The sequence below is a fragment of the Bufo gargarizans genome, chromosome 3, assembly GCF_014858855.1.
Source record: "Bufo gargarizans isolate SCDJY-AF-19 chromosome 3, ASM1485885v1, whole genome shotgun sequence".
In the NCBI taxonomy this organism is placed as follows: Eukaryota; Metazoa; Chordata; class Amphibia; order Anura; family Bufonidae; genus Bufo; species Bufo gargarizans.
Window position 1 is genome coordinate 54,879,764 of NC_058082.1, and position 72,089 is coordinate 54,951,852.

At 44.8% G+C, this 72,089-nt stretch overlaps 2 protein-coding genes across 3 annotated transcripts in view; one reads left to right on the forward strand and one right to left on the reverse strand.

Annotated features, from left to right (window-relative positions):
* Window positions 1–6,194: 6,194 nt before the first annotated feature.
* Window positions 6,195–43,824, forward strand: RCBTB1 (RCC1 and BTB domain containing protein 1). Of its 2 annotated transcripts, none has more exons than XM_044287398.1 (12): window positions 6,195–6,340; window positions 9,908–10,075; window positions 11,797–11,947; window positions 15,105–15,271; window positions 15,902–16,060; window positions 18,092–18,199; window positions 21,804–21,943; window positions 24,724–24,914; window positions 25,160–25,286; window positions 29,015–29,166; window positions 29,672–29,802; window positions 42,957–43,824. In XM_044287398.1, exons 2-12 carry the CDS (start codon window positions 9,950–9,952, stop codon window positions 43,095–43,097), a joined length of 1,593 nt encoding a protein of 530 aa, XP_044143333.1. In that variant the 5' UTR covers window positions 6,195–6,340; window positions 9,908–9,949; the 3' UTR covers window positions 43,098–43,824. The 2 variants fall into 2 exon arrangements, with proteins under 2 accessions (XP_044143333.1, XP_044143334.1); XM_044287399.1 differs by having other exon boundaries at window positions 6,206–6,350.
* Window positions 43,825–65,443: 21,619 nt separating this feature from the next.
* Window positions 65,444–72,089, reverse strand: part of LOC122932489 — a 211,943-nt gene continuing 205,297 nt past the window's right edge. The window contains exon 13 of the mRNA XM_044286923.1: window positions 65,444–68,681. Within this exon, the coding sequence (XP_044142858.1) occupies window positions 68,210–68,681 (472 nt within the window). The 3' untranslated portion in view covers window positions 65,444–68,209. The remainder of the gene's footprint in view (window positions 68,682–72,089) is intronic.

The window sequence follows — 72,089 nt, forward strand, 5'->3', positions numbered from 1 at the left end:
ATTGCTATAAGCATAAGCAATACGCCGCACAGACCTGTGACGAGTTACAAGAAGAAGGAGCGCCAGGCGGCCACAGCGCATGTAAGTATGCTGCAGAGTAACTGCCCATGGCAGACAGGACTTCAGTAGCGTCCTGGCTGCCATGGTAACCGATCGGAGCCCCAGCATTACACTGCTGGGACTCCGATCGGAACTACTGCTGCCACCAATGATGGAGGGGGGGTGCACTGCCCACCAATGATGGGGGGCTGATGGAGAGGGTACTGGGGGCTGGTGAGAGGCACTGGGGGCTGATGGAGAGGCACTGAGGGCTGATGGAGAGGCACTGGGGGCTGATGGATAGACACTGGGAGCTGATGGATAGGCACTGGAAGCTGGTGAGAGGCACTGGGGGCTGCTGGAGAGGCACTGGGGGCTGATGGAGAGGCAATGGGGGCTGATGGAGAGGCACTGGGAGCTGATGGATAGGCACTGGGGGCTGTCGAGAGGCACTGGGGGCTGATGGAGAGGCACTGGGGGCTGATGGAGAGGCACTAGGGGGTCGATGGAGAGGCACTGGGGGCTTATGGAGAGGCACTGGGGGCTGATGGAGAGGCACTGGGGGCTGGTGGAGAGGCACTGGGGGCTGCTATGAGGCATGGGGCTCTTATCTGAGGTCTGGTTGGGGGTCATTCATATTGGGGTCTGAGCTGAGGTGTGATCTGAGGTCTTATTTACATTGGGGATCTTATTGCGGCTGTTAGCTGAGGTCTGCCCTGAGGTGTAATGAATTTTTTTTTTTCCGGAGCAGCTTGGAAAAAAAAAAAAGGCCTCACAGTCTCCCACACTCCTTCTGCCTGGCCAAGCCTGTCAGCACCCCTGAGGCCAAGCCTGCCAGCACCCCTGAGTCTTCAGAACTGTAAGTAAATTATATATAAGGGGAGCTTATAATATGAAAGAGACGAATTATGTCAGAGCCACTGTTCACCTACACGTGTATCAGCACTAGATATATACCCCTTACTCTCCCTAATACCCAAACTACACAAGATACATGTCCCTACCTTCTGTGTAATACACATACACACCCCACGATATGTACTTTCACCTTCTTGTGTTACAGACCCCTGTACAATTTAACAATCTTCTTTAATACACAGACATTTAGATTCATACATTTCCTACACTGGCACAAATGGGTTGCCAGTGACTAACTGTCTGTGCTCAGTCCTACGCGTAGCCGTCGCAAGTGCATGAGGAGCTGCGGATGTGGCGGCGAGGTCCAAGAGGTATGTGGGGGTGGTAGATCTGGGGGGGGGGGGGCATAATTTTTTTTTGCTATGGGGCCCAGTTATTTCTAGCTACGCCTCTGTGGCAGTGTTCCCTCTAAGCTTTGGCAGTTGCTGAGCGGGGTCGGCTTAGAGATGGGCAATGCTTAGTCAAACTTGGGCGATAGGACAATCAAACAAGAGAACATCGCCGACATATTGGCAAAAACAATAAATCTAGCCTACTAAATAAGACCAGATAAAACAGTTACTGGAGTGGACGGACAGTGTGACAGAACCGCACACAAAATGTCTCCTGCGCAGTGAAGAAAGACCTTGCTAAGTGCTAACCTGACACTGGCTAGGACGTCTAACTTATACATCTTCTTGTATATAGTGATATGGACCATGTTGGTATAACTCGAGTATCTCCTGTATATCATTATATATGTACAGCTGGTATAAGCAATACATCTTCTTGTATACAGTGATATGGAACATGCTGGTATAACCTGGGCATTTTCTGTATATAATTATATATGTACAGCTGGTATAAGCAATACATCTTCTTGTATACAGTGATATGAAACATGCTGGTATAACCTGGGCATTTTCTGTATATAATTATATATGTACAGCTGGTATAAGTAATACATCTTCTTGTATACAGTGATATGGAACATGCTGGTATAACCTGGGCATCTCCGGTATATAATTATATATGTACAGCTGGTATAAGTAATACATCTTCTTGTATATAGTGATATGGACCATGCTGGTATAACCTGGGCATCTCCGGTATATAATTATATATGTACAGCTGGTATAAGTTATACATCTTCTTGTATACAGTGATATGGAACATGCTGGTATAACCCAGGCCTCTCCTGTTGTATATAGTTATATATGTTACTTTTTCCCCCATTTTCCTTGGCTGAGACAAGCAACATTGCCAATGCAAAACCTGAAGGGAATGCAATGCTGTTCCAGGGAGACTCACTCTAGCCTCTCTAAGATGGCGGCGCCAACCAGCATTCCCTTGTTTTGCATTGGCTAGTCTGCTGTGATAAAACCTCCCATACAGTACATGCGGTTTTCATTGCTTTCTTAGGTAACACAGACACAGCTCCTGCTGCCCACATGAAGGACTTATCACTATCAGGCTCGGCCAGAGAGACTCATTCACTTCACTCACTCTAGCGGCTAGCCTATAGGATTAAAAATAACTAAGATTGTTTAGTGTTCTCCCCTACTGCTGACATTCTACCGTCATTGATTGCTCAACTGGTCTCTCCTGGTATTTCTAGAGTGTTAACTCGTGACAAGAAGTGGAGAACAGTGGGGGACAATAGTGGCACTAGTAGTCTACTAATGCCACTATTGTCCCCCGCTGTTCTCCACTTCTTGTCACAAGTTAACACTCTAGAAATACCAGGAGAGACCAGTTCAGCAATCAATGACGGTTTCTAGGATTTTACTTATTGTAGGTAGCCCATAGGAGAAACTCAGTCTCACTCTAGCGTGTGCCTCTGGCCTGGCTCTAAGATGGCGCCGCCGCCACTACCGCACCTTACTGCCTGCTGCTGCTCAGTCCTCCTCTTCCTGCAAAAAGAAGGCGGAGGCAGAAGTAGCGCGGCAATACGTGGTAGCTGGTAGGCGGCGCCCCGCTGCGCTGAGCTGCACAGGACTAAGAGGAGGACGCCGGCGCCGTCACGCAGATGAGTCTGACGACAAGTGCTGGCATCTTGCCAGCAGCGATAGCGAACCTTGCGGTGCGCTGTAGACTGAGTGAGCGGGCATTATAAACTTGTGAGCGGGGCCACAATAATTGCTGCGCGGCCGCCCACCCGCGCAGCTTAGAGGGAACACTGCCCTGTGGCACACAAATGGGCATCAAGATTGCCACAAAACAGTGTGATGTGGGGCACCAACCACTTTATGTTTTTAGTGCAGTGCCCCAAATTAATTTAACCCTTTAAATCACATTGTTTTGTGGCAACTTTGATGCTCATTTGTGCGCCAGTCATTTCTGTTTTCATGCTGCTTTCAACTGATTTCCCTTCAGGACCGCTCAATGCAACATATGTTTTACTGGTGAAAAGTTCTCCTCATGATTCAATAAAAAAATGTGAATAAGAAACTAACTTCAGCCTCCTTAGAAAATTGTGATGTCAGTAGTCTGTTTCAAACATTTTGTTATAACCCCACTACAAAAAAAAAAAAAAACATCTCTTGACCCGACCTGTTTCTAACCTCCCCTTTATCTCTAAACTCCGGGAACGTCTCGTCTACTCTCACTTAATAAGCTACCTTTTTGCAAACTCTCTTCTTGACCCCTTACAATCTTCCTTTTGTCCTTTCCACTCTATAGAAACTGCCTTTACCAAAGTGTCTAACCATCTCTTGACAGCAAATAGAAATGGCAACTACTCTCTACCGATTCTTCTGGATCTCTTTACAGCATTTGATACAGTAGACCAGCATCCTCCTCACCATGCTCCACTCAATTGGTCTTAAGGACATTGCCCTCTCCTGGTTCTCTTCCTATCTCTCTGGCTGCTCCATTAGGGTATCATTTGCTGGCTCTGCTTCTTCTCCTCATCCTCTTGATGTTCCTCAGGGTTTAGTTCTAGGTCCTCTACTCTCCTCTCTCTACACAGCCCCCATCGGAAAGACTATCAGTTGATTTGGTGTTCAGTACTATCTATATGCTAAAGACACCCAACTGTACACTTCATCCCATGACATTACTCTAAGATCGTGTCCTCTATCTGAAACGGAACTTCTTGTCTTTTTTCCATCTACTAACTCACCTAAACTTGAAATTTTAATTTCGGTCTGTGGTACTATCAAAACCCCTGGACAGAACGCTAGCTGTCTTGTGGTCATGTTTGACTCAGATCTTTCCTTTGTTCCCCATATTCAAACACTTTCACACTTTTGTCGTCTGCACCTCCAAAACATCTCCAGAATCCGCCTCTTTCTCACAGTGGAAAGCCAAAACTTGTTACTTTCATTCACCCTCATCTTAACCATTGCAATTCTTTACTAATTGGTCTTACTCTCACTACTCTCCCCCCTTCAGTCTGTCCTAAATGCAGCAGCCAGGCTCCTCTATCTGTCCAACTGCTACACTGATGCCTCTAGCCTATGCCAGTCATTTCACTGGTTGCCCATCCACCACAGAATATAGTTCAAACTTCTCACCCACATAGCTCTCCAAAGTGCTGGACCTCCATACAGCTCCTCGCTCATTTCTGTCTACCACCATACTCATGCTCTCCATTCTCCCAACAATCTAAGATTAAAATACTCTATAATTACAACATCTGATTCCCGTCTTCAAGTCTTTTTCAAGACGGACAATCAGGTTAATTCCTAATTGCCTTACCTTCAAACGTGCCTTAAAAACACATCTTTTCAAGCAGGCTTCTCATGTCCCATAAACTGACTCCTGACCATTTAACCCTTCCCCCTTTACTCTGAACTGAGCTCTTTCTTCTGACAGTAATCCCGAGACCCAAAGGACTAGCTCAAGCACAGTGGTCCCTGGATACAACAGCCTCAGGATACAATATTTTCAACATTCAATGGAAACCAGACTCAACTTATGACTTAGAATTAAGCTGGCCATACATTTGAGAGAATGATCAGCTGCATTGTGGCCAATCAGTTGTCAATGAGATGATTAGTACGAACGATCCCACCAACTAAACTGCCCGACCACAGAGTCAGCTTTTAATAAAAACAGACTCCCTGGGGCTTGAGCACAATGGCAAGTGATCGGCTGAATTCAGCCTAATCATGCCATCAACACGCAGTCGTGGCAATGAACAGCCAAAGTTTTTCACCACGGCGGAACGCAGCCAGCAATCGCGAATGTTTGTTTTTCAAACGACAGTAGGCTGGAACCAGTCATTCCGGACGATTTTAATCTTATGTGTATGGCCACCTTTAGATCCAACTCATCAACGAGGCCTTCTTTGGTAAACCCCCTGTATTGGTTGCCTGGTAGCTTCTCTTTATAGTATAGGATGGCACTACATGCCCTATTCTGCCCACTGTCTATGCCAGGGTGAGCTACTTCTTTGGATGTCAGGTGACGGTGGCTCTATGCTAGTTTACTGGTACAGTATGTATTATACAAGACCCTGAAAAAAACTCCTGTCCACATCTACAGTATATGTAAGGACTTCCTCCCTCCCCCCTTCCTCATAGATTGCAAGCCCTTGAGAGCAGGACCCTCACTCCTAGTGTATCAGTTGTATATTAACTGGTAATTTTGTGCTGTCCTTTATTTTGTACGCGATCCCTCTGAAGGTACTTTCACACTAGCTTTGCAAGGATCTGGCAGGCAGTTACGGCAACGGATCCGGCAAGCCCTATGTAAACGGATATAGTTTTTTTCCGGATCTGTTAGACAAATCCAGTATTTACATTTTTGATCCTGCTGCATAGTGAGCAGATTGCTTTCCTTTCAGAATGCATTAGGACAAAACTGATGCTTTTTTTTCCCGGTATCGAGACCCTTTACCAGATTTCAATACTGAAAAAGAATAACCCTTAATGCAGAATATGGTTGCCCCATATAAATAAAGGTTATTTACAAATATCACTGTGATAAACACCAGGCCCTCAAAAATGTGAGTTCAAAGTTCCTCTCTGCTTCAAGGGTTGAGAAGCAGCAAACAGAACCAGCTCTTCCGGTTACATTTTGCCTCCATCCTCATCTACTCGGACTAGTTCCGCAGACACGTTGCTCTCCGTTACCACCTGTCTCCCTCACAAGCACTGAAGAGCTGCCGCCCGCGCCTTATATACCAGGAGGCGGGAACCCCGCTACCAATCAGAGACCTCCATGGGCTCGAGACCCAACTCTCTAACGTTATTTAGCCTGCTTAGCTCCCGCCTCCCTGCTCTTCTGGGCTGATAAGACATCACGTGACATGGCCTTTGCCCCGCCCCGGCTGGTGTTCGCGTACCGTCAGAGGCTGAGCTCCCGGCAGCCGGTGCGTAGGTGTTGCCAGACGGCAAGATGCGTTCAGTCTCCTGAGGTGGAAACGGTACCGGAGCCTGGCTCCCCTGAGTATGCGGTAGGAGCGGGTGTGCTATAATCCCTTTATGGATAGAGGGTCACAAGGGGCAGAGCAGCAGCCATCATGCAGAACATTGGCAGGAAATGCTGAGACTTGTAGTGCTGACAGGGTTTCTGGGCTGGTTCTGATTCTGGTACTTCCTAATATGCTGATGTGCAGGCCGCTGCACTGCTTTATATTCTGCATGCTGGTGAAGCAGAGATGTCTGCCCTGGGCACAGGGTGGGTGCTGCTTTCTTGCACTTTCACTTTTGTTCTTGCACCGGATTAGTGGCTGCGTTTTCACATCATGAGTCATTATCACTTTCACATGTAGATGCCGCAGCCAGCGCTAGAGCTCTGTTCACATGTAGCATTAGCACTCTTCATGATTAGGGATGAGCGAACTTGTGTTTTCAAGTTTGGCGTAAAAAAGGCTCAGGTTATCTAATATTTCCGTTATGGATTATTCCGCTACCACAAACCGTAACTAATGGTCTATCGTAGCGGAATCCATAACGGAATTCTTAGATAACCCGAACCTAAAAAACGCAAGTTCACTCATCACTAGTGGTGATCTCGCAATGATTTCTTAATGTAAATGCACAGAAGATCAATCATAAAGATTAAAGATACTGCCTGGATTTATTTATTTTTTGTTTGCCCAAAAAGAGCGCATCCAAGACCATCTGACTCGAGCAGACTTGTTTTGTTTTATTTTTTTATGGTCGTCCTTCTTAGGGCTTTTTATTTTTTTTTGGGCTTGCATTTTATGTAGGAAGCTATGTGCCCCCCTCCCCTGTTATGTCTATAGAGCAGTATGCAAAAAATGCCGGGCATACTGCAATTTAAAGGGAATCTGTCACCAGATTTAACCCTATTAAGCTAGCTGACATTAGTGATGTGCTAATGTCAGCTAAACCCAAGTAGCCTATTCCTACTTTTAGCTATGCCCCCGTTACCCCAGAAGTGTAACTTTTATAATATGCTAATTAGCCTTTAGGAGCAGGGGGGTGTTCCTGTTCCTAGAGGCTCCATTCTCCCACCTTTGTCACCTCCCTCCATGTCCTGATTGACCGGGCCAGGCAGCGTTCGCATCCTGCAGCCAGCCCTGTGCTCTGGTGAAATCTTGTGCCGTTCAGCGCAGGCACGGTGAGAGAAAGACGCTCGCAGGCTGCCAGCTTCCTCACAGCTCCTGAGCCTAAACGGCGCTAGATTTTACCAGAGCACAGGCTGGCAGACAGATGCGAGCGCTGCCTGGCCCTGTCCATCAGGACTTGGAGGGAGGTGACAAAGGTGGGAGAACGGAGCCTCTAGGAGCAGGAACAACACCCCCCCCTTCCTGCTCCGAGAAGCTAATTGGCATTTTCTAAAAGTTAGATTTCTGGCGTAATGGGGGTGTAACGTTACATTACCCTACTTCATGAGACTTCCCTACCTCGTCACTTCCGGTTGCACCGGAAATGATGTGAGGAGGTGTGCCGGAGTTGTGTGGATCTGCGCAGGTGCAAAACGACTGTTTAGGGAAATCTCACAGCGGAGTTCAGCTGGACACTGGGACACTGCGCATGCGTCGGAGAGCCTCACCAGCCTTAGGGTAGGGTAAAATTACGGCCCAGTGCGCAAGCGCCAAGGGTAGTATAACTGGCCATTGCGCAAGCGCTGCTAACCCTTTGGAGCTATTCTCATATGAGCTGGTTCTTGATTGTTCTTATACTGCGCAGACAGATATACCACCCACACTGCGCAGGCGCGGAGATCGGATGGATGTTCTGTAGTTAGCTGCGCTTGCGCACTGGGCTGTAATTTTTCCCTACCCTAAGGCTGGTGAGGCTCTCCGGTGCATGCCCAGTGTCCCGGTGTCCAGCTGAACTCCGCTGTGAGATTTCCCTAAACCGTCATTTTGCGCCTGCGCAGATCGGCACGACTCCGGCACACCACCTCAAGTCCTTTCCGATGCGACCGGAAGTAACGAGGTAGGGAAATCTCATGAAGTAGGGTAATGTAACATTATAGGGGCATAGGTAACGTTACTGGAATAGGCTAGTTGGGTTTAGCTGACATTAGCATATTGCTAATGTCAGCTAGCTTAATAGGGTTAAATCTGGTGACAGAAAACCTTTAATAAAAACTCCAGACACAAAAAACCAAGACATCTTTGTTATCTACCAAATAGACCTACACCTGTATTTAACAAAGATCATTAATAGTACTGATTACGTCCGTGTGCATTCCGTTTTTATGGAACTGGCCCCTTGTTTACGAAACTGGTTCCATCCTTGTCCGTTATGCGGACAATAATGGGACATGTTCTATCTTTGAACGGAAACTGAAGTTAGTGTGCAAGAGGCCTAAAAGTTCTGTCGCTAGATGTTTCTCAATGGGCGTCTCCTTCTCCCTGTGAGTTGTCCAATTGCAGTGGAGAGCGTCACAGCCAGGGATGATAAAAACTCACCATCTCCCAGGCTGTGACTCTCTGCTGTGATTGGACAGTGCTACAGCCAGGGAGAAGGAGACTCCCATTGAGAAACAGGGCAGTCTACTCCTCCCTGTATCGAAGCGATAATTTAAGTGGGCCTACAGTGGGCGAACAGGGCAGCGCCCAGAAAAAAAATTAAGCGCTATTAGATCTCTGCCCTACATACCTTGATACTTAGTTTATAAAGTCTGGACCCATGAAAGGTCCTCTTTAAAAGTCATGTTGACTGGCAGCAGAAAATTTGATGTTAGTGGCAGATTAGTTAGTGGTAAGCTTCTGAGTTACAGAAATGGTGCAGCACATCTTGCTTAGTTGTTTCTAAGACTGCTCCCCCCCCCCCCTTCCCAAAGTTGTTTTTTTTTTTAAAACATTGACGAGGGGAATACCTCTTTTAAAGAGGACATATTCTCTCACCTGACTCAGTTTTATTAAATTAAATAAAAATTTAATTAAAAAATCCTCCTAATCTAAATATGCTGGAGATGGTTTTCTTGGAACTGTGTACTTCTGTTCTTCCTGGAAGTGAGTAGACACTCTATGGCCTCTTTCACACGAGCATTCACATTAGTGTATTTTTCACTGACGGTCCCTAGGAGAGATGTACTGTGATTGTTCTTCAGTTTTAATTCACGCTTGTGGAAAACGCATCAAAATGGATGGCGTCTGCATGGAAAAAAATGTACACACTGAATAGTCTGAGAAAAAACTAACTTGCGTGGAAAACAATCAGTTTACTGAACAGATCCTAAAATCTGTATCTCTTATATGAAAGAGACCTAAAGAACCCCCTACAAGTAAGGAAAGTCAGCTGAACCCCCTAATGTCGTCTGGATTCCAACAACCGATCCTTTATTTCTTGAGGAGATGAGTCTGGCAGTAGCTTACTCCCCTCACATTTGTGTTTCCGTACAAGCTCTGGTTTGTATGGAGCCATAATTCGGTCCATATAAGCAGTCGGTGGAGCTCTGCTGCATCCTTGTATGCCTACAATTTTATATATCCTAACAAAAACATAGATGTTAGATGAAGACCTCCATCATGAGGAGACCTGACACCACTGACAATTTTGGGCTTAATTTCTATTTTTCTTCCTCTTGTGTTTGGTAGCCGTTCAGACTGCTTACAATTGATGTGAAACTCTCTCAGAATATGGTGGATTTCGGGAAGTGGCCTTTATTCACTTTGCTCTCGCCCCAAGAGGTGGCCTCCATCCGACAGGCGTGTGTATTTGGTACATGTGCAAATGAAGTCATCTACACCACTGACAACGATGAGGTAAGGGTTTTCTCGCTCACGTAGGTTTCCTGCTTTTGGATCTGACATGTGAAAAGGTTTTCCTTACAAATTATTTTCTGTAGTGAACATTGCAAATTCTGTTCTGTTTCCACCTTTTCCTTCCTTCTTACTGAGTTCCTCTGTTGCACTTCATTGTCTTTCCTGTTTGTGATCCCTTTTATGTTCTTCCTGCTGCCGTTCGTTCACCTCTCCCCCAAGTACTCATCTGACTGTTTGCCCCCTAGGAATTTCTGCCCCCAGGCTTGTGTATCTGTTTTCATATACTGGAGGTGTAGACAAATTGTAAATGTCCATTTCTGCTATTACTTAGTTAAACTGGTTTTATAGGTCTTAAAGTTTAAATAACTGCTCCATTACTTCTGTAATTGTGAAGGTCTTCTACACCTGGTCTACTGCTTTAACAGTGCTCCATAAAACACATGCATAAAATATAATACAATGATATCAATTACAGTAAGAGCTTAAATAACCATTATGTAGCTCCTGACTGTCAATCCAGCTAATGCCTTAAAGTCTTGAGTACTGGTGGATTTTGACATCTAACAGGATCTTTCCTGGAGTACATGAAGGAGTATCATACAGTTTGGTGCATTGAGCAAATGCTCCCAGATGTTCGGGTACCAACAACTAATACACCCTAAGTGCGCATCTATGATGGTTCATCCATGTCAGTTCGGTGGCGGTCCAATTCCTCCTACCCCCACGATCGGCTGTTTAGCACTTGCCTCTTCACAGCATACAAAGCACAGCGCCGTACGTTGTATAGTGGTGGTACTTTGTATTGCGGCCCATTCACTTAAATGGGACTGAGCTGCACATAGGTCATGAAGAGGCCTCATTGCTCAACTGAGCACTACAGCCTCTTCAAACAGCTAATTGGCATGGTGCTGGGAGTCAGCCATCTGATATTGATGACCTATCCTGAGGACCATTCATACCGGGCTCCTGAAAAGCCCCTTGATAAATGTGGCACACTGTCCGTTTGACCCAGCATTATTGTGTATTTGCCATAGTAAAGCTACTCTGTTGTCCCTTAATGTAAAATCTGCAGCACATGGAGGCGCTATATGGAGCCATAGTAGACTCCTGATGCCTTATTGAAAATCCATACCACAGTGATCCATAAGACCTGGGTACAATATTCAGGTGAGTCATGTCTGACAATATGACAAATCTCTAACACAGGGTTCCTCAACTCTGGTCCTCAGGGCCCACCTACTGGTCATGTTTTCAGGATTTCCGTAGTATTGAGCAGGTGATACAATTAGCATCAGTGCATCAGGTATTCATTCTGTGGGATATTCTCAAATCATTATCGTTAGGTGGGCCCTGAGGACTGGAGTTGAGGAACACTGCTCTAACACTTTATGATGCCTTTAAATAAGAATGCAAAAACCTGGCGAAGCACTACACACAAAGCCCAAGGGAACATAAACCCCCAGAATGGCTGCACACTTCCTGGAATACAAAGAGCTTGGATCTACTGTAAATTGTGAGTTGTCTTCTTGCAGGATGTCCTGTCCAAAGTGTACTCCCCTATTCAGTACTGTGGAGGCATAGAAAGTATGCTGAAATATACCAACCCAATAGATGCACATGTTCATTTTTCTCTTCTTCACATTGTAGTCTAGTTGCTCAAGAATATTTGAGAATTGTAACTGTTCCTCAGACCACATAACCCTTTACTAATCTTGTTCCAGGTATTTGCATTTGGGCAGAATTGCAGCAACTGTCTGGGAACAGGAGATAATCAAAGTACTATGACCCCGAGAAGACTTGATGTCCTTTGTGGCAAGAAAATAACCAGTATCAGTTATGGTAGCGGTCCACATGTTCTGGTCTGTACTGAAGGTATGCAGTAGTCGTATAATATCTCACCTGCCCTTCCCCTCCAGCACAGTGCAGATTTCTTATATACTGTGCATTGCATGGATTTCATTTTTATTAGGCCTTCCATGATTAAATGGGAGATTTTTGTAATGGTGTCTTGGTGAAATAATTCATTGTTAGTAGATAAAAAAAAAAATCAAGAAGGTATACGTCTCTTGTATAACTAATATTCTCTTGGTGAAAAGAGGCATTAGAATTCTAATCTTTTTATAAAAGTACTAAATAAGTCAAGACTAAAATGGGGATGTGTGTATTGGAGACTCTTGAAAAATGCAGTAAGTATAATGGACAACATGGCGCTTGATGGCTAAATGGCTTCCAAAGTAGGACAGAGGACTGTGACCATATAAGTGTAAGCCGTGGGCTCCCCAGGATACAGTAAAGTCACAAACGGGAAAGCAACCCAAACACCAGCTTTTGCCAAAACGGAATTTTACTTAAATGTGGCAAACACAACCACAAATGCTGGGAACATACAATCAATTTACATACACCCAGCCCGCAGGCTGAGACCCTTGTGCTGCACAGCACGGCGCCCTCCGATCAATGGAGAAAAGTTAAGTAATTGACCTACTGGCCGGCAGAACTAAACTGCCACACCTTACTTTTTATTACCCTAAAAGAACAAGAATAACTGGGTGTGTGGTACGGGCTAGCCTGTGCTGCAGCACAACAGGCTTACAATCTTGCACAGATCTACAGTATTCCCCCCTCCCATAACTGGTCCTGTAGCACGTGCCAGAGTATTCCTTCTGTGAAAAAAAACGCAAGCCTGGCTTGAGTTTGCAGGAATTTTATCAGCTCTCCAATGTGAAATGTCACTAAGCTTGGAGCCTTTGCAATGAACAATAGTAATACTTTTGACCTGACACAAAAAAAGACCCTAACTACGGGCCTGGTCTCAGTCTCTAGGCGCCAACACTATGAGGTGCGTGCACGATCTTACTGACCCGGGTCTGCTTTGCATCCACTGGTGACTCTGAACAGAGCAAACTTCTCTCCAACAAGCATGCGGTATCTCAGTGTATGTTGCTTTGTTCCTCTGCTCTCATCAGTGTTCTTGGCAGCAATCTTCCTTCCTCTGGACAGGATCAGGGTCTTGAACACGATCAGCTTCACTTAGCTGCAGCCCTGGTCACTCTCACAGCCTCACTCTAAGATGGCTGCTCCTTCCTCTCCAGGCTCTGTGTGTAACCCCACCGCTCTTATGAATATGGAGATATAAGAGCAGTTTGTAGCTGTGCTTAGTAAACAGCGACATCTTGTGGCCAAACAGCAGAATGTCAGTCCAGATCATATAACTTTATTTAAACACAATGTTCAGACAATGAGAGCGGTTTCCTCATCTCACATAAGTCACGTCTTTCCTGTAAATTTGGAGACCACTATCGGTATAAATCCAATCAAGTGTCATATGTATTGGACGGTAGTCCAGTATTGACCAATGACTCTATTGTGGCTAGGTAGGTGCCACCATTTAACTAGTATAAGCTGTGCAGACACAACTGTAAAATGGGTAGGTAGTATGCCGAGGTATGGGGGGATATTAGGAAGTGCCAAGCTGAAGCTGAGGTAAGTATAGCTCTGAGAGCACAGACATCAATGTGGAATGGACTCTCCGGGAATAACAGTCACATGGGAACTGTGCTTGACCCGAGACACCAAACCACCCGAACCCCAACTACCTGCCCCACTTAGCTAGAACTCCCACATATAGGGTCTAGCAAAGGCTGATGAAACGTGTCGTGCCTTTGCCTAGATGCTATATGTGGGAGTTCTAGCTAAGTGGGGCAGGTAGTTGGGGTTTGGGTGGTTTGGTGTCTTGGGTCAAGCACAGTTTCCATGTGACTGTTATTCCCAGAGAGTCCATTCCACATTGATGTCGGTGCTCTCAGAGCTGTACTTACCTCAGCTATAGCTGGGCACTTACTAATTTAGCAATCAAGCTCTATGCACTTTTTGAGGGGGTTCCAATACACGCATCCCCATTTTTGTTTATTTAGTACCTAATAAAGATTATAATTTTAGCACATGTGTCTTGGTTGAAGGCAGACTTTTCCTACAGACTTAGAAAAACCTAAGACCAGACAAAATCTAACCATGGGGAGAAATGGTCATTATAAAATCACGAACAACCCAGTACTTAGTAAATCCCCAGTCGTTCCATTGCTTCAGGGCTCGCTTCAGGTCTACACACACGACCACTGCAGGAAGTCACTGGCTGCAGCAAACACATGTTTATATGGGCACATTTATTTGTTTTATTTTTCTGAGTTTGATTTTGGAGGTGGCCCTCTTGCCTAAGCATTTAGAAAGCATTAAGAAAATTGCTGTACAGCAGCCTCATGGGCCATAGACTCAATGGTCAGGATGGGACCATTGACTTCTATGGGAGAGTTTTCTAGGCCTGTTCTGTGCCCTGTGAAGAGGTCACTGTACAAGGAAAGCATAGATCAGCTGTGACAATCGCCTACTGTGAATAGGATCCTATCTATACAGAGGTGATATCATTGCAGGCAGGATTAGAATGACCGATAAATGCAGTAAAGTACAGAGCAAGAAGTGGCGTCTATTAGGCAAAGTGGCCAGTGCGACAAGTGCAGAATTTTATGGTTTTTGTTTAAATATCGATATTGACATAAAATAATTAAACATTTCTTTAATTTTTTAAAATAAAAACATGATTTAAACAAGGTTTTCTGGTGACATTCCCTTTTTGAACATAACAGCAAATGCCACTTAAATCTCTCCATTCACAATATAATCTACCCTGCCCTGAGTATTTTCAATGTTTAGAGCTACATAAGCGCCCCCCCAGGTGGTCACAGCACATGCCTCCCTCCATTCCCTACAATAGTAACAGTAGTCATAGTGCTAGATTGTGAAAATGACTGCAAAGGAGTCCTGCACAATATTTTTTTTATTTTATTTTTTGTGCAGCATGTGTAAAAAAAGTTAGTTCCAGATTTCAGTGCCCCTGCCAGCTACCTGTTGGATGATACCTGGTTCTGTCCAATCTAAAAAAGTATTCCTCTACTAAAGTACTGTTTGTTACTCTTGTTTCTATTCTTTGTCTGTGCAGCAGTATAAGTAATGCTGACCGTTTTATTATCTGCAGATGGCGAGCTTTATGCTTGGGGGCACAATGGCTACAACCAGCTTGGGAACGGCAACACTGTACAAGGAACAGTCCCTGTTCAGATCTGTGTAGATGCGCTGACAAAGAAGGTGATGCAAGTGGCTTGCGGCTCCCATCATTCTATGGTTTTAACAGCCGATGGAGAGGTAACGGTTAATGTCAAAATACTGGCTATATCATTAATGAATTGCCTGTGCGATCAGCTGTGTTTCTGAGCACCGCGCCACAAGCTCCTGGATGACTGCTCCGGCACTCTAGGCAGGTTGGGTCCCCCCCCACGGTCTGACAGCTGGGGACCCAGCAGAGAGAATATAGAAGCGGATAGCTGTTTTTAGTGGGAAAACCCCTTTAATGCTCTGTGTCCTCCAGAGCAAGATGTGCCCTGTTGCAGGAGGGCTATGCTCTGGCTTAAAGGTAAATTTCCAGAATTCCTTAAGGGGGTGTTTTTAAAATGGGTTTGTAAACTAGAGGACCCCTTTAAAATAGTGTAAGCGCTTTCCTAGGCTGCATGCTTGTGTTTGGCTGTGAAGAGTGGGATGAGTGTAATTGATCTTTTTGGTGATTCTCTGCCCACATCTTTGAAGGTGGATGCAAGATGCCTAGGGCACCAACTCTAAAAACTGTTGATAGGGGCACCATAGGTGTAGTGTGATTGTGCAGGGACAATGTTGGCAGTGCATTCCAGATCTGCCTTGTATATTAGTCAACCTATCAAATAGTCTTGCCACATAAGTTTCTGTCCTGTGATTAGCCAACTTTTTTCCCCCCCTATTTAGGTGTTTGCCTGGGGATACAATAACTGTGGGCAAATTGGTTCTGGGACCACTGCGAATCAGCCAGTTCCTCGCAGAGTATGTGCCCAGTTAAACACAAAGGTTGTTATTGCAGTTGCTGCTGGACCCACTTGCTCTATGGCAATAACAGACAATGGCCAGGTGAGGTATAGTGATCTGTAAATTTTACTTGCATATTGGGGGAGCTATATCAAGGTTGGCCGATGGATTCGCCAGTCTTGATCTCCCTGCACTGGCGTGAGATGTGCCTGATTTGCTAAGAGGCAGAAGCCTCTTAATCAGGGACACTGCTGCCCTGTTGTGCCCCAGAAACGGAAGTCTACGCCAGCTACAGGCTGGTCTAGACTTCAGCTATAACTTCCGCCACTTTCTGGCAAAAGTTGTAGTAAATGCGGCTGGTAGTGCGAAGTTAAGCCACACCCCTTTTCTCAGCACTTTTTTTTTTTTTAAAGTCGCACATTATGGTGCACAGATGCTGTGCGCCTTAATTTGTGACATTTTTTATTTTTTTATGCCACTGTTTTCCCCCATTGTGTGTAAGTCATTAAATAAGGCAGAAACTTATAATTTCTTAGTTAGGCTACTTTCACACCAGTGTTTTTGCTGAATCCATCATGGATCAGCAAAAAACGCTTCCATCATAATAGAACTGTCTGCATCCGATATGAACGGATCCGGTTGTATTTTTAAAATGGCCAAAACGGATCAGTCATGAACACCATTGAAAGTCAATGGGGGACGGATCCATTTTCTATTGTGTCTGAGAAAACTGATCTGTCAGTATTGACTTACATTGTGAGTCATGAGTGATCCGTCTTGCTTTGCACCACATCGCGGACAGAAAAACGCTGCTTGCAGCGTTACAGGTCAGTGATGGGGACACAACCAAACGGAATAGAATGCATTCTGGTGAATTCAGTTTTGTCCCCATTGACAATGAATTGGGACAAAACAGAAGTGTTTCCCCCACTATTGAGATCCTGTGGATCTGTATTCAGAATGCTATTTTCCCTTATAACCATGTTATAAGGGAAAATAATACAGATCAGGTCCCCAGCCCGATCGTCACCTAGCAACCATGCGTGAAAATCGCACCGCATCCGCACTTGCTTGCGATTTACACACGGCCCCATTCACTTCTTTGGGGCCTGCGTTACGTGAAAAACGCAGAATATAGAGCACGCTGTGATTTTTACGCAACGCACAAGTGATGCGTGAAAATCACAGCTCATGTGAACAGCCCCATAAAAATGAATGGGTCTGGATTCGGTGCGAGTGCAATGCGTTCACATCACGCATTGCACCTGTGCAGAATACTCGCCCATGTGAAAGGGGCCTTACACTGTCAGATCACTAACGAGCGTTACTGTAGTACAGGCTTTAGGTGTGCTTATGTTATGCAGGTGGTCCTCTTTACAAAAGCCTAATATAATCAATGGATGCCATGCTAGTCTAATCAGGCTTGGAGCAATCAGTCTGTTTCAGGGCTCTGTTATAGAAAGGCACCATGAAGCAGGTCCTCCTGCTGATTGACGCCTTTCTTCCTGTGTACAGCGACACCAGACATGTGACACTCCATGCCTGCAAAGCATGATATGACTGTGTGCATGAACCATATTAAAGGGGTTGTCCGAGTTCAGAGCTGAACCCAGACATACCCTTATTTTCACCCAGGCAGCCCACCTGAGGCTAGCATCGGAGCATCTCCTACTCCGATGCGCTCCCTTGCCCTGCACAGGGCACGGGCTTTTGTTTTCAATAACACACTGCCGGGCGGTAACTTCCACCCGGCAGTGTGTTCGGTGACGTCACTGGCTCTGATGGGTGGGCTTTAGCGCTGCCCTAGCCGTTTTACTGGCTAGGGCAGCGCTAAATACCGCCCATCAGTGCCGGTGACATCACCCGGGCTTCCTGGCAGCCCCATAGAGAGCCCTGGTAAGTCACCAGATCTCCAAAAAATGAGATTTGGCGCAGGGCAAAGGAGCGCATCGAAGCATGAACTGCTCTGATGCTCAAGTCAAGGGGCTGCCTGGGTGAAAATGGAGGTATGTCCGGGTTCAGATCTGAGCCCGGACAACCTTTAAGTCTCGGAAGCGGGGGCATCTTTATCACTGAGTACATTAAATTAATATATATATTTTTTTCTTACTTTTTTTTTTTCTCCCTCTCCAGGTTTATGGCTGGGGATATAATGGTACTGGTCAACTTGGAGTTGGAGGGACTGGAAACCAACTCATTCCCTGTAAAGTAGTATTTGTTCAGCAAGTGTGTATAGTTCAGGTAAGATAAATGCATATTAAGTAATGCTTTTAGGTCATTATGAAAGATTAAGGGTGCTGCCGCTGACTGAAAGCATTTGTGAGACTGATCCGGATCCGTCTCTCCGCTTGTCATGCGGACCGATGGATCCGTCTTGTACATTTTTTCACATTTTTACCGATCTGTGCATGCCGGAACGACTGATCCGGTATTCTAAATGCCGGATCTGGTGCTAATACATTCCTATGGGAAAAAATGCCGGATCCAGCGTTCAGGCAAGTCTTCAGTTTTTCTCGCCGGAGATAAAACCGTAGCATGCTGCGGTTTTCTCTTTTGCCTGATCAGTCAAAACGACTGAACTGAAGACATCCTGATGCATCCTGAACGGATTACTCTCCATTCAGAATGCATGGGGATAATCCTGATCAGTTCTTTTCCGGTATAGAGCCCCTAGGACGGAACTCTATGCCGGAAAAGAAAAACACAAGTGTGAAAGTACCCCAAGGCAAAGCATTAAAAAAAACCTCAGGTGGTTTTTGTAACATACCTACGTTTTCTTCCAGCAAAGGGGGGGAAGAAGCAAGTCTCACGCAGCAAAACTGAGTTACATTTATTACAAGAATAGCTACATTAAAAGGGTTTTCTGAGATTTTAATATGGATTGCCTAACCAGAGGATAGGTCATCAGTATCTGATTGCTGGGGGTCAATTATTTTTGTGGTTTTAGCGGCAGATTTCAATGGAAGGTTGAGATCTGGCTAAACCGCACCAAAATCAGCAATTGGATATTGTGGATTTTGGTGGTGGTATGCAGCATAAACACACAAATCCACACGGAAATTTTTGTGGATCTTAGGTGCAGTTGACTGCACTAGTGTGCAGGTGGCCTAAGGGTGCCCGTACACATTCAGGGCTCCATATGGCGACTAAAATAGTCGCAAATGCGACCTAGCATTGCTAAACTTTGTAGTCTTGTTGCCATTTGCGCCTAGGCCTCTGCCGCTTTCACATTACTGACATGACATGCGCTGCTCTCAGCACGTGCCATGTTCTTCTAAAGAGGACAGGGGAGAAGGAGGCCGTCCCTCCCACCTGTACTGCTGCTGCCACCAATGGGCTGATAGCAGGGAGGAGGGGGGGGAGGGGCTATGGCCACTGCGCCACCAATGGATATCGTTTAGGACCATTCATTACATTACTAAGTATGCTGACATGGAGAGCGGCGCCCAGGGATCTCCCTGCACTTATTGTTATCCCTGGGCGCCGCTCCATTCTCCCGGTATAGGCTCCGGCATCTTCAGATTTTTGGCTCAACCGGGAGGAGCCTGCTCTTGTTCTCCTGGGCGTCTCCTTCTCCCAGGCTGTAGCCTGAGGTTTTTTTTTTCGCCCAGGAGACACCCAGGAGAACAAGAGCAGGCTCCTCCCAGTTGAGCCAAAAATCTGAAGATGCCGGAGCCTATACCGGGAGAACGGAGCGTCGCCCAGGTATAACAGTAAGTGCAGGGAGATCCCTGGGCGCCGCTCTCCATGTCAGCATACTTAGTTTAGATTTTTTTATTGTAATGAAAGGTCCTCTTTAATACAAACGCAGGCTGCATATGCCAGACATATCCCATACCCGCACCAAGGCTCTATGACTGCGTGCTGCAATCCGCCACTATTAACCCCCCAGGTGCGGCATCTAAGGGGTTAATAGCGGCGGATCGCAGCGCGCTGTCATAGAGGCTGGGTGCCAGGTATAAGATGTGTCCGGCACCCGCATGGCAGCCTGCATTTGTATTAAGCATAAACGATATTTATTGGTGGTGCAGTGCACTGAACCCCCCCTAACCCCAGTATTATAAAGTAAAATCATTGGTGGCGCATATTAAAATATCTCCTATGCGGTGAACTCCGTAACAGGAAAAAAGTGCAATTTGCCATTTTTTTGTCAGTGTCCCAACAAAAATTAGGTTAGGACTGTTCTATTATGGTCCAGACGTTCCATAAAATCTGGTATGCACTTGGCTTTTTTGGTGTTTTATTTTTTTCACGTGGTAAGAGTATCGCAATACTTTTTTATGGTATCGAAATAGTCCAAATTTGGGTATCGTGACAACCCTAGGTAAGACGTGTTTTTTTTTTTTTTTTAATTATATGTATTTTAAATTTGGCTCCTAAAGCCAATGGCTCCTTTATTTTTTATTTTTTTTGGTCTGGAGCCCTGACATTAACAAAGTTAATTAATCTATGCATTTAGCTTGAAACAATGGCAATTAGGTCAATCACATGCTGTTACCACCATGGCTTGGCAACAAAATGTATGGGCGGTTAAGGTTGAATTCATGTGTGCCAGAATTGATGTGCTATTGTAGTGATTACAGCAGTTTACTATAATATAACTTCACCAAAACGCAAGGAAGTGTGAGGAAAATGGCATGCCTCAGAATAGGTTTATTGTAATGGTAAAAGTGATGTCCCCTCAATCTACAGGCTCCCTGAGAACTTTTCTTTCTCACTTTGCCTGTTCCAAATGTATCCAAACATGTAAAAGGTACCATAGCACATTTATTGCGATGCTGAATGCTGGGTTTTCCAGGACCCATTTTCTACAAGGGCCATTCTAACTTTAAAGGGGTTCTCCAGGAATAAAAAAAATATGAAAATGCTTAAATATTTTGATATATTCACAAAATCCCTTTCATTACTTAGAATGGCTTGTTTTGTCTAAGGAGCAATCATAAGAAGAAATAAAATGGCCGCTGACCTATCTGTACACACACACAACCTGTCCTAATCACAACATTGAGGTAAAGAGCTGCCTCAGGCTAGGTCTACACGACGACATTTGTCGCGCGACAAAGTCGCGCGACAGATAGGGCGCAACAGTTGTCGCGCAACATTTTGTTGCACTAATGTCGCGCGACAATTTTTATAATGGCAGTCTATGGTGTCGCACTGCAACATGCGACATGTTGCGACTGCGACTCGACAGTCGCAGAAAAATCCATCTTGAATGGATTTTCTGCGACTGTCGCGTCGCAGTCGCAGCATGTCGCATGTTGCAGTGCGACACCATAGACTGCCATTATAAAAATTGTCGCGCGACATTGGTGCAACAAAATGTCGCGCGACAAATGTCGTCGTGTAGACCTAGCCTCATCCTGCTCTCTGCTCTGCTTGTCAGAAAGTATGATCCTGAATACAGGTGAATCTCTGTGGGAATGCAGATGAGGAGGGTGAGATGTGGCTAATGAGCAGCTGGACTTGTATGCAGTCTCCATTACCACAGCCCCACATTACCACAGTCTGTCCTGTCTGTCCTCTCTGTGCTTCATGTCTCTTCATGAACTAAATTCCCCAGAGATTCAGCTAAAGTTCTTATCTGTATTCGGGATCATAATCCCTGATAAGTAGCGAGGAGGATGAGGCAGCTCTTTACCTTAGTGTTGTAAAGTAACTTGTCCTCCTGTGTGATCAGGACAGGTTTTGTGTGAACTAATGGGACAGCAGCCATTTTGTTTCCCCTTATGATTGCTCCCCAGACAGAACGAGCCATTATAAATAATGAAAGGTATTTATAATTATTTTCATTTTCTTAATTCCCGGAGAACCCCCTTAATAAATGTTTTTATATTGTCTGCAGATTGCATGTGGCTACAGTCATACCATGGGGCTGACTGATCAAGGTTATCTCTACTCCTGGGGAGCCAACACTAATGGCCAACTGGGTATTGGCAACAAAAGCAACCAGCTTTCTCCAGTCAGAGTGGAGACAAGTGAAAGGTATAGTACATGGGGTGCATTTCACTGTCCTTGCTGCATAAGAAAATCATAGCAGACACTTATTTCCCAGACCATTAACGCAGTCACAGCCACACCATGGTAATGTTCTGTGGAGCAGCAGTTAAACGAAAAGTGACTTCTGACCAGGTCAGGGGGCCTTGTCAGATTGTATACAGAGTCCCTACCAGAGGAGAGGGGCATCTCACCAGGTTTAGATTTTTCACTCTGCTGAAACAAGAAACCGGTTTTGCTAATGATCCATATTTGAAGTTGGTCTTCAAATGTAACCCCTTCCCACAACTGGCTGTACAGTGGTGTGAGTACACTACCATAGCCCTGTGATCAGATACAAAGTTACTGTATCATAAATTAGTATGGTGGGTGAGGGCAGCCGCAGTCGGCCCAGGAGATGCTGCTGACACATGGATCATGTTTTTTGGGCGGCGATTACGGTCATGTGCATAAGCCCTTGCATGCCAGAATCGGTAGCCATCCTTGCATTTTGTTTGTAGAACCAGGGGCCTTTATAGATTACCTGCCAAAAAATACACATTTGATATTTCTGCAGTTGTATCAACCAATATAATAGTTGCACTCGATTTAAACCACCTGGTAAAAAAAACTGCTTGACACGTATGGCTAAATCAACAAATGTACATCATTTCAGAGATCGGATAACCCCTTTGAAGGTGTTGTCTCTCTTCAGCAAATGGCATTTGTATACAAAGTTGATACAAGGCACTTACCTAATGTATTATCCCTATTGCTTCATTTTCTGGCTGGATTAATTTTTCAATCACATTTTACACTCCTCTAATCCAGGGGTTACAACCACCCTGCAATCCAGCAGTGGTGGCTGTGCTTGCACAGTGTAGGAAAGTGCTGGACTCTAATTGGCTGGCACTGTGGGAGTGTGCATAGGCTGTCTTTTCCTACAGTGTACGGCCACCGCTGGTGGATTGCAGGGTAGCGCAGGGCTCCAGATGGCGACCAAAATGGTCGCCAATGCGACTTAGAATTGAAAATGGCGACAAGACTTTGTAGTCTTGTCGCCATTTGCGCCCAGACCCTCCGCTGCTCTGCCACTTTAAGAAAGGTCTTGCATCCAGCAGACACACAGCAATCCAATAACAGAGCTGGGTTATTAGTGAGGAGGCTGCTGATTGGTCAGTATAAGCGTGCTGCCGTGCCATTGGCTGCTCCTCACCCCCCCTTCTCCAGCGCTAAACACAGCAGCTTGCTTTTCAGTTATCAAAACGGGGAGTGCGCTCACTGCCGACTGCTCCATAGACAAGGGGCAGCTAAAGTAGACAGGTTTTTTCAGTCATGCAACGCACGGAGGTGAGCGTTCTGCGTACTCTGCGCCATGTGCTGAGGGTGCCCTGAGCCCCCCACGTAAGTGGTGGAGAAGAGAGGGCAATGATGGTGGACAGCTGCAGAGCGCGCAGCCACACACAGACTGCCGGGTAACGCTGGGCTTTGTCTCCTCACACCAGCAGATGAAACCGATTCCATAGCTGGTTTACGGTCACAGGGCCTGGTGCACTTTGTGTGCTGAATAAAAAGAAAGCAATGCACGGTTTCCAGCACGACCAATCGTAATGTAGTGCAGGGTTTCGAATCGTGACAGTGAATGGGGTCACATTGCAACCCTACAGTTGTGAGAATTATTGGGGCTGTCATGACAACGTGCAGGTCCCAAAATGACCCCTCTCACTAGTGGCAATGCTGCATTGCTACACTGTGATCTCTGGCCATGTGATGTTTGTCACAGCCAAAGGCCCCTTGCAGACTAGCGTTCCTCCCGCAGAGAGTCCGCAACGTAGCTCCCGGCCTGGGCTAAGTGCAAAAAAAAGAGGGGGTGTAAAGTGGTTGTCCCAAATAGCCATTTATTACATAACCACAGGTTAGATAAGCCTGGGGCTACATGATGACTTTGGCCCCTTGCAGACTAGCATTCCTCCCGCAGGGAGTCCGCAACACAGCACCCGGCCTGACCTCCCAGCACTGACTGGAATTACATAGCATTATAATGCTGTCAGTGTTATCCAATACATTCCAGAACTGTAAGGATTACATAGCATCATAAATCAATGTAATGTATATAAATACGCACAATAATTTAACTGCCATTCATGGAACAGGGGAGCACGCGCCACTGCCGACTTCTCATGAAGTGCCAGGTACAGCATGGCGGGAACGGAGCCTCTGCTGAGTAAAGACCATGTGCCCAGGTGATGTCACCAGAAGTGCCAGCGTGCCCCACAGGCTTCTGTCTGCTGCTGGGAGCTCAATGTGGAGGTTTATGAATGGAAAAACGAATAGCCAAGAGCCTAAAAAGAACCCAGTTTCTGACCCTTGTTACAACAAAAATGTGGCAACAAAAAAATTTAATTTGGCTCCTAAATTTTTCAGATTAGGAGCCAATGGCTCCTTGATGTTTTTTTTTTTTTTTTTTTTTATTAAGCTGCCCAGTAATGTTTCTGGGATGCTGACCCTTCCACTTAGCTAGCAGGTCACTCGGACAACAAAATGGACACAGATATACAAGTCAAATGTTCCTTTTGAGGCCGATGTTACGTTGATGAATAGGCACATCTATCCAGATGGCTGTATGCAGGCTGTAGGATACAATGCTCTGCAAGGCACCAGATGCTTTTTGGAGCTCCCTCCTCAGTGGCCTGCAGTCTTCAAATGTCTCCTCCACTTTATTCACCTTTTATTGGTTTTAGTGCTTAATATAACCAACCAGCACTGACATCTATATATTGTTTTTACAGGATAGTGGAAATTGCAGCCTGCCACTCATCTCATACCTCTGCTGCCAAGTCACAAAGCGGACAAGTTTTTATGTGGGGCCCATGTCGGGGCCAGATTATTCTTGCCCCTCACCTCACAAACTTTACTTGTACAGATGATGTGTTTGCTTGTTTTTCGAACCCACCAGTCATGTGGCGCTTGCTTTCTGTAGGTAAGTCATGGCTGCTGATTTTCCTCATAAAAAAACAGTCCTCTAGATAATTTGACAAGATCTGTGTAAGAGCTTAGTCTTACTGATATTTGATGACTGTTATGGGGAGGTTCAGTTTTGTTCCACCAACTGGCTGATGTGCCATGGCCTTCATTTAAACACTAGAATCATTGCATCTTCTGTGATCACGGGAGGGTGGAGTAGGTGTCTGGTGTCACCAGTCTTCTGCTTCTTGTTGACTCTAGAACCTGAAGACTTTCTAACAGTTGCTGAGTCACTGAGGAGAGAGTTTGATAGTGAACAAACGGCAGACTTGAAATTCCGTGTGGAAGGAAAAGATATTCACGTCCACAAGGCAGTCTTGAAAATCAGGTAACTTTATTAGATCTAACAGAATATAATGAACAGTCAACATACAGTTTGTTGAAAAAGTATTCATACCGCTTAAACTTTTCCACATTGCACCCACAAAGTTAAATGTATTTTATTGGGATTTAGTGATAGACCAACACAAAGTAGTAAGTATGTGTGAAGTGAAAAGAAAATGCTACCTGGTTTTAAAAAATTTTAATAAATAAAAGTCTAAAGTGTGGCGTGCATTTGTATTCAGCCCTCTGTACTCTCATACCCCTAAATAAAATCCAGTGTGACCAATTGCCTTCAGAAGTCACCCAATTAATAGTCCACCTGTGTGTAATTTCTTAGAACTACAGCTGTTCTGTGAAGGCCTCGAGGTTTGTTAGTGAACATTAGTGATCAAACAATCATGAGAACCAAGGAACACACCAGACAGGTCAGGGATAATAAAGTTGTGGAGTGTAAAACAGGGTTATGTTATGAAAAAAAAATATCCCAAGCTCTGAGCATCTCACTGAGCACTGTTCAATCCATCGTCTGAAAATAGGAGTATGGCGCAACTGCAAACCTACCAAGACATGGCCGTCCACCTAAACTGACAGTGCAGGCACGTGGATCACTAATTAGAGAAGCAGTCAAGAGGCCCATGGTCACTCTGGAGGAGCTGCAGGAATCTACAGCTCAGGTGAGAGAATCTGTCCAATAGTTGTGTACTCCAGAAATCTGGCCTTTATGGAAGAGTGGCAAGAAGAAAGCCATATTTGAAAGCAAGCCATAAGTGCAGTTTGCTACAAGCCATGTAGGGGGGACAGCAAACATGTGGAAGACTTTGCTCTGTTCAGATGACACCAAAGTAGAACTTTTTGGCCTAATTGTAAAACGCTATGTGACTGAAAACAAATGCTACACATCACTCTGAACACACCATCCCTACCATGAAACATGGTGGTAGCAGCATCATGCTGTGGGGATGCTTTTCTTCAGCAGGGGCAGGAAAACTGGTCAATTGATGGGAAGATAGATGGACCCATGTACAGGGAAATCCTGGAGGAAAACTGTTAGAGGTTGCAAAAGTCTTAAGTGGATCGAAGGTTCACCTTCCAGCAGGTCAATGACCCTAAACATACAGCTAGAGCTACAATGGAATGGTTTACATCAAAGCATATTCATGGGTTAGAATGGCCCAGTCACAGTCCAGACCTAAATCCCATTTGAGAATCTGTGGCAAGACTTGGAAATTGCTTTAGACGCTCTCCATAGAATCTGACTAAGGGCTCATTCAGACGGCCGTATGCTATCCGCAAAAATGCGGATCCGTTTTTTTGCGGATTAGATGCTGACCTATTCACTTCTATGGGGCCCTTTTCTATTCCAAGGTTCCGCAAAATAAATGAAACATGTCCTATACTTGTCCGTGAAAATCAGGACATGGCCCTATTGAAGTCTATGGGTCAGCAAAAATACTGAATGCTATCCGTTTTTTGGCGGATCCGTTTTTTGGCGGATCCGCAAAAAAACGGATAGCATTCAGTATTTTTGCGGACAGCATACGGCCGTCTGAATGAGCCCTAAGGCTACTTTCATATCTGTTTTTAATTCAGGTTTTGAGATCCGGCAGAGGATCAGTTTTGTCCCCATTCATTGTCAATGGGGACAAAACTGATCAGTATGAATCAGTTCATTTTTAGTTGCTTTTTGGGCCTGAAACAAAACTGCTGCAAGCAGCATTTGTCTGGTTTGCAAAACTCATCAAACTGCATAAAAATCTATGTAAAGCAATGATGCTGGATCTGTTTTTTTATTTTATTTTTTTATTTATTTTTCTTAGTTACCGAGGGGGGAAAAAACGAGTCCGGCACGCATAGACTTATATTGATTTTCATACTGGATCCTGCTGGTTGCGTTTTGACTTGATACAACCTGATCCAGCTGAAATGGAACCATCTGGATGTATTAAATGCACCAGATCAGTTTATGTGAAAGTAGCCTAAGCTTGAGATATTTTGCAAAGTCAAAAATGTCAGCCTCTACATGTGCAAAGCTGGTTGAGACATATCCCAAAAGACTTGCAGCTGTAATTGTAGCGAAAAAGGTGGTCCTACAAAGCACTGACTCGGGGATTGAATACAAATCGACGCCACACTTTCCAGATTTTAATTTTAATTCAAGTCAATGAGCTGGTGCCAGTATATTGCGTACCCTCCGTTTACAGTTCGCAATATTGGCACAGATTGCTTACTGTTATGTGAATGTAGCCTTGCTCGTTCTTGAAAAACTGGACTGCTATGGGAAGTTCTGTGCTCGGCATACAATCATGTCCTCCAAAGGTCGCAGATTTTAATACTGAACTTGTCTCTAGTACATCTCAATAACTAGAAGTGTCTGCTCAGTATTGCCCAAGTTGCTATAACCTTGCATACAGTAATGTTAAAGGGGCTGTTTCATTGAGCAGATGGCATTTATCATGTGTACAAAGTTAATAGGCAATTACTAATGTATTGTGATTGTTTATATTGCCTCCTTTGCTGGCTGGATTCATCTTGCCATCACAGTATACACTGCTTGTTTCCAGGGGTTACGACCACTCTGCAATCCAGCAGCGGTGGTTGTGCTTACACGCTATAGGTAAAAGCACTGACCTCCTCAGGGGGCTGGGACCCTGGGGGAGCACATAGGCACGCTTGCGCAGCAGCTCCCATCTAGGGCCACTGCGTATCTGTGCTGCAGCGGTCGTTATAACCTCTGGTAACCAGCAGTGTATAATGTGATGGAAATATGAATCAAACCAGCAAAGGAAGCAATATGGACAATTGCAATACATGAGTAAGTGGCTTGTATTAACTTTTTCTACATTTCTACTGATGAATACAATTTATGATGAAGTGAGACAACCCTTTTAAAGCTTTAAAGGCTATGTACACCTTTTGGAGTCCAATTTTATTTTTATTTTTATCGCATTTAACTTATTTAGGATAATCATTTTTATTGGCCTTTATTAAAAATATTGAACTGTTCAGTCACAAAGGGTTAACTGTTTTTCTAACTGACTGGTACTTTCACTTTGTGCCAGTCATCTAATTACCCTGATCTCTAAACTACTAACAGGCCATACACACTTATTGAAGCCACATTCTTATCAGTAAGGTAAGGATTGAGCTTTAATGAGTGTTTAGTGTCAGAGCAGAGATAAGGAGTCTGTCTGTTCCTCAGATGACTGAAAAGATGAGAGAAATCCACAGGCAGCTAGTCGAACATGTCAGCTCTGTACACAAAAAAGGATTCCATATGTTAATAAAGAACAATTGAAAAAATGATTTTTAGCTCAAAAGAAGTATAATGCAATAATAAAAATTGTCCCCAATGGTGTACATAGCCTTTAATTTTTGGATAGAAATGCACCACACCACATGCTTTCTGTATGTCCTCTGGCACTCACTACTTATTACACTTCTGTCTAAGGAGACGCTCAGCTCAGGGATTCAGCATTTTCATGTAAAAAGCTTACAAAACTGTACTGTAGGCTTCTGCTGGATTGTAATCCATGTCTTCAGTGTCACTGCTGTGTAATACACACCGTGTATTTTAGCTCTATCTTAATTGTCAGCAGATGTAGATGTTGCTTCAAAGGATTCATTATTGTGATTGCATCCCTTGTTAAAACCACTCAATGCAGAGCTCAGCAAGGCCTTCTGGATGTACTATGAAAGGTGTGTGGATATGACGGCACTTTTTTCTTTTTACAGGTGTGAACACTTCCGCACAATGTTCCAGTCTCACTGGGATGAAAACTCCAAGGAAGTCATAGAAATTAGCCAGTTTTCATATCCAGTATACTATGCCTTCTTACAGTACTTGTATACGGATACTGTGGACCTGCCGCCAGAAGATGCTATAGGTATTGTATATGCACTATTTTGTGGAGTAGACCCCTGACATGACTCTTGGCGTCATCAGAGGTGCCCTAGGCATTACAGTTGGTCTATTGGGAACTGAATTTATTAGCCGAAATGGAGGATTAAGGGCTCTATTACACCTGCAGATCATCGCTCACGAGAATTACTACGAATGCTTGTTAGTGATGATCTGCCTTTGTAATACAGCCCTAAAAGTGCCACTGACTACTGAACAATTGCTCATTCGTTGGGCAGTTGCAATTTTTATGCATGCTAAAAAAAAACTGTGTGCCAACGGCAGATTGTGCCGTCTGAAGAAGCTCTGCTGCCCGTAAATAATTCTGTAAGGGGGCGAGCGATGGCATTACTGATCACTCCTCCCCATACTATGGAGGAGATCACTGGATCTTATAGCGGAGGTCTCCATCAGGCGATTTGTTACATGCTTTGGGATGATGTGTGGATTTTAGTGCTATATAACGATAATGTTCTGCTTTTTATGTCCAGGACTTCTAGACCTTGCAACATCCTACTGTGAAAACAGACTAAAGAAACTGTGTCAGCATATCATCAAGAGAGGGATAACGGTGGAGAACGCCTTTCTATTACACTCTGCCGCAGTCCGGTATGAGGCAAAGGTGAGTCTTTCAATCGGCTTTTTTCTTTTACTGAAACAAGCATTTGGTTGTAGGCAGAGGGAATGTCTAAGGACTACTACTATTCAGTCTGTGGATAAGGCCTTAAACTTGAACAGGTCATCTGGTTTGGGGCCTCTAAACCACCCACATTCTCTGAACCCAAACCCATCTGTCCCCACAAAGAATAGTAAATTAAAATTGAACTTGCTAGGGGAAGTGTCTGGGTAGAGCTTCATCAGAAAGAACGTGTTCCTTGAGATGCCAAGTTGGAATAACTCTAGGAGATCTCTGGATCCATGTGAGGGGCAGGGCTGATTTTAGCTTTGTTGGGAAGATTGTCATGTACTATGATGAGGAGTTCCGCCAATTCAGCTTTCACCGTTGCTTGTTTAGGATTATAGGGTCAGACAAGGACAGTGAGGATGTCTGGCTAAGGCTACTTTCACACTAGCGTTCGATCGGATCCGTTCTGAACAGATCCGATCATAATAATGCAGACGGAGGCGTCTGCATTATATTGGCAAAAAAAAGCTAATGTGAAATTAGCCTGAGCGCATCCGTCCAGACTTTTACATTGAAAGTCAATGGGGGACGGATCCGCTTGAAGATTGAGCCATATTGTGGCATCTTCAAACGGATCCGTCCCCATTGACTTACATTGTAAGTCTGGACGGATCCGCACGGCCAGGCGGACAGGTGTCCGCTCACTGAGCGGAGGCTGAACGCCACCAGACTGATGCAGTCTGAGCGGATCCGCATCCATTGACTGCATCAGGGCTGGACGGAAGCGTTCGGGTCCGCTCGTGAGCCCCTTCAAACGGAGCTCACGAGCGGACAGCTGAACGCTAGTGTGAAACTAGCCTAAGGAGGAGGCATTCCTGATGGGTTAGGCCTGTCCCTCAGTGCTCTGAACATCTAATTAGCATAAATAATTAAAGTGGATATTTCCACAACAGGGCCACTAATTTTTACTACTAAGGGCTTATTCACACGACTGTATGAATTGGTCTGCATATGGTTAGCAACTTTGTGGAATGAGTGCGGACCCATTCATTTCAATTGGGCTGCAAAAGATGCGGACAGCACACAATGTGCTGTCAGCATCCATTGTTCCGTTCGCAAAATAGGCATTTCTATAATGGGCAAATTGCAGAACGCACACGGGCGGCATCTGTTTTATGGATCTGCAATTTTCAGACCGCAAAATACGGCACGTTCGGGTGAATGCATCCTTGGTCATGGATTTAATGCCTTTTAGGCCCCTTGCAGACGAGCGAGTGTCTCGGTGCGGACTCGCAGTGCAGCGCCTGTCCTAAACTTCCAGCACTGACAGGTCGCATAGCATTATTTTGATTTATGATGCTATGTAACCCTTACAGTTCTGGAATGTATTGGATAACACTGACGGCATTATGTCACTGTCGTCTAATACATTCCAGACCTCTAAGGGTTGCATAGCATAAATCAATATAATGCTATGCGACCCCGGCAGTGCTGGGAGTTCAGGCTAGTCCTCACTGAGTCCGCAGCGAGACACTCATCTGCAAGGGGCCTTACAGGCAGAACGTCTGGTTTAATAGAACTAATCACGCTGACAGATGATAAATCTGGTTCTAATTCAGTGATATTTGACCACGGCACTACAATTGTTTCTCCATATAATTGGAGGTAAACTTTAATGAGAATCTGTGAGGTCCCTTTTGGTACCCTGTTATATTCTGCAGCTTGCAGCCAGAGCTGCAGCTAACGGTCTGATAGTAATCAGTTGTGCCTTAAGCCTCATTCACACCCAGGGAAAATGTCTGATCGGTGAGACTGTCAATCGCAGTTATTTAACCCCTCAGATGTCATAGTCAAATGTGATCACAGCATCTCAGAGCGCAAAACCTCAAAGTGCTCAGTTTCGGGCCTTGAATGGCACCCCCACACAGTGGTCAGGGGAGTATTTTGTTTGAAAGTCCGGAGCCTTCTGAGGCTCAATGACTTTTACAGGTATAATCCAATGTAGGTCTGTAGGAGGCAACACTACATAGCAGTATACTGAAACTTCTATTTGTCGATTTGATTTATTTTCATTGATGTATAGAAGTGGCAATCTAACATTGCATTATGGTAGGCCCTTAAAGAAAGTAGAAAAAAAAGTAAAAAAACAGAAGAAAAATTTAACATCCATAGGCATACTGTTAAAATATAAACATGTTTATCCTATATGGCGAATACTTTTATAGTATCTGTAAGTGATCAGAACTGATCAGTCAGATCTAAAATAGTATTAGTGTCACCTTAGCTCGCCCTCCACCCAAAACGCAGTGTTTGCCTGATCGGTTGCCCACACGTGCATTCACCCACTCCTGCCCCGCCGCAGTGACAATTTTTTTTTTTATCACTGCGCAATCACTACACAAGCACTGCGGCGATAAAAAAAAATCAGTTTTGATATTTATCAATTGCAGCAGCTTCCGGTACTTCGCTAGCCTCCCATTTGTAAGACAGGCTTGCTTTTTTTCTTGGGTAGTCTCAGGGAATACCCCTAAATTTAGTAGCCCAAATGTCAAACAAGGGGTATTCTTCTGAAGAGGCCTACAGGCTTCTGACCCAGTCGGATGAGGAATGGGAACCCTCATCTGACGAATCCAGCGGGTCAGAATACGAACCTGTAGAAAGCAGTGGCAGTCTGACCCAAATTTCGGACGATGAGGTTGAGGTCCCTGATACCACCAGGCGTACCCGGCCCCGTGACGCTAGACCACAGGTTGCGCAGGATCCGCTTCAAGGGCAGCAGAGTGGGGCTGGCGCTGTCAGGTTACGTGGTGAGGCATACACCAGCAGCGCAGCCCATCCTGGACCTAGTACCAGCATTGCTGTACAACATGGTGAAGTGGCGAGCACCAGAAGGGCAGTTGAAGTTGGTACAGTGGCACGTGCAGTAGTTCCCCCGTTGCAGCCACCGCACAGACAGGCCCGTAGAGTCCCTGAGGTGCTGGCAAACCCTGATTGGCCGCCCCATCTTCAGCCGCACCAGTAGTTCCCCCTTTCACCGCCCAGTCTGGAGTTCGGGTTGAGACAGCTCAGATCGGTTCGGCACTGGGATTTTTTGAGCTGTTCTTTACTGCGGCGCTCTTTGACTTAGTCGTGGCAGAAACAAACCAGTATGCCACTCAATTTATAGCCGCCAACCCGGGAAGCTTTTATGCACAGTCTTTCCGGTGGAAACCCGTCCAAGTTTCCGAATTCAAAACTTTTCTGGGCCTTCTCCTCAATATGGGCCTGACAAAAAAGCATGAATTGCGGTCATATTGGTCCACAAACCCAATTCATAACATGCCCATGTTCTCTGCTGCTATGTCCAGGACACGATTTGAGACCATCCTGCGTTTCCTGCAATTTAGTGACAACAGCACCTCTCATCCCAGAGGCCACCCAGCTTTTGACCGACTCCACAAAATTTGGCCTCTCATAGACCACTTTAACACCAAATTTGCTGATTTTTATACGCCTGAGCAAAACATCTGCATAGACGAGTCCCCTGTACATTTTACCGGGCGCCTTGGCTTCAAACAATACATCCCAAGCAAGCGCGCCCGGTATAGGGTCAAATTGTATAAGCTCTGTGAAAGAGCCACAGGCTATACGCACAAATTTTGTGTCCGAGGGTAAAGATCAGACCCTGGAGCTGGTCGGTTGCCCTGACTACCTGGGGAGCAGTGGGAAGACAGTCTGGGACTTGGTGTCACCCTTATTTGGCAAGGGGTACCACCTTTATGTGCACAATTTCTACACAAGTGTGCCCCTCTTCAGGCATTTGTTTCTAGAACAGATTGGCTGCTGTGGCACCGCGCGACCTAGTCACCGGGGCTTCCCCCAACGGCTCTTTACCACCCGTCTTGCAAGGGGGGAGAGGGCTGCTTTGTGTAACGAAGAACTGCTTGCGGTGAAATGGAGAGACAAGTGTGACGTTTACATGCTCTCCATTCACGCAGACATGACAATACAAATTGAACGAGCAACTGGAGTCATTGAAAAGCCCCTCTTGGTCCACGACTATAGGCGGGGTGGACTTCAATGACCAGATGTTGGCTCCTTATTTACACTCCCGCAGGACCAGACGCTGGTATAAGGTGTCTGTATACCTAATTCAATTGGCAATGTACAATAGTTTTGTTCTCTACAGTAAGGCTGGGAGAACACTATCCTTCTCCAATTTCAGGAAGAGATCGAGAACCTCCTGTATCCAGGAGGTTCCGTGGCCCCAACCACCAGTGTAGTGAGCCGTCTACACGAGCGACATTTCCCCAATGTCGTTGCTGGTACCTCAACCCAAGCGTCACCCCGAACAAAATGTCGTGTCTGTAGCAGGAGTGGAATAAGGCGTGACACCCGCTATTTCTGTCCTGACTGCCCTGACCACCCTGCCCTATGCTTAGGGGAGTGTTTCCGGAAGTACCACACACAGGTACACGTAACATAGGGATTGCATCTCACAGGACAGGCACACAGGGGTCTTAGGGCCCTTTCACACAGAGCTGCTGCAAACCTCTCCTTTCATCTCTGGGAGAGGTTTGTCCTATAAAGGTAAAAAAATAAAAATATCACAGGTAAGCAAAAAGGTTAATGTTCCAAAAGTTCAATAAAGTTTATAAAAGCTAATGTTCTGTTTCAAATGTTATATAAAGTTAGTTAATAAATTTATTGCGTTGCGGCCTTTTTTTTTTTTTTTTTTTTACCTTCCAGGTGGACCAACCGATCGACCAGCTGCAGCACTGATGTGCATTCTGGCAGAAGCATTGCGCTGCTGTCAGATTACACAAAAGTCGGTGTATGCGGCGCTGCAAGACGAGATTTCTCCTCTGCAGTAAAAAAGATACGTTTGCCGAGGCTTATGAGCTGAGGGGCGGTGTTCATATGCTTTGGCTAACACTTTGCATATAAAAAAAATAAAAATAATTCCGGCAATGATTTATTCATCCACATCGATTGATGTGAATGAAGAAATCGGGTTTGCCAGGGCATACGGGCTGAGTGGGTTTGGATGTTGGGCGGAGCTCCTATGTCCTGGCAGACGCCTTTCCCCCTTTTTTTTTTTTTTTTTTGCACATTTTTGGGCAGAGATTTTTTCGTCCACATTGATCTATGCGAATGAAGAAATCTGTGCCGTAAATTTTTTCTTTCAGCCCAGAGGCTGAACGAAAAAAAAAAATCTCATTACCTGTATGCTCAATATAAGGAGAATAGCAGAAACTCCTAATGCTGGCCATACATGTAATGATTGTGGAGACCCTCAAATGCCAGGGCAGTACAAACATCCTGGCATTTGAGCCTAGGTGCACAAAGGGGCCCAAATGCCAATAAGTATCTTGAGGATTTCACAGGACATTTTTTACGCATTTGGATTCCAAACTACTTCTCACGCTTAAGGGCCCCTAAAATGCAAGGCAGTATAAATACCCCACATGTGACCCCATTTTGGAAAGAAGACACCCCAAGGTATTCGCTGAGGGGCATATTGAGTCCATGAAAGATTGAACTTTTTGTCCCAAGTTAGCGGAAAGGGAGACTTTGTGAGGGGGAAGAAAACAAAAAAATCAATTTCTGCTAACTGCCAAAAAAAAACTTCTATAAACTCGCCATGCCCCTCACGGAATACCTTGGGGTGTCTTCTTTCTAAAATGGGGTCACATGTGGGGTATTTATACTGCCTTGCATTTTAGGGGCCCTTAAGCGTGAGAAGTAGTTTGGAATCCAAATGCGTAAAAAATTTCCTGTTGAATCCTCAAGATACTCATTGGCATTTGGGCCCCTTTGTGCACCTAGGCTGCAAAAAAGTCACACATGTGATATCGCCGTACTCAGGAGAAGTAGGGCAATGTGTTTTGGGGTGTATTTTTACATATACCCATGCTGGGTGAGAGAAATATCTGTCAAATGACAACTTTGTATAAAAAAAAATGGGAAAAGTTGTCTTTTAGAGATATTTATGACCGAGCAATAAACGGTGAAAGTAGTGTAGTGCAGAATTGTAAAAAGTGGTCTGGTCATTAAGGGGGTTTAAGCTAAGGGAGCTGAGGTGGTTAAAGGGAGTCTTTCACTTAGGGCTCATGCACACGACAGTATTTTGCGTTCAGTATACTGGACGTTTTTTTAGCTCAGTATACGGAACATATACTGAACCATTCATTTCAATGGTTCAGCAAAAAATACTGAAGTGTCTCAGTGTGCATTCCGTTTCAGTATTTCAGTATTTCCGTGCCGTGAAAAGATAGAACATGTCCTATTCTTGTCCGCAAATCACGGTGCTTGGCTCCATTCAAGTCAATGGGTCCGCAAAAAAAGGAACACATACGGAAATGCATCCGTATGTCCTCCGTATCTGTTCCGTTTTTGCTGAACCATCTATTGAAAATGTTATGCTCAGCCCAATTTTTTCTATGTAATCACTGTATACTGTATATGGCATACGGAAAAACGGAAAGGAAACGGAAACAAAAAACGGAACAACGGATCCGTAAAAAACGGACCGCAAAACACTGAAAAAGCAATACTGTCGTGTGCATGAGGCCTTATTCTGAGCGTTTTTTAGACCGCTCAGGTCAGGTTATAGACTCTTTGACACTAATTACAATGGTACCTTTCTTTTGTGTCCCTCGTCCATATCATGGAAAAAAAACTTCTTAAACATATGCAAATGAGCTTCTGAAGGTGCTATGATGCAGCGTTACTGGGCGATGTGCTCACAAAAACACACCTCTTTCAGCCCTCTAGCCCCCCTTCTGTCCTATTACCTCCTCCTCTGCCTCCAGTCGGAGGAAGTCACAAGCGGCAAGAGAAGTCAGGCTGGCAAATGGCCTGCACCTGTGCACTGCTCTGCCCATTATGGGCAGAGGAACAGCTTTTCATATTGCGCATGCGCCGGCCAACTAAAGACAACCGGCCTGCCGTCCTCTGGTGCTGCTCGTGACTTTCGCCGTCAGGAGGCGGAGGAGGTAATAGGATAGAATGGCGGGCCAAAGGGCTGAAAGATGTGTTTTTCTGGACACCTCGCCCAGTAACGCCACCCCTGGGCACCTTCAGAAGCTCATTTGCATACGTTTAAAAAAAATACGTTTGCATACGTTTTTTCTCATGATCTGGATGAGGGACACAGAAAAGAAAGTTACAATTGTAATGAGTGTCTGTCTGTCAGTCTCTAACCTGATCTGAGCAGTCTAAAATGCTCAGATTAGGTAAAAGATTTCCTTTTTAAATAACTGATTTGGGGGGGAAATTATTATGCAGCTCCTGCACTCCCCCGGCAGTCACATGCCCGCCCAGACAAGAAGTGGCAGATCGCTTCCTCAGTTATATACACAGCGATCTAGAAGGCAGGGACACCCAAGAACAGTCCCTGCCTTCTCTCTGAGGTGAACTGCTGTCACTGACAGCAGGCCCCCCGCTTGGCAGCTGATCTGAGGTCTGATGAAAAATATACTTTTTTTGTCTCTACTAATGAAAGAAATATTTTTCAGACCTCAGATCAGATGAAAAATATTTTTTCTCGTACTTTTTTCCATTGGGGGACACAGACCATGGTATAGCTTAGAGGTATTAGTAGGAGGGACACTATGCAAATACAAAGAGCTCCTCCTCCTCGGGCTATACCCCCTGACTCCACCAGGAGAAGCTCAGTCTTTGCTTAGTGTCTGGTGAAGGAGGTTGACACTCTGATTCTACTCCTTTTTGTTATTTTTATTCTAGATGGGGACTCAGGTCGGCATGGCGCCTTCCTGGTCCCACGTGGAGTGCCCGCCGCAGTCTTTGGGACGTTGCCTGGCTGCCTCCATTTCCCCCCAAGAAGATAAGTGGATCCGGGCTCGACCTGTTGGCTCCGGCATCCCACCAGCTCCTGGGTCACCTGCTGCTGCCCTCCATCCAGAGCACTGCACGCCTGGAGTCAGACGTCTGAAGAGGTGAGCCCTGCTGGTCCTGAACAGAGGGAGAAGACTGCAGGAGCAGATAAGTATACTGCAATCGCTCTCTGCTTCTCCACCCCCCCTCCCTGTCTTATGTCTATGGGCCGCCTGGGTGAACTGAGGGTGTTATCTCTGTCCGGGGGTTCTAGGGCATGGAGGCACTATTCTGGCTAATCTCCCTGCTGGGACTTTCGGCTCTCTGAGTTTTTTATCTTTTATTCATGAGGCATGACTTTTCCCTGCTGGCGCTGCTTCTATAACTTGCAGCAGCACCCACCAACCACTCGCCCCTTACTAGCCTCCCCTTTGAGGGTTCCAGGTTTTTTAGGGCTCAGCTGGACGAGTTTTTCTCTACCGCTATCTGGGGGCAAGAACTCTAACATTCCACACCTACGTCTGAACATCCCTTTCGAACCGGGTCCTCCGGTTCCAGTACAAGTCCTTTCGCTGCCCCGTCGCTGGGGGGCTACAGGACTCCCGCAGGAACCCCCCCCCCCCCTTCAAGCCCCAGCCGTTATGGTGTCCAAGGGTGCAGTCGGCCTCCCTGCTACTTCCACAGGTTTTGAGGGCTCTAAGAATTGAAACGTCGGGTTACAAGGTAGAGTTTACATCCAGCGTTCCGGGGGATCCGTTCCGTGCCTCGGATCTCTGGATGGCAGTTTCTTCCCTTCTGGACCAGGGGGGTTATTACCCCGGTTTCTCCAGAGCAACAGGGCACGGGTTTCTTTTCAGACCTGTTAATCGTTCCAAGGAAGGAGGAGTCGGTGCGTCCGACCCTGGATCCGGAGCTGCTCAAAATTTTTTCCTCCGGATAAGGAGGTTTAGATTGGTATCCCTCCGCTCCGTTATTGTTTCTTTTCTCCAGGGTAATTCCTCACGTCCGTAGACTTCCGGGACGCCTGTCCGCATGGCCCGATCGCAGAATCTCACAACTATTCCTGCGCTTGCTATGGGTGGCCGACTGTTTTTGTCGCCCTCCCTTTCCGGTTAGCGTCTGCCCCTAGGGTCTTTACCATGATCCTAGCGCCTTTTATGGCTTTTCTTCGCACCAAGGACATTTCTTGGCGGCCTTACCTGGAACAGCGTCCGGATCACTGTTCAAATGAAACAGCTCGGATGGTTGATCGACTTCCACGATCCTTCTCCTCCCGTCCCTGAAGCTCTCCTTCTGGAGATATTTTTGGATGCCTTGACCGAGACTTTTTTTCTTTCAGACTACTAGGTCTTCTGGATCCAAATGGCGGTGTCGCACCTTCTGCGCTCCCCATGTCTCTCCTTTCAGGAGTACCTGCGGGTCCTGGGTTTTGTGGTGGCCTCTTCCAAGGCCGTACCATATGCCCAGTTTTTTCTCACACTGTCGCTGCGACAGGAGATCTTTCCCTCTGGGACGAGACCTCCCGTGGTCTGTACGCTTACATCTGCAGGTGACGCGTTCTGTTTTATATTTTCTACAGGTTCAGGAAACTTTTTTTGTGGTGTGGGCTCCCTATAAACCTGACGGCAGGAAGATAGTTACTCCCGTTCTTTTCCTGGAACACTGATGCCTGCTTCTGGCTGGGGTGGCGTTCTCCGGTCCCACTCGATCCTGGGGGTTTGGTCGGCAACTAACGGCTACCGCTTACGTTCGCAGTTCTGATTCCTCCTTGTGGTTCCCGAGGGACCTCGTAGGGGTCTGGCGGCCTCCAAGGTCACTGTGGCACGATGGATCCGCTCGGCTGTTATCGCGCTCGTGGTAGGGTTCCCCGGCTCGAATTGCCGCTCACGCCACTAGGGTGGTGGAGGCTTCCTGGGCAAGGCGCAATCGTGCCTCTGCGAGTCACCTGCGTAAGGCGGCCACCTGGTCGTCCTTACGGTCCTTTACGAAGTTTTATCAGCTGCATCCCTGGCTTCGGCTGATGCTGTCTTTTGCCGCAGGGTTTTACAGGCTGTGGTTCCTGTTTGACCGTTGGACGTTCCTCCTGGCGGTGCTGATGACTTTCCCACCCCATGGACTGCTTTAGGACGTCCCATGGTCTCTGTCCCCCAATGGAAAAAAGTACGAGAGAAGATTTTTGTGAAACTCGCCTGTAAAATCTTTTTCTCAACTTTTCCATTGGGGGACACAGCTCCCACCCATTCTGCCTGTTGCAGGAGGGGTTTTTCAGTTTATTTGTGGTTGGGCCTTTTAGGCTTGATCCGATGGCTTCCGTTATTTTTTTCTTGTCTCCTTCTCCTACTGCTTTGCAACGCCTGAGCTTCTCCTGGTGGAGTCAGGGGGTATAGCCCGAGGAGGAGCTCTTTTGTATTTGCATAGTGTCCCTCCTACTAATACCTCTAAGCTATACCATGGTCTGTGTCCCCCAATGGAAAAGTCGAGAGAAAGATTTTACAGGTGAGTTTCACAAAAATCTCCTTTTTTCTCTTATTTTTGTTTAAAACCTAGGTGCATCTTGTAGGGTGAAAAATACGGTGACTCGTGTGTAAATGTATAGCTTGTGGCTCCTGGTAGTCATTTTTTTTTTTTTTTTTTGGGCTCTGTCTGTAAGGTTGGCCAGCCCTGGTTTATGGTGGTGCACTGCGTCATGCTGCGATTGCAACGCTACAGCCGCAGAAAAATCTATCTTGGATGGGTTTTTTGCATCTGTCGTGTCACAAATCGCAGCATGTTGCAGTGCGACACCATAGACTACCATTATAAAAATGTCGTGTGACAGATGTCGTCGTGTAGCCCTAGCCTAACTTTCGCTAGAAAGTGGCGAAAGTTATCGCTGAAGTCTGCCAGCCTGTAGCTGGCGTAGATTTTACTTTCTGGCAGCGATTCACCTGATTTTGTCAAGAGGCTTCTGCCTCTTAAAGGGAACCTGTCACCGATTAGCTTTTTGCAAGTTAGGTAAATTAAATGCTTACCTCATTACTTCCCATTCCTAACCCTACCTCCCGTTACATGAGTGACAGAATCTAAAGATCCTACCCTCCTCCGAAACTCGCGCTCTAAATCATGTGCAGAACCAGTCACCTCACTCCTCCTCTCACACTGATCATACAATGTATACTGCGCAGCTGTGGGACATGGAAGAGAAGGGGTGGAGATGAGCAATTGCAGAGGTTGTCTTATTCGTTTGTGGGCATGGCTGGACTCCTCTCTGAAGCATGGAGGAGACAGGACTCCTCTAAGGTGCATTTACATATATGGCGGGAACATTTATTTTAGGTTTTTCTCTGAACTGATCATTCAGAATAGATTTTAATATCATTATGGCCTCATGCACACGACCGTTCTGTTTTTTGCGGTCCGCAAACTGCGCATCTGCAAAAAAACGGAAGCCGCCCATGTGCCTTCCGCAATTTACTGAACGGGTAGCCTATTGTAGAAATGCCTATTCTTGTCCGCAAAACGGACAAGAATAGAACATGCTATTTTTTTTTTCGGTGCCACGGAATGGTGCAACGGATGCGGACAGCACACGGAGTGCTGTCCGCATCTTTTGCGGCCCCATTGAAAGGAATGGGTCTGCACCCGAGCCGCAAAAAATGCGTGCGCATGAGGCCTAGTAATGTATTAAAGTATTTATAGAAAAGTGAGTAGATAAATAGGCTTAAAGTGATGACAGGTTTCCTTTTAAAGTGTAACTGCCATTTCACTACCAAGAATGAAATCCCTAAAATGTGATGCTGAAGGGAAGCTATTCATGAAGCTTTATTTTTCAGTTAATTTTACCCCTTGCTCTCCTTACATGAACTAGCAGGACAAATCAGAATGCAGATAACTTGCCCCACTACCCCAGAGCAGTGTGTATCCTCACATATAGCTAACCATAGACAAGCCGTGTGTTACATAAAATCAGTAATTTGTTTTAGTCTCTTAATAGTCACATTAAAAGGTTTTTAGGAACAATTTTCGAGTGTGTGTGTGTGTGTGTGTATATATAGGGTTTTAAATAGCTTATTTTATTTTTAGAGGGAAACATTAAACAGCAATTTTTACATTTTGTGGAATTTTTTTACGGTGTGGTAAAAATAACAATTTTTTTATTATGTGGGTCACTACACTGATGTCACATTTCTAAATTTCTATATATTTTTTTTTTTTTCACCATCTTTCCTCCTGTCAGCACTGCAGCTGCTCCCACATTCTCCTCCACACTGACAGGGAGGGGAGGGGGACTGCTTTAGCTGCTCATCTCTGGTTTGATCTCAGCTTGAGAGATGTGCTGACATGCCAAGCTTTCAGACAATACCAGAATGACAGCAATATGTTCAGTACAGGTGAAGATATCACCTATAGAAATCAGGATGTTGTGAATGCAGCTGAAAGTAAAAGCAGGTTTTACCCGAGATTATTCCTAACTGATTTCTCCTCTGTTGCTTGGACTTTAGCTGTCATTCTGGTCTTGTATGAAAGCCTGGGAATGTCAGCTTTCAAACAAGACCAGCATGTTTCTAGCTGCTACCATTCAGGAGATAGCAGCATCTAAAGCAGCCCTCCACTTTCTGCCTGAGCCCAGGCACTCAGGTCTGAGCTGCTCCTCCCAGTGCTCTCCCCATCTCTTTATATCAGAGAAGAGACAGCTGCACATGACAACGCTTTGACAAGAGGCCTGCTCAATGTGAAAGTGACACGCATTTCTGGGTGTTATGAGGTGAAACGGATAAATATAAAATTTATAAAGCACAAAAGCATCTATACAGCAGGGGGTGTACTATACTATTGGGGTATAAAAAATAAAAAAATGAAACGACAGTTACACGTTAACAAATCGGGCCACTCTCACGCCAGTGCAGGGAAATCAAGACTGGTGGATGAATGCGCCAGTCTTGAGATCTCTCCCTATGACTTCTAGTAATGGCTATAAACTCCCCTATGTTGGTTTCACTTAATTGGCCTAACCACCTTTTATCACATACCTTCTCAATTTGCGGACAAACATAGGCATTGGTACAAAGGGTCCTCAAAACAAATGGCTGCAACACTGATGTCATCTGTATTTTTTGCAGATCTGCGTTTTTGCAGACCACAAAATACATCAGTTTGTGTGAATGGACCCTAACTACTACTTTTGGTTGTAAAGCAGCACATTCATCGTTGCAAGCAAAAGTCAGAGCGTACCAGATTCTGTCTCCCGTTAATGTTGTCCATGTTTGATTATTGCTATGGAGAAATTTTATGTAAAGCAAGGAAGTGTGAATTGATTTTAACATTTAATTATTTTAATTTATTTTCTCCTTCAGGATTTGGAAGATTTTTGCTTCAAATTTTGTGTGAACCACCTAACTGGAGTGACACAGACCATGGCATTTTGGCAAATGGATGGCATGCTGCTTAAGGACTTTATTGTGAAGGCCGGACAATGTGGGGGATTCAAGAACTGACGTCCCTGCTTCTCTATGGGGGCATAGTTGTATACCGTATTTTAAATCCTATATTGGGCATTAAATTGACCATATCAAAAGTAAATACGTAGCAGAAGTATGTTAACTATTTAAATGAAGGAACAGACTAAAACTTGCATTATAGGTCTTTTTATAGGTTCCTCGATATTTGTGTAAAAATGTATGATGGCAGTTTTAATTTAATACCAAGTACCTGCTGGATATGGGACAAGCCACATGGTTCTGTTCACTGAAAATATGCTTACAAGTCAGTTTTTTTTTATCTTTAGTCTAAGTATTTTGTCTTTATTTGCACTTTAATTGACTGTCTGGACTACAGAGTTCCTCTGGAGTGGCAAATGTGATCTACGATGTGCCGTACTCATTGCATTGTATAGCACATGGCAGTATTTATACCATTGCCCATACTTTGAAAACCAGATGCAAGTGGCAAGAAAAATGCTAACATAAAATAATAAAAATGCATAATTATTTTGACCAGACAAATCTATAGGAAATTGCCATCATATATGTTAATGGCAATTTCTCTGCACGATTTTAGTATCTAGATTTGATTCTATCTCTTCTATTCTTCTTTTATTACTGTTTTTGTTTGCTTTTCATGTTTGTGTTCTGTTACAGAACTTTCCCTCAAGACTTTCCAATGTGCCCAGGACTGTTTTTTAGCCTTTCCAATGCTCAGTGCAATAAACGATCAGTTTCTGTATTATCTGTGTATTGTCAGTTAATATTTAACCCCTGTGCGCACTGCATTGTAACTGTACGTTGTAGGTGCATAAGGAATGTACAGGATGATTACCCTGTTTAACCCCTTAGGTGTCACTTTCAATATCTGTCACTGCATCTGAGTGTTTAAAACTGAGGTAAGGGGAGAGAAAATTGCATACATTTCCATGTGGATTTCTGTGCATTTTTCATACACGTGTTAGGCTACTTTCACACTTGCGTTTGGGGCTCCGCTTGTGAGTTCCGTTTGAAGGCTCTCACAAGCGGCCCCGAACGGATCCGTACAGCCCCAATGCATTCTGAGTGGATGCGGATCCGCTCAGAATGCATCAGTCTGGCACAGTTTGGCCTTGTGGAGGCAAACGGATCCGTCCAGACTTACAATGTAAGTCAATGGTGACGTATCCGTTTGAAGTTGGCACAATATGGTGCAATTTCAAACTGATCCGTCCCCCATTGACTTTCAATGCAAAGTCAGGACGGATCCGTCTGACTAACTTTTGACTTAGATTTTTTTTTTCTGAAATATAATGCAGACGGATCCATTCTGAACGGATCCCATCGTCTGCATTATAGTAGCGGATCCGTCTGTGCAGACACCAGACGGATCCGCTCCGAACGCAAGTGTGAAAGTAGCCTTAGGCCTCATGCACACGACCTTTTTTTTTTCTTCTTTTTTTTTTAAGGTCCGCAAAAACTAGGTCTGTGATCCGTGACCGTTTTTTCGTCCGTGGGTCTTCCTTGTTTTATGGAGGATCCACTGACATGAAAAATGAAGAAAATCTAAGTCAAGTTTGCCATTGAAATGATGGGAAAAACGGACACTGATCACGGACGCGGATGACAATCTTGTGTGCATCTGTGATTTTTCACGGACCCATTGACTTGAATGGGTCCGTGAACCGTTGGCCGTGAAAAAAATAGGACAGGTCATATGTTTTTTCACTGCCAGGAAACACTGATCACGGATGCGGCTGCCAAACGGTGCATTTTCCGAAAGTCAATGGGTCCGCGAAAAAAAATGGAAAACGGCACAACGGCCACGGATGCACACAACGGTCGTGTGCATGAGGCCTTACTTGCAGTTTTTGTTGCAGATTTGCCAAAGCTCCCACCCTTGTGTTGCACAGGTTGAAATCTATACACACACACACACGGACCCAGCCGAGGCAGAGCGTGCAGGCTGGTGGCAGAGTTGAAGACTCGCGCTGCGTGCCTGCCTGCGCGCCTGCTGGACCTGGTAGCAAGGTGAGGGCGGCAGCGCGGCAAACTTCAAGAGTGTGTCAGCCAAAGCCTGGTCGACTAGTTAGAATACTGTGCAAAAAGAACTGTGCCCTCTCCCTCACCCTGGCCCCAGTGCCCTGCTGAGCCGGAATAAAAAAGTATGTACCTTACCCAGCGGGGGATCTGTGGATGGCACTGTTATGGATGATCTGTGGGGTTGCCCAGACGGCTAGGCCCTTCACTGTAGTTATTAACCCCATTCAGCAGTCCCCTATTCACTGAAGGGGGGACTGCAGAAAGGGGTTAACTACTGTGAAGGCCCCCCCCCAGTGGCGATGAGGGCGTGACTTCATGGAATGGGGGCGTGGCTTCATGTGGGCTCATGCCCCGGATGTCTTCAGACCCTAGCAACGCCCCTGCTATCTAGAGAGCAGTTTTTAACCACTTTCCTGTAAGTGAATGCACTGAAGGATTGTTTAGGGCCAAGGAAATTGTTCTTCAGTTCAGCAGTAGTAAATGTTTTGTCTAGGTCATGTTCCCAGGCAGTTATAAAAGGGTGTGTAGGAAAGGGAAGAGTAAGGAATAAGGGGGTCCTTTATTATGCTGATATATGCTTCAATTAGGTGTATTTTTCGGCACAGATGAGACTTCACCCCGCTCGCGCCAGGTCTAAAATTGTGGAAGGGGCCAGGCTGGCAGGCCCATCTCATTCACTATTTTCTACGCCTGTTTTAGGCGTAGAAAAAAGTCTACATGTAAGACTGCTCAGAAGTGGTTTGTAGTCTTGCATTGGACTCGGCTAGTAAATTACACAAGTAGCATTTATTTTCACAGTACAAACATACTGTAATGCTTTCAGGAATTTTGTCTTAATCTTTAACAGTTAATGGGGTTGTCGGAGTTATTAAAAAAAATATAGCACTGGAAATCTGATGGGCAGCAATATATAAGTAAGCTAAGCAAGTTTTATGCAAAACAAAAATATATTTCCGCATTTCCCTGGTTCTTTTCTGGCCCTTTGTTTTTATTGCATGTAAACAACCTCTGCCCCTCCCCCCGCACTGCTAAGTGAGTGGATACAAGAGCTGCCCTAAGTGACATGTCTGCCTGCTGGGAGCCTCTGCAGCATGTTGTATGTGTAGGACTAAAAGTCCCAGTTGTACAATGACACTAAGGGAGTGGATACAAGAGCTGCCCTGAGTGACTTGTCTGCCTGCTGGGAGAATCAACAGCAACTTGTAAGTGTAGAACTACAAGTCCCAGCTGTATAATGACACTACTAATACACACAGGATCTCCCCCCTACCTTCTTGTGCAATGCTCTCTAGTCTGTCAGATGCTGTTCCCAGAATTGTCACTGCTGCAGCTAGCCAATATGTGCAGCTGAAGGGGTTAAGAATGGCCAGCACAGTGACTAAACAACCTTTATCAGAGCAGGGAGAAAAGCTGACATCACAGGTCATGTGACCCTCAGTGAAATCTGAGAAACCAGCCACCGGAGATAAAGTGAATTAATTGGAAAGCTGTTACATTTGCTTAGTTAGGAACATAGAAAGAACAAAAAATAACTAACCCCTTTAAGAAAAAAATTATAAACATATATTTTCAAAATTAAAAGAAAAATGAAAAATATCTAATGGTGCATTAAGGTCTCATGTGTGCTGTTAGATGTCAAATACTTGTAGGTTGGCTCAGAAATTAGGTTTTGCAGTTGGATAGGCCCATTGCTAAAATTGAAAAATTGGCCTAGTAACTGAGGGGGGTAAAAACTCAGGTAATGAAGTGGTTAAAGGATCCAGGCTCTAAACTTTATACACTCTATTTTTCTCTATATTCTCACAGTTGAAGATACACCATCTTCTCCATTTACTTGACAATACTGCCACCTAAAGCCCTTTAGCAGTACCTCATCCATTGCATCTGGAAACCAATTATTTAATATTCTCTACAAAATTTCCTGGGCCTGCATTCTTTTCTCACATTTTCTGGCCTATTTACCTTGTGTCCTCACTCACCTAGCTGCCTCAGTGGTCTGCCTTTAATGTTACTGCTCTATCTCTAAAGGTACATTGCTCTAATTTTTACTGGGGGAAGATTTTTCTTTTCCTGCATGGTTTATCTCTATACCACGAATGCAGATACCTTATTTTCCACAGCGGAGACTGAACTTTATCCTGCACCTAGCCTTAACGTTGGTCAAAATTGGCGGTAGGAGTCCAAAGGACCTCACTAGTTGCCAACAAATTATCCCCCTGCCCCCCCTCCAGACGTGTAAAATTACTATGGTGCTTGAAAGTTTGTGAACCCTTCAGGATTTTCTACATGTCACCTAAAATTACATCAGATTTTCACACAAGTCATTCAAGTAGATAAAAATAACCAATCAAACAAATAGTCAAATATTAGACCTGCTTATTTATTTGAGGGAAATTATGACCTGTTGTAACCCTTCCTTGTGCAGCAATAATTGCGACTAAGGCCCCTTTCATACGAGCAAGTTTTCTGTGCGGGTGTGACGTGGACACATAGCACCAGCACTGAATCCTGACCTATTCATTTCAATGGGTCTGTGTACATGAGCGTTTTTTCCCCCTCCCCCACGATAGCACCATAGAGGGATCCACCCCCAGGGACAGGAAACCTACAGAAATAAAAGGGTGGAGCCTCTCTTCCCATTCAGTGGTTTCCTGTCCCTGGAGTGGGAGACCTACAGTTTTCCTTTCAGGTCCTACCGTTGGTCTCGCTTCCTAGGAATTCCTAGAGGGCTAACGGTTGCTGCCGGGGTCCATCGCACTGCTGGGCAGGCTGTCAGGACCCTAGGATGCGGAGGTGCTCCAGGGGCCCTCTGTATCTTGTGGCAGGCATGTGGGTTACCTATCAGGGAGAGCTCTGCCCCATGGGAGGTGCCTACCGGTGGCGCAGTAAAGTGGTCATCCTTGGGTTCGGGGCTCTGCCACTTGACTTTGTATCAGAACAGCCAGGCAGCGCTTCTGGGCACATGGAGTGTGTGTCACGGATGGTGTACAGGAAACAAGACAAAGCAACATGCATATATGACTGAGTGGATCCAAAGCTAAGGAACCAAAAGGGAGACCCCTGCACAAGACCTGAGACTTTCCCTGGCTGCTCAGCCTATGCAAAGATCCCAGAGGTGGAAGGTTGCATATCCACGTACCTCGACTATATAACCCCTGAACACCCTACAATAGTGAGGGGACACGACCACCGACTCCCTACAACAGACACAGAGGGAGTCAGGGTCACCTGGGATCCAGCAAACAGAAAATAACAGATAAATGTTCAGCACTTAACTTTGTAGCAGACTGGAAAACAAGATCAGCATGCTCACACACTCCAGGAAGTAGTATAAGCCGCCCAGTAATGCATTATGGGGCGGAATTTAAAGGGATGCAATCAGTCCAACACCATGACAGCTGAGAGAGGCTAACGAGATGAGGAACTGAACAGCACAACAAAGAGAACTCAAGGAGGAGGTTCTGAAAGGCCTCTGTCAGAACTTCTCAGCTGTCTGGTTGTGACAGTGTGTCACCTCCGGTGTGCGCTGAGCGGGTGACGCACTTCCGGTGTGCGCTGAGCGGGGCGCACTTCCGGTTTCGGCAATGGTCTCAGGTGGAGCGCATATCGGCAGTCTTCCGGTTCTGGGTACCGGATGGGAGGCGGACACCCCTTTTTCTCTCTCATTTAAAGAGGTGCAGGCCAGACCGGTCCTTTGAGCCTATACAGGAAGTTCTGAGCTGGGCAACATGTATGAGGCCTCTCTAGCAGGATTGTGCCCCAAGCTGGTGGCTAAAAAAGATCATACCTTTTTCCTTTACGCTTCCTTAAGTGTATAGACTCCCTATTCCCTCCATCCAGAAGGGTCGTTACAATGGAGGAAGGAAGAAGACCAGAATCTGCTGAGGGTGATGTGAATCCCATCCTGGTAGTTCATTGATCTTCATGTGGAAAGTGGCTCATTTATCTGGCCTTTGGTTTTATTAAGAATTTGCGCTTTGTGCTCTCTTTTTTTCCAGACTAAACCGAAGAAAGTGCTGGCAAAAAGAAAAAAGTGTGCGCTATGGCTTTATCTTCTTCTTATGGGAAGAAATTGTGTCAGATATGCATTGACAAGACCATTTCGGATGAGTCACCGTCCTTGTTAGAAAACATCAGATCGCTCATCAAGACGGAAGTTAAAAATACCCTGAAGTCAGACAGAAAGGCAAGAACATCCGTTAAGGATAAAGGTGCAAAAGCTGGCCCATCCCAAGTTTTTTCGTCAGAAGACAGTGACATATCATCAGGGTCGTCCTCGTCTGGTTCTTCCCCGCTGAAGACACGGATCAGTTATTAAAAGTCATTAGGTCCACCATGAACATTGAGGATGTTAAGGAGGATAAGTCTGTAGCAGACTCTTTGTTTGAGGGGTTACAGGAGAAGAAGGGTTGATGTTTTCCTGTACACGCTAGCATCATGTCTTTAATTCAGAGAGAATGGAAGAAGCCAGGCAAGGAGGGTATTTGCCTCTAGGGCCTTCAAATGTAAATATCTGTTCGAAGAGGTAGCCTCCTCCTCTTGGAGGGAAAGCCCCTAAAATTGACGTTGCCATCTCTAAAGTGTCAAAGAAGTCCTCTCTTCCTTTTGAAGATACGGGTATGCTTAAGGAGCCCTTAGACAAAAAGGCTAAAACCTTCCTTAGGGGTGCCTGGGAGGTCTCTACCTTAGCCTTTTGCCCGGCTATAGCTGCTACAGTCACGGCTAGGACCTTATTCTTCTGGTTACAACAGTTGGTGGGGCAATTAAAAGATAGAACCCCTAGGGATCAGATCTTATCCTCTTTGCCAACCAGCTTCCCTCACCAATTCGGCATGTAGGGCCCTTTGGTTAAAAAGTTGGCGTGGGGGTGATTTAGCCTCTAAACAAAGATTATGTAATATCCCCTGCCAGGGAGAATTTTTGTTTGGGCCTGAGCTAGACGACCTTTTAGAAAAGGCGGCGGATAGGAAGAAAAGATTTCCGGTCCCTAATCCCGCTGCGGTCTTTGGTCCCAGAAATAGGCAGTCCTTTCGTCCCTTTAGAGGTAATACCAGCAGAAGATCAGGCAGAGAAAAGGATCAGAGATTTAGATCCAGGAATTCGGGGGGGAAAGGTCTCTTATTCGGAAACTCTTCCTCTACTAGCAAAAAACAACCCCAACAATGACGCCAGGTTAGAGGTGGGGAGGAAGGCTAAAGTTCTTCCAGACATCCTGGGAAAAGATTGCAGGACCTTGGGTTATGGACATCATTCATTCAGGTCTAAAGCCAGAGTTCATCTCTTTGCCTCCGCAAAGATTTGTTATTACAAAAAGTATTTGTGTAAGAGGTTTTTTTCCTATAATAAAAGAAGTGTTGGACCTTATCAAGAAGAATGTCTTGATTCCTGTTCCTCAAGAACAGTCCAAAGGTTTTTTCTCCTACCTGTTTTTAGTTCCAAAACCAGACGGCACATACATCAATCTCAGGGATTTGAACAAATTTCTGGTTTTCAGAAAATTCAAGATGAAGACAATGAGGAATACGATTCGGCTTCTTTTTCCTCATTGTTTCATGGCTGTGTTGGATTTAAAAGACTCTTATTTTCACATACCGATGCACCAGAGGTTTCAGAAATTCAGATCCGACAATATCAGTTCCAGGCGCTGCCCTTTGGCCCGTCCATGGCACCGAGGATATTTACGAAAGTAGTGGCAGAGATGGTGTCGTTCATGAGGATCAAAAATATTTTGATAGTCCCATATCTAGATGATTTTTTGATTATTGCAGATTCTCAACGGGACTGCGAAAAGAATGTTCAGACTGTTATTCAGACCTTCCAGAATCTGGGATGGATAATAAATTACAAAAAATCCAGATTGATACCGATTAAAAGTACAGAGATTCCTGGGCTTAGTTTTGAACTCCGAGACTCAAAGAACATATCTCCCAGAAGAGAAAATCACAAAAGTTTGGAATCAAATAAAATCCCTCTCTTCCACCTCCCTGACTCTTCGAAAGGCCATGTCGGTCCTAGGTTCTCTGAGTTCTCTGGATGCGTTTCTCCTGAAGTGGAACTTCCCCCTAGCATATGCTTTCCCCCCCTTCCAGTTAATCCCAGCAGTCCTAAAAAAGATCAGGAAAGACAGGGCAAGGGTCATCCTCATCGCCCCCTTTTGGCCCAAGAGGGCATGGTTCACTCTGCTCCGAACCATGTCTATTTCGGACCCCTGGATTCTGCCAGACCTACCGGATCTGCTGTCCCAGGGTCCAGTCCTTCATCCGGCAGTCGCTGGTCTCCATCTGACTGCATGGAATTTGAGTGGAGCCTATTAATTAAAAAAGGTTTTACTCAGGAACTTATTTTACTCACGACCTTCCTAAAAGGCAGAAAACCTGTAACGGTTTCCATCTACGGTAGGACCTGGAAGAAATTTATTGAATTCAGTAATCTCAACCCTAAGCATTTCCCAGGATGTGTTCCTATTTCCCAGGTTCTGGAGTTTTTGCAGAAAGGCCTTTCTTTAGGTCTTGCTAAAAGTACTCTTAAAGTACTGGTCTTTGCCCTATCTGCCCTATTCGAGCAGAACTTTGCCCTGAATCCATGGATTGTTAGATTTTTTAAGCGGTGGATAGGATGACACCAGTCTCATCCCCAAGGGTGCCCCCGTGGGATCTTAACATAGTACTTAATTCTCTAACCAAAGCACCCTTTGAACCCATTGATTCAGTAGGCATTACATTTCTTACCCTCAAGCTAGTTTTGTTAGTGGCCCTCACTACTGCTAGAAGGATTAGCGAGTTGCAGGCCTTTTCCATCAATCCCCCTTTTACTACAATTCTTGATGATAGTTATTATTCTACCTGATCCGGCCTTCTTACCCAAGGTGTCTTCTAAATTCCATAGATCACAAGAGATCATTCTTCCTTCCTTTTGTGAACATCCCAAAAAATGTTGGAGAAGTTGCTTTTCATACACTAGATGTACGGAGATGCTTGTTACAGTATCTTAAAATTACGGAAGGTTGGAGAAAGTCTTCTGCTTTAAAGGGAAGAAGGCTACCAAAAGTACCCTGTCCAGGTGGCTTAGACTGGGCATTATTCAGTCTTACTTGGAGGGCCTGTCTCCTCCCCTTTCGGTGAAGGCTCACTCTACTCATTCGGTTTCCACTTCGTGGGCAGAAAGGTCGGGGGTTTCCATTGAACAAATTTGTAAGGCAGCCACGTGGTCTTCACCTTCTACCTTTTTCCGTCACTACTGTTTGGATTTACTCTCCTCTTCTGATCTTTCTTTCGGGAGAAAGGTTTTGCAAGTGGTGGTCCCTCCCTAGGAAGGGTTCTTTTTCTCTGTAATTCTCTCTATGGTGCTGTCGTGGGGGAGGGGAAAAATGATGATTACACTTATCGGTAATCGGATTTTCCAGACCCCACGACAGCACCCTTCTTAATTCCCTCCCTTGGTGATGGTTTTCTGTATTCACATGGAGTAGCAAAAAAAAAAAAAAAAAAAAATTTTTTCATGGCTTACACGATTTATATGCTTTTTATGATGGTCAGCTCTGAATAATTAATGGTGTAGGAGTCCCTCTCTTGCTCTGTAATCCACTGAATGGGAAGAGAGGCTCCACCCTTTTATTTCTGTAGGTTTCCTGTCCCTGGGGGTGGATCCCTCTATGGTGCTATCGTGGGGTCTGGAAAATCCGATTTACCGGTAAGTGTAATCATCATTTTTTAACGCATCAGTTCTGCGTTGCGTGAAAAACGCAGCATGTTCTATATTCTGTGTTTATCATGCAGCCCTGGCTCCATAGAAGTGAATGGGGCTTCAGTGAAAAACTCATTGTCTGTAAACCTTCCATTTTTTTTTATCACGTGCGTGAAAAACGCATTAAAATGCATTGCACTCACGCAGGAAAAACTGAATGCAATTGCAGACAAAACTGACTGAACTTGCTTGCAAAATGGTGTGAGTTTCACTGAAGGCACCCTGAATGCATCCGGACCTAATCCATCACTCTTGTGTGAAAGAGGCCTAAAAGTAATTGTGGATGAATTTTTAGCCCATTCCTCCATACAAGATGGCTTCAACTTTGTTGGTGAGTTTCCTCTCATAAACGGCTTGCTTCAGGTCCTTCTGCAATGTTTCTATTGGATTATGGTCAGGACTTTAAACTTGGTTATGCCAAACTTTGACTTTCCTTAGGCTTCGTTCACATCACCATTCAGCCTTTCCGTTTGGAGCCGGAAAATGGAAAGGATGGATTTGGCGCATAACTGAGCCGAACTGAACCTAAGGACCCCATAGACTATAATGGGGTCCATTAGGTTTCCGCTCAGAAGTTTTTGAAGCGGAGAGAAAAGTCCTGCATGCACAACTTTTGTCTCCGCTCCAACAACTTCTGAGCAGAAACCTAACAGACCCCATTATAGTCTATAGGGTCCTTAGGTTCAGCTCAGTTATGTGCCAAATCCGTCCTTTGTTTTCCTGCTCCTAAACAGACCAGGAGAACGTAAAGGCTGAACGCTGATGTAAATGAAGCCTTATCGTCCTTCAGGCAGCACACATTAAGGGTTAATGTCTTGCTCCTCCCGTCTAGGACAGAAGATAAATCATTAGTAAATCGGACTAATTAACCCCCCTGTAAAGTAGTGCACACCCACTAGGCAGACGTGGGTTTTTTCTTCTGTCTAGGACAATGAAGCTCACACTTAGGGTCCATTCACACGTCCATGGTGTATTGCAGATCCGCAATACACCTGGCCGGCGCCCCCCATAGAACTGCCTATTCTTGTCCGCAATTGTGGACAAGAATTGGACATGTTCTATTTTTTTTTTTTTTGCAGAGCCGTGGCCCGGAAGTTCGGGGCCACGCTCCGGAAATGCGGAGAGCACATAGTGTGCTCTGCATCCATTCCTGCCCAATGGAGATTGAATGGGTCTGCACCTGTTCCCAATATTGCGGAACAGATGTGGACCCATTTGCAGACGTGTGAATGGACCCATATAGAGGCTCCTGCTGCTGTGAAGGCCAGTATGGTTGCAAAGCCTGATATTATATAGCTGGAAGTGGTTTCATGTATCATAGGAGGTGCTGGAAGTGTGTCCAGAGTTACCTATATGCATGTTCTAGAGCTGGAGGTGATTTCCAGAATGATCTGCATGGCTGGACTGGAAGTGGTTTCATGTATCATAGGAGGTACTGGAAGTGTGTCCAGAGTTACCTATATGCATGTTATAGAGCTGGAGGAATGATCTGCATGACTAAACGAAGTGGTTTCCAGAGTTTATTTCCCCATCGGGTGTTCCATGGGATGACTGAACTGAGATTTATCCTGGAGGGTTCCTGGTAAGTTTCTCATATGCAGCGGGTGTTCCCTGCAAACTATCAATGTATGTTTTAGGGTGTGTCCCTGTGCGTGCTGGTTCGGCTGTTACAAGCACAGTTATTACCTTCAGGCCTGCAGGCATTGTCGCCATTTTGGAGTAGAAGTATACAGATGCAGCTTAGCTAAACTTGATGGGTAGCATGTTAAGTAAAAAAAAAATGCCACAAAAGGTTCACTAAGGCTGGGTTCACACCTGAGCGTTCGCGATGGAGTGCTCTGTATGCGCGATTGTATGGGCGTTTGCAATCGCGCATATAGAGACAAGCGAACACCTATTGTCGCGCGTTCCCGCTGAAGTCTATGTACGGGAACGCGCGACGACGCCCCAAAGAAGCTCATGTACTTCTTGGGGCGTCGGGCGTTTTACAGCGCAATCGTACGCGCTGTAAAACGCTCAGGTGAGAACCATTCCCATAAGGAATCATTGGTTCTTGCCTGTTGAGCGTTTTACAGCGCGTAAGAACGCGCTGTAAAACGCTCAGGTGTGAACCCAGCCTAACTCTTTCAATGCATTTCAATAGTTTGTCACAAAATGGTATGAGATAATTCTGTGCCATGTGTTATCGGAGTTGTTTTAGCTCCGCTACATTTGTGACTCTGCACAGGTGAGATCCTACCTCAGCAGCGGAATCGCAGCAGCTTTAAGGATCCTGCTTCCTAGAATGGCTCATTTGTAGCTTGTTTGTATGTGTGAGCGAATTAATGTTACAATTAAAGAACTCTGCAAAGAATCCCATAAAGCTAATGTTAGCATGTGCACCGACTGTGGACAATGTAGGAGATGTCTGCACTAGGGATGAGCGAATCGACTTTGGATGAAAGATATGATGCTATGCAGAGACATATGCCTGATGCAGAGGTACGACTGTATTAATGATATTCAAGTAGTATCGGCTTGTCACTGTACCATTCACAAAGTGTAGGGCAGTTCTTTATGGACTAGACACACCTGCACACACTGTAACACCACCACCAGCAAAGGCAAACAGTGGCTGATGCATAGCTCTTCCCTTGACATCTCCAACATCATTGGCGGCCATTATTTCTCCTCAGCGTGAATCAACTTTCATCAGTGAACAGCACTGAGGCCCACTGCTCCCTCGTCCAGCGTAGATTCTCCCTGGCCCATGCAAGACAATGACTCCTGTGGTCAGTACCCTTGCAGGTCGTCTAACCCGGAGACCACACTGATGTAAATGGTTTTGAATGGTCTGACGTGACAGTTGGGTGCCTCTCAACTCCCTTAAATGTGTTTAGACTAGTACCTAGTTTTGGCTCATCAATCACTGACCAAACACTGACTCTGGGAATAAGGCATAAGAGGTATGTATGAACTGTACACATGTTGAAAGTTTATTTTCAAGAAGTGTGGTACATATAACTTTCTAGTTGGGTTACACGTTTACCTGCTAACAAACTATTATACAATTTTTTTTTCCATGAAAAAACACTGACTCAAAGTTGCATAAAGGTATGTGTGTTTATTAAGTGGCATTCTGACAATGTGCCAGGTGTCTACTTTAAGAAAATATATGGGGCTGAGGAGTTGTATGATTTTTTTTATTCTTATTATGTAACTTTAGGTTTTATTTGTACATGTCATAACTGCAAAAAATGTCCTGACTACCAGAAGTGTAATGTCCCAAAAAAAAAAAAAAAAACCCCGCAAATTTCACATGCAAACAATAGAATTGAGAAATGGGGATCATTCTTGATTACTATAAATGAAAAAAATATAAGCTCTTTGCGAACATTTCTGATCAAACGTGTGTCGGGCCCATCTACCAGGTGTAAAGGTGGCTTCCGTAGATGGGTACCTAACACTAATATACCACCTCTCTTGGACTTACCTAGGCCCACAAATTTCAGGGCAGTGCAGGAACCAGCTACACTTCTACTCTGCTCAGAAGCCCCAGGAAGATGGGCGTTGCTCAGTCTAAAAAAATATATATATATAACAAGAAAATTTAGACTAGCACATTAATTTTTTCATTTATAGTAGGTATAATATCACTTTAATCTAGAATGATCCCCATTTCTCAATTCTATTTGCATGTGAAATGTTGTGCAGCCATTTATTTATTTTTATCAACCATGTTTGCTTGATGGATATGCACCTGTGATTATGAATGCACTAGTTTAAATTTTCTTGTAGCAAAAAAATAAAAATCAGAAAAATCCTGGCATCGAAAGGGTTAAAAATCTGGTTTCAATTGCATACTGCAATGGGCGGCCCCCCAGAGCGATCGAGTATCAGTGTTTAGGAATGCCAAGTGGTGATGTGGCCTGATTTGTGTCACGGTGCTCCTACCTGGATTATGTCGCTCCCTGGGTTAGGCTTCTTAGCAACAAAGGAGTTATAGTTGGTGGAATAAGTAGAATCCAGACTTGGTGAAGTTTAATAGTTTTACTTATTTGCAAAAAACTGGTGTCATCCAAACAATATTTCATCTTTCTCTTGGCTCCAGCAGGCTCAAGGTAAACTAGCAGGTAAAATGGAATACTTTGCTTTCTCTCTCCTGTGCTAATCGCTGAATTCAGTCAGGTTACTAGACTTTTTAGAGGTTCTGGTACCATTGAGTGGGGCGGCTTTGGCCGTTGACCCTGTCGTAACACAGTGGAGGGAGTGAACAAACTAATGTTCGGTACCAGCGCTGGAGTGAAATATTTTGGGTTAGTGATTACCTTATGTCAGTGTTCGGTTATATTCAGATGGTTGCCCGCTCACTCTCTGATGTTGCAGACAGGATGAGATGACTTGTGCGGCGCTTCTCTGAAAGGATTCTTCCTGCTCAACCTCTAAGCATGTACGCCGCCCCGGCCGGTGGCTGGCGTGCACGCGAGGGAGCTGTGATGGTGCGGGGATCCGGGACGTGCGGCGTGACGTCACGACTGTCCTACGGGGTAATCCAGAGACCAAAAAGATCCTACGCGTTTCGAAACCTACGGGTTTCTTCGTCAGGGATAGTTGTTCTACCTGTGCTCTGGGTTTAAGTAGGTGCCCGGTCCCTATAGCAGCCACTCAAAATTAAATCACCCTGATAAGATATTATATATAATCCCAAATAGATAGAACGTGGCAATTACCTACTTATGGTAAACATCAATTTGATTTTAATTAGGTTTTTAAAATGTAGGTATTTTAAAATGCAAATAGTTCCATCTCTCGGTTCAGGCCATTGGGTGCCAGAGAGTTCAATCTGAACATCCATTTGCTTTCACATCTGGACAATTGTTTAATAATATCTCCGCCTCTCGGATTTGGTTTTATTTTTTCAATGCCCCCAAAATAGGAACCGACAAAATTTCCTGCGTGGTATTGGGTATAGTGGCGGGACAGAGGGTGATCATCATATTTTTTCTTTATGTTATTGAGATGTTCCCCCATCCTAGTTTTTAGTTCACGTTTGGTTCGACCCACATATATTTTTAAACATGGACATTTTATGAAATAGATAACACCTCGGGTATTACATGAGATATATTGATTGATTTTGTATTTATGATGGTTATCCCCTATTTCTGTTATGGGGAATTTAGTTATGCCATGTTTAATTTTTTTACAGTTATTACACATTTTACATGGGAAGAAACCTTTATGTGTCAGATGGTTTAATTTTTTGGTTTGGGGTAGTTTCACAGTGGGTGCTACCATATTGCACAAGTTTAATGATCTTCTAAAGATGAATGTGGGATTTTTTGGGATCTTATCACCTATTAATTTGTCTTGTCGCAACATTTCCCAATGTTTCTTAACAATTCTTTTAAGAATCATTGCCCCTTCATTATAACCAGTAATTATGGGGATCTTAATAGGGGCATCAATACATGGGTTCGTAGCAAGTTGTTTTGGGTTCTGCACTTTAATCTTCAATAGTGAGTTGCGGTCTACCTCTCTTATTTGTTTAATGGTGGGTTCCAAGTCCTCCATTTTGTACCCTTTTTCAATAAATTTAATATTGAGATCTTTAGTCTCCTCCTCAAAATGACCAATACTTGTGCAGTTTCTGCGTAACCTGATGTATTGGCTGCGAGGGATGTTTGTAAGCCATGTGGGTAGGTGGCAGCTTTTAAGGGGAATGTAACTGTTGCAGTCCGTGGGTTTACAATATGTCTTTGTGTGAATTTGCCCTTCCTTAATAAATATGGTTAGATCCAAAAAGTTAACCTGCTCTCTACTATATATTGGTACAAAGTCTAGATAAAATTCATTTTTATTTAAATTAATAAAAAAATGGTTCAGATCCGATTCCTCACCCTTCCAAATAAAAACAATATCATCAATAAAACGTCTCCATAGGACCAGATTCGCGCCGAGTCTGCCCTCTGGGAAGATAGCGGTGTCCTCCCAGTGGCCCATATATAGATTAGCAAAACTCGGCGCGAATCTGGTCCCCATCGCGGTACCCCACGTCTGCAAATAAAAATCCTGGTTGAATTTAAAATAATTATGTGTAAGGATAAAACTGATACAATCACCAGTAAATTCTATTTGTTCTTTTGGCATATTACCATCTTTCTCTAAAAAATATTCAGTCGCTGTCCTTCCTTTTGTGTTTTCGATCACAGTATATAAGGAGGTGACATCCAGGGTCCCCAGGATATAGTCATCTTCCCATTTGATATCTTCCAAAAGTTGTAAAATATGTTTGGTATCTTTAAGATACGCCGGAAGTTTCTGGACATGATTTTGTAATAGAGTGTCCACATATTTGGAAAGGTTGGCCGTCAGACTGTCTATCCCTGAGATGATCGGTCGACCAGGGGGGTTAGTTAGATTTTTATGGATTTTAGGCAAATAATAAAATATAGGGATTTTGGGACATTGGTTATTGATATATTGTGCTTCCTCACCTGTTAGGATACCCTTTAGTTTGCCTTTTTTGATGAGAGATTCAAGTTTTTGTTTGTATATATTAGTAGGATCAAAGCTCAATTTTTTATAAGTCTTTGTATCACTAAGGAGTCGTTTTGATTCACTAAGATAGGAATCCTCATCTAGAATAACAATACCCCCCCCCCCCCTTTGTCTGCGGGCCTAATCACAATTTGATTGTTGGTTTGTAATGATCTGATGGCCTTTTTCTCCCATGGGGACAAGTTTTGAGGGCCTGTTCGTTTCTTATTGGGGTTGATTTTGCGTAAATCTTTCAATACCAAAGCTTGAAACGCATTAAAAGCGTCAGAATATTCACCGAGAGGGTTAAAGTGAGATTTCGGTCTCAGCGTGGTGTGTAAAGGAGTCCTAATTAAAGTACCTGTATTGACAAAGGTTTGTTGTCCCATATTGATATGGAGATTATTATGGGATCCTATAGATGATGTTACGTCAACCTTTGGTGTAATTTTGTCGGTATTGGGGCGTGCAGTGGTATTCATTTTTAAAAAATATTTCTTTAGGGCTAAATTTCTCAAAATTTTTTTAATACCTACAAATGCATAAAAGGGGCAGAATTTGGAGGTGGGGGCAAATTTGAGACCTTTATCCAACAATACCAGCTCATTATCCTTCAGGGTGTGACGACTGAGATTATATATACCCTGCCCTCTCTTACGTTTACTTTCAAGTTTCCTGGTTAATCCTTTCCCTCTCGTGCCTCTTTTTGTTTTTTTCTTTGTGAAGGTCTTGCCTGGAAAAAATCCCTTTTTACTGTCTTTCTTTTCGTTTTTATTATGTTATCTATTTTTAGGGATTTATCTTTAGCTCGTCTATTAATGTTCTTTTTTAATATTGAGCTATAACTGTGTGGCATTTGATGATTTGTGCCATTGATTTCTTCTTCCTGATGAGATAGGACACCATTATCTACCTGTTCTCCTATAATGTTGGAATCATCATTACTAGGATCCTCATCCAGTGATTCCAATATATCATATCGGTTGCTGGTCTGAATGGAACCATTCGTTGTAGTGGCCCTTATCATTACATTCGGTATTAGGGGCTGTTGTACAGATATATTCTCACTAGTAGATATATTATGCATGTTAGGCTTAGTTACGGATTGTCTATTGGATCTTATTGATCCTATATTGGTGGAACAATCATTGATATCATCATCATAAATAGAAAAATCACTGAAATCGGAATTATGGTCCTCACATATAGTCTTCTCTATTGAATTGTTTATGCTATATTCTGTGTTAATTCCAGTCCCATCTTTAGTTACTGTTGATGTTACTAGGTCCCTATCAAATTTTTTAATTTTCATATTCATAATTTCATTCTCTTTCGTTCTTATTCGTGTTTTAATTGATCTAGACATTTTAATTATTTCTATGTGGTTTTTATATGGTTTAAGGTTTTGAAACAATTCCTTTATTTCTTGATTTATTTTAGTTAAACCCGATCTTCTTTTTTCTATAATGAACAGTACAGTTTTTCTTGAGAATTCATGGAATAATGTATTCCATTCATTAATAATTTCTGGGCCATCTAGGTCACTTGTTAACGCTTTATGGATCCGGAGTCCTTTAGGTATTATGTCATGTTCCAAGTATTTTTCTAGTGAGGCCATTTCCCACAGGTCTCTCATTTCTCTAATTAGGAGTCTTTCTAGCTTTTTGATATTTATCAGGGCTTCCTCAATATTATCTTCATCTATATTGCTGACCTCTGAAAAGGGGTTTGGTTTATAAAAGAATGACTGGACGAATTTAATACGGTCCTGGCGGTCCCCCCATAATTCGCTCATGGTGGGTCAATGTATAAAACACACAGATGGAGTATTGACTCTCTGTGTGCCAGTAGATTTAGCAACAATAAAGTATAAGGCAATCGAAAAAATTTTGGGGATAGTATTATAGGGAGATGGTAGTTATTAATATATAGATGTCGATTTGCAGCAGGGCACAGTAGCAGCTCGTCCCCGTCTGCACCCCCCCCCCCCGACACCGGATGTTTTTATACGTGTACGGGAGAAGCAGCAGCGGTGGTGTGGAGCGCCGCGGTGAGCAGGGTAAGGGGCCCGGCGCATGGGGGGACACTTTATACTCTTGGATAACCCCTATAAGCCTACTCTTGTGCTATCCTGGAGTATCTTTCACTCATCTGTTGATGACATCGGTGACAAGATGGTCAGTGAAGGATCTGTATTTGGTCCATATATCTGTTTTTTTACTTTCGTGTGTCATCCATATTCCACGTACACTGCCCTTTTCTTGGCCGCTTCAGTCCCTGTATAACCCGGAAGCAGCTTGGTCCTCGGTCGCAGCAGTGATGTACTGTTCAAGCCGCTGTGACAACTGAGTCCTGTGATTGAGTGCAGTGGACATGGGGCCAAGGAACTTCCTGGTCCTGTAGTGACTAGAAACAGCCACTAACAGAGCACTGGTAGGACCGGGGACAGGAGAGTTGCAGCTGGATCTCCACTGGTCCCCATTAGAGTTCATGGGGCCGGATCGCAACGCTGTCGCTTCCAGCAATGCTTGATCCAGAGAGATCTAGCATGCCGTTCCCTGCCAGAACAAGATGTAACAAGGCCTAGTGTGAAGCTACCCTAAGGAGCCCAGTGGTTCATCAGCTCTTACACTGCATATCCAATTTGAAATGAGAATTCTTGGATTAAAGGGTTTTTCCAGGAATTTGATACTGATGACCTACCATAGAGGATAGAGGGCATGCACAAAAGGAGGAGAGACACGCCCACACACACAAATGCTGGTGGCAGGAATGCAGACCACAGCTAAGAACCCCGTTGGTGGTGCCTGTCAGCATGGCGTGAAGAAGCCTGGCGCCTGTACTTTCGTGTGGGGAGAGAATCGCAGGTACAGGGAACTGGGCTAATATGATATCTACTCACCATTTCTGGCCTCCTTGCACAAACTCCGTGTCAGTCACATGTGAGCAATGTAGCATAAAACCAGCCCAGCAATTAGGTCCACGAAAATATAAAAATCTTCTTTTATCCATAGCGTGCAATAGTATATCTCATCACCAATTTAAATAGAATTACATTATGTCCCCAATCAGTAACAGTGTCTCCCTTTGTGCCCCTCTTAGGAACAGTACCCCTTTTGTGGACTTCTCAATAAGAATGCCACCTTTTATACCCCTAATTGTGGTTCCTTTTGTTTCCCTCTCAGAAATATTGCTCCCTTTTATGTAATAATGCACTTTTATGCACCCACTCAGTAACAGTGCCTCCTTTTGTGCCGCTGCAGCTTTCAGTAATAATGCTACCTTTTATGACCCTACTCAGGACAATGCCCCCCTTGTATGTCTCCTACTGCGGTACTTCTGCTCACCTAACCTGATTTCCACAACAAGGGAATTCGTTCTCTGCATCAAAGGCATGGTGCAGGCAATATCCTGGGTCTGACCAGAGAAATCATCAGCATGCATCTCGTAGATTGTAGGCTTAAACTAGCCTGTGGTCTTTGAGACTAGTAAATGACGGGGCATTGAGCAAATGGCACTCTGCTTTGCCATAGTTGTACTTTGAATGCAAAGCCTGGGTGATGGAGCAAGCCTCCAAGGTGCTGTGGTCTTACGACAGCCCTGCTTTCTTGGCACAAGCCCTTTAACATGTGATAAGCACATTGGGGTAGGCAGGCTCGCAAGGCAGGCCATAGACCTTACAGGGAAATTTCCTGGTGGGCTGATGCCCAGAGGGCTGCCTGGGCCCTCCTCACAGCCAGCCAGTGGAAGTTTTGTGCTGCTGGCAGCATTTTGTGATGGACTGTGGTATTTGGCTTTGTTGAGGTGGTATAATGTGCCACAATAGGTATTGCTGCTCCTGCCTACCATTAATTGGACCAGACTGCAAAACGGCCCTGGCGCAAGGGAAATTTACTGATGACCTATCAAAATAAAGACCGTAAGGCAGGCATCCTCAAACTGCGGCCCTCCAGCTGTTGCAAAACTACAACTCCCAGCATGCCCGAACAGCCTACAGGTATCAGCCTACAGCAGGGCATTGTGGGAGTTGTAGTTTTACAACAGCTGGAGGGCCGCAGTTTGAGTAAGGGATCAGACTACCAACACCCCTACAGATCAGCTGTTCTGGCAGTGAATACAAGTACTAGAATATTTCCATCCTATGTCAAGTGGCTGGGTATGGTTACCAACAGTGCTGCCCCCATTCACTTGAACGGAAGCAGCAATGCAGTGACCAGCTCAGTGGACAAAGGCTGATACCTGTTGCTGGAGCTATGATCCAGGCTGATACTGATGCCATATGGCACTACAAGTATTTTAAATAAGTCTATTGTCTCACAGACAGCAATGTTTTAAAGTAGAGAGTTTATTGATTGTAAGAGATTTTACAAAGATAGTAAAACAGAATAAAGGTGGGTTTAAATAGGGCAATGGAGCAGCCGATTGTCGAGATGGAAGCGTTCCTTCCCGACAGTTGGCTGCTCTCTACTTGAATTTTAGCAATAATCCAACGTATCTTAATGTTTTGACAGATTTGTATTTAAGCAACTCTTCAACTCTGCTGGAACTAAAGGCCCATTTACACTGGACAATTTAGCAGCACCTGCTCGCCATTGTAGGAGACCACTGCATCTACACACATGCAGCGATCTTCTCCACAGTATCGGAAGTTTGCCGAAAGCAGAGTGCGGTTTAGATGGCAGGATCTGCTGCCGGCAAACAACAAGGTGACCACATGAAAGATCCGTCCCCATTGACTTACATTGTGTGTCGGGACAGATCCGTCTTGCTCCGCACCACATTGCAGACAGAAAAAACGCTGCTTGCAGCACTATTCTGTCCGCAATGGGGACGCAACCAAACGGAACGGAATGCATTCCGTTTCATTCAGTTCAGTTGTGTCCCCATCGACAATGAATGGGGACAAAACTGAAGCGTTTTCTTCCGCTATAACAGATCTCAATAGCGGAATTAAAAACAATAGTGTGAAAGTAGCCTAATTTGTGTGCATTAAAATAAGGGAACTCCACCCAATGTGTGGAGTAATGACCTTCCAAAGACCATAGCAACACAAAGTTTGCTGTGCCAACTTAAAAAATATGGGAGAGAAAAACCAAACCTCGACACTGAGACCCTGTGAGTTACCAATGGGACTGACTTGTTAAGATGGTCACTGACATCCTGGAAACTATGGGACACTTTACTCTCCCGCAACAATATCATGGGAGCCATTTAGTCTCCGTCCTTCTGAAGTTCCTATCCGCCCCCATATTTATCCCGTACTATGAACAGCATAACAGAAAAAAATCTAAATGGCTGATTTGCTGTTTTTTGGTCCCTTCACCACCCTAAATAAACTACATTAAAAAAGTCATCAAAAAGTCATACACATACAGAAATGGTATCAATAAAAACAAGCCCTTACATAGCTCTGTAGATACAGTATAAATATAAAAATATTTATGGGGTTCAGAATATGATGATAGAAAGCAAAAGAAATATTTTCTGATTTTTATTTTTTTATTTTTATTTTTTTAAGTATTTAAACAAAAGAAAAACTATAAAATGTGGTATCGCTGCAATCGCACTGAACCTAACATATCATTTTTACTGCATGGAAACGTTGTAAAAATGAAACCCATAAAACATATTTTTCTATTCCATCCCAGTTAGAAGTCTCTTCTTTTATCTAATAGATTAACAATAAAAGCTACGTTTTATCATCCATAAATATTGATCACTTTTTTTACTGTACTTTTTAATTCTCCAGCTTCCCACTAAATTGTATGCAATTTTATATGGTGCTTTTAGCCCTGCAAAAAATAAGCCCTCATTTTGATATGTGAATGGAAAAATAAAAAAGTTATGGAAGGCAGTGTGTAAAAAACAAAAAATAGAAAAGTGCAGAATAAGGGCTCGTTCACACAACCGTTGGTGGCCCGTGCCCTTGACGTGAATCGCAAATTGCGGTCTGCAATGCAGGGGCACCTTCCGTGGGGCAGGCGCATGGGGATCACAGACCCATTCACTTGAATGTGTCAGCGATCCTTCCGTTCCGCAAAAAGATAGAGCATGTTCTATTTCTTTGCGGAGTGGAGGCACGGAACGGAACTCCATAAAGCACTCCGTAGTGCTTCCGTAGTGTTCAGTTCCGTGCTTCCGTTCCGCATCTCTGGATTTGCAGACCCACTGAAATGAATAGGTCCGCATCCGTAATGCAGAATGACAATGGAACGGAGCCCGTGTATTGCGGATCCGCAATATGGGAACGGGACACCAACAGTAGTGTGAACGAGCCCTAAGGAAGGTGTTCAGTAGGCTAAAGTTACATTCACACACTTGCACAGAGTATAATATTGCCAACTGATTATTAGAAAAGCTATATATGATTATTGTCCTTATCACAAGCGCTAACAATTTCAATGTATAAGATTATGTTTTTTCACAGTACAGAGCTGGAGATCTGCCCGGAGATCTCCAGAAATGTATTGTCACAACGCTGAACGCGATGTCACGTGACTTCTGAGCCAGATGCAATTACATCTACACTGCCTGGACCTGTCAGTCAAAATTCTGGGAACGCAGGCAGCAGTGAGAATGACCAGAGCCTCTGGGTGCAACGGCAAAGCCCTTTTTGCACCAAAGAGCTCAATAGCACATAAAAACACCATGAGGGACATTTATCAAAACTGGAGTATCCATATGCCAGTCTTTATCTCCCTGCACTGGTGTGAAATGATCCTAATTTTTGACTATGCATACACCTCTTAACAAATCGGGTGCATCTCTGCCCTGCCGTGATCCAGAAACTGAAGTCTACACCAGCTACAGGCTGGCACAGACTTCAGCTATAGCTTCTGCCACTTTTTGGCGAAAGTTATAGTAAATGCGAAGGGTGGTGTGAAGCACCACCCCTTTTTGCCGTACTTCAGAAAAGTGCAGAGAAGCTCAAAAAGTAAGAAATTAGGGTGCACTCGTGGCATGCATCATAATGTGCAACTTTTTTTTTTTTTTTTTATAATAGTGGCATAATTAGCTTAAAGACTATGTACACCATTGGGGACAATTTTTACTCATTTGGGGCTAAAAATAATTTTTTTCAATTGGTCTTTATTAAAATGATTGACCCGTTCTGTCACAAAGGGTTAACTGTTTTTCTAGCTGTGGGCATCCTACTTTCACTTTGTGCCGGTCATCTAATAACCCTTATCGCTAAATTACTAAGTGGTCATAAATATGGATGAGCGAACTTCAGTTTTTGAAGTTCGAGTTCAGGAATATGGTGAAAGCGTTATGGATTCCGTTACCACAGACCATAACGCAATTCAAGGACGGAATGCCTTTAGAGATATTCTGTTATGCATTCTGTCATAATAAAAGTCTATGGTCAGCATAATGGATCCATCCAGTTTCCGTTCTGTTCTTGAATTGTGTTATGGTCCACCATATAGCCGATCCCTAACTTTAAAAGTTTGCTCATCCCTAAGGATTGAGCTTTGATGAGTGTTTATAAGGTCTCATTGCAGAGATGAGGCGCCCCTCAGCTCCCTGTCTGAGAGCAGAGAGAAAATTCAGATCCTGCTAGTAGAGCATCTCAGCTCTGTACAGAGAAACGGACTCCATATTTTTAATCAAGACCAACAGAAAAAATGAGCAAAAAATAACAATTGCCCCCAAAGGTGTACAAAGCCTTTAATAAATGTCCCCTGTTCTCAAAATCGGGACCATGGATCAGGATGGGAGAAAGAAAACTGTATTCAGGATGAAAGAGCACATGTACAAAGTCGGTTGGCTTCATTAACTGGTATGTACTGTCAGATTCTCTTTACATTTCCTGAGAATCGGGAATGAATATAAAAAGCAAACAAAAAAACATTAAGGCTAGCTTCAGAATAGCGCTAGTAATCCGGCAGGCTGTACAGCAGGGAACAGCCTGCCAGATCTCTCTGCATTCTGGCATTGCCGGAAGCTTAAAAATCTCCTTCCGGCCCCATTAACTATAATGGTGACCAGCAGAGATCTGGCCGCAATCTGGCAAATATCCTGACAATCATCTTGATGTAAACCACTGGCTCAGGTCCCCGATGTCCAAGGTAGGTTGTTTTCACATCACCGTTTAGCTTTCCATTCTTCTGATGTGTCAGAACGGGGAAAAAAACACGGATCTCGTTTCTTTAAGCATCAGTTATGATCAGTTTGCATCAGTTCTGTCAGAGATCAGCTATTTTTGATGGGAGAAAAAGTCCAGCATGCAGTACTTTTTCAACTGTCAAAAAAACTAAGCTCTCACAGAACTGACACAAACTGATAATAACTGATGCTCAAAAAAAGACAGATCAGTTATTTTAAGTGCAACCTAATCGTAACTGAGCACAACTGATGCTCAAAATAAGACTCGTTCATATCTCAGTTCTCAGATCCGGCAGGCTGTTCCATTGTTCTACTTCACCGCTGGATCCCAATTGACTGCAATGGAGTCCGGCACTGATGCGGCCGATATCCGTCATAAATGCCAGGTTTCAGCCGGACAAAAAACACTGCGTGCACCGTTTTTTTTTTTTTGCCCTGCCAGCATCCAGCATTTGTGCTGGATCTGGCAGACAGATCACAGAAACGGATATGTGAACGAGGCCTTAAGGATACTTTTTTTTATTTTTCTATTCTTCTGACGGATCAGAAGAACGGAAAGCTAAACGGTGATGTGAACCTGGCTGTAGATGTGTGTCATTTGCCTCAGATATGATGGCCTGTGGTAGAATGGCTGTAATATGCTTGCCTAAAGTATTTATACTATTCTGGCTGTATTGGGACAACACATAAGTCATGTGTTGGTACTGTGGTGCCCCTGGACTTACAGGTGTTAGTTACGGAGCCCCAACATCTGCTGGGCCCTCATTCTTCAGTTGCCACAGGTTAATTGCATGAAAAATGCTTTGTGAGTCATTTTGAGACATTGCAGCCTGCAACATAGCAATAATGGCCCCTTTCACCTTCAGCCGACATGTGATTGGGATCTTGTGAAGATATGGGACTAGGCTTTGTAGGAAGCTTTCTTCTGGATCTACATGTGCACTCCTGTTCAAATTTTGCAGGACTTGAGAATTGTTGTTTGGTCCAGGAGCAGTGTCAACATCGTTGCAATTACAGGTTCCTGCTTGTGCATTGATTGGGACCATACTGGAAGTTGCTGGTTCGGAGGTCTGATCAGGTGTTGCCTGAGGTGAGTATGTGTTGCCTGCTGATGGGGTGTCAATTCCATGCCAGCCAAATATATCATCCGAGTTACCACCATTACCTTCTCCTTCCTCCTGCAAATCATCCAGACTATCTATAGAACTAAAACAAATTACTAAGTTTTAAACCAAAACTTGTTAAATAATATAGGATTTTCACAACACCACTGTCTTTTTCTTTAAAGTGTCATAATGAAATATGGTGATGACTAGAGTTGAGCGAACACCTGGATGTTCGGGTTCGAGAAGTTCGGCCGAACATCCCGGAAATGTTCGGGTTCGGGATCCGAACCCGATCCGAACTTCGTCCCGAACCCGAACCCCATTGAAGTCAATGGGGACCCGAACTTTTCGGCACTAAAAAGGCTGTAAAACAGCCCAGGAAAGAGCTAGAGGGCTGCAAAAGGCAGCAACATGTAGGTAAATCCCCTGCAAACAAATGTGGATAGGGAAATGAATTAAAATAAAAATTAAATAAATAAAAATTAACCAAAATCAATTGGAGAGAGGTTCCATAGCAGAGAATCTGGCTTCCCGTCACCCACCACTGGAACAGTCCATTCTCAGATATTTAGGCCCCGGCACCCAGGCAGAGGAGAGAGGTCCCGTAACAGAGAATCTGTCTTCATGTCAGCAGAGAATTAGTCTGCATGTCATAGCAGAGAATGAGGCTTCACGTCAGCCACCACTGCAACAGTCCATTGGCATATATTTAGGCCCAGCACCCAGGCAGAGGAGGGAGGTCCCGTAACAGAGAATCTGTCTTCATGTCAGCAGAGAATTAGTCTGCATGTCATAGCAGAGAATGAGGCTTCACGTCAGCCACCACTGCAACAGTCCATTGGCATATATTTAGGCCCAGCACACACACAGGCAGAGGAGAGAGGTCCCGTAACAGAGAATCTGGCTTCATGTCAGCAGAGAATCAGTCTGCATGTCATAGCAGAGAATGAGGCTTCACGTCAGCCACCACTGCAACAGTCCATTGGCATATATTTAGGCCCAGCACACACACAGGCAGAGGAGAGAGGTCCCGTAACAGAGGATCTGGCTTCATGTCAGCAGAGAATCAGTCTGCATGTCATAGCAGAGAATCAGGCTTCACGTCAGCCACCACTGCAACAGTCCATTGTCATAAATTTAGGCCCAGCACCCAGGCAGAGGAGAGAGGTCCCGTAACAGACAATCTGGCTTCATGTCAGCAGAGAATTAGTCTGCATGTCATAGCAGAGAATGAGGCTTCACGTCAGCCACCACTGCAACAGTCCATTGGCATATATTTAGGCCTAGCACACAGGCAGAGGAGAGAGGTCCCGTAACAGACAATCTGGCTTCATGTCAGCAGAGAATCAGTCTGCATGTCATAGCAGAGAATGAGGCTTCACGTCACCCACCACTGCAACAGTCCATTGGCATATATTTAGGCCTAGCACACAGGCAGAGCAGAGAGGTCCCGTAACAGACAATCTGGCTTCATGACAGCAGAGAATCAGTCTGCATGTCATAGCAGAGAATGAGGCTTCACGTCACCCACCACTGCAACAGTCCATTGGCATATATTTAGGCCTAGCACACAGGCAGAGCAGAGAGGTCCCGTAACAGACGATCTGGCTTCATGTCAGCAGAGAATCAGTCTGCATGTCATAGCAGAGAATGAGGCTTCACGTCAGCCACCACTGCAACAGTCCATTGGCATATATTTAGGCCTAGCACACAGGCAGAGGAGAGAGGTCCCGTAACAGACAATCTGGCTTCATGTCAGCAGAGAATCAGTCTGCATGTCATAGCAGAGAATGAGGCTTCACGTCACCCACCACTGCAACAGTCCATTGGCATATATTTAGGCCCAGCACCCAGGCAGAGGAGGGAGGTCCCGTAACAGAGAATCTGTCTTCATGTCAGCAGAGAATTAGTCTGCATGTCATAGCAGAGAATGAGGCTTCACGTCAGCCACCACTGCAACAGTCCATTGGCATATATTTAGGCCCAGCACCCAGGCAGAGGAGGGAGGTCCCGTAACAGAGAATCTGTCTTCATGTCAGCAGAGAATTAGTCTGCATGTCATAGCAGAGAATGAGGCTTCACGTCAGCCACCACTGCAACAGTCCATTGGCATATATTTAGGCCTAGCACACAGGCAGAGGAGAGAGGTCCCGTAACAGAGAATCTGGCTTCATGTCAGCAGAGAATTAGTCTGCATGTCATAGCAGAGAATGAGGCTTCACGTCAGCCACCACTGCAACAGTCCATTGGCATATATTTAGGCCCAGCACCCAGGCAGAGGAGGGAGGTCCCGTAACAGAGAATCTGTCTTCATGTCAGCAGAGAATTAGTCTGCATGTCATAGCAGAGAATGAGGCTTCACGTCAGCCACCACTGCAACAGTCCATTGGCATATATTTAGGCCCAGCACCCAGGCAGAGGAGGGAGGTCCCGTAACAGAGAATCTGTCTTCATGTCAGCAGAGAATTAGTCTGCATGTCATAGCAGAGAATGAGGCTTCACGTCAGCCACCACTGCAACAGTCCATTGGCATATATTTAGGCCCAGCACCCAGGCAGAGGAGGGAGGTCCCGTAACAGACAATCTGGCTTCATGTCAGCAGAGAATCAGTCTGCATGTCATAGCAGAGAATGAGGCTTCACGTCACCCACCACTGCAACAGTCCATTGGCATATATTTAGGCCCAGCACCCAGGCAGAGGAGGGAGGTCCCGTAACAGAGAATCTGTCTTCATGTCAGCAGAGAATTAGTCTGCATGTCATAGCAGAGAATGAGGCTTCACGTCAGCCACCACTGCAACAGTCCATTGGCATATATTTAGGCCTAGCACACAGGCAGAGGAGAGAGGTCCCGTAACAGAGAATCTGGCTTCATGTCAGCAGAGAATTAGTCTGCATGTCATAGCAGAGAATGAGGCTTCACGTCAGCCACCACTGCAACAGTCCATTGGCATATATTTAGGCCCAGCACCCAGGCAGAGGAGGGAGGTCCCGTAACAGAGAATCTGTCTTCATGTCAGCAGAGAATTAGTCTGCATGTCATAGCAGAGAATGAGGCTTCACGTCAGCCACCACTGCAACAGTCCATTGGCATATATTTAGGCCCAGCACACACACAGGCAGAGGAGAGAGGTCCCGTAACAGAGAATCTGGCTTCATGTCAGCAGAGAATCAGTCTGCATGTCATAGCAGAGAATGAGGCTTCACGTCAGCCACCACTGCAACAGTCCATTGGCATATATTTAGGCCCAGCACACACACAGGCAGAGGAGAGAGGTCCCGTAACAGAGAATCTGGCTTCATGTCAGCAGAGAATCAGTCTGCATGTCATAGCAGAGAATGAGGCTTCACGTCAGCCACCACTGCAACAGTCCATTGGCATATATTTAGGCCCAGCACACACACAGGCAGAGGAGAGAGGTCCCGTAACAGAGGATCTGGCTTCATGTCAGCAGAGAATCAGTCTGCATGTCATAGCAGAGAATCAGGCTTCACGTCAGCCACCACTG

Bases quoted from the DNA above. Each gene is read 5' to 3' on its own strand.
- RCBTB1 (XM_044287398.1), top strand. From the start codon at position 9,950: ATGGTGGATTTCGGGAAGTGGCCTTTATTCACTTTGCTCTCGCCCCAA. The intron at 29,167-29,671 runs GTATTGTATATG...TTTTATGTCCAG, and splicing joins GCCGCCAGAAGATGCTATAG to GACTTCTAGACCTTGCAACA. The intron at 29,803-42,956 runs GTGAGTCTTTCA...TTTCTCCTTCAG, and splicing joins CAGTCCGGTATGAGGCAAAG to GATTTGGAAGATTTTTGCTT.